We start from the raw sequence: 72,089 nt of genomic DNA, 5'->3' as shown, positions 1-72,089 counted from the left end.
GCTTCTTTGAAAACCAAGATACTAAAGAATGTCCTAAGAAATGACATGTTTCGCTCGTACTTTTTCTATCTACTTTTCTACCGACAAAATCTGCATCCAAACAGCTGATAATCTCAAAGAGGGTATACTTCGGATACCATAATCCAAGTTCAATGGTTCCAATTAGGTGTCTAAGTATTCTTTTGATAGCTAATAAATGGGACTCTTTAGGTGCAACTTGAAATCTCGCGCACAAACATACACTTAACATTATGTTAGGCCTGTTGGCAGTCAGATATAGTAAGCTGCCAATCATCCCTCGATAGAGTTTAACATCTACTGGTATGCCTTGTTCGTATTTGTCTAATTTTAAAGAAGAGTTCATTAGAGTTCCTAGAGTTCTACCATCTTCCATATTAAACCTTTTAAGCAAGTCTCTATTATACTTAGATTGATTTATAAAGATTCCATGTTTTTCTTGTTTGAATTGAAGTCCTAGGAAGAAGTTGAGTTCCCCATCATGCTCATCTCAAATTCATTTTGCATATAACTTACAAACTCATTGTACAACTCTTCGTTTGTTGCTCAAAAGATGATATCATCTACGTACACTTGTACTAGGAGCAAATTTTCATTTTTAGCTTTTATGAAGAGTGTTGTATCAATCTTTCCTCCAGTAAATTCATTTTCCAATAAAAAACTGCTTAGCCTTTCATACCAAGCTTTAGGTGCTTGCTTTAAACCATACAAGGCTCTAATAAGTATATAAACGTGACTTGGATGCTTATGGTTTTCAAAACCTGGGGGTTGTTCTACATGTACTTCTTCACTTATGTAACTATTTAAAAATGTGCTTTTGACATCCATTTGAAATGGCTTGAAATCCTTAAAAGTAGCATAAGCTAACAACATTTAAATGGCTTCCATTCCACCTACAGGTGGGAAGGTTTCCTCAAATCTATTTCTTCCTCCTGGTTATATCCCTGAGCTACTAGTCTTACCTTATTTCTAACGACTATTCCATGTTCATCTTTCTTGTTCTTATATATCCATTTTGTTCCAATAACTGTCTTATCCTCAAGTCTAGGAACTAATGTCTAGACTTTATTTCTCTTAAATTGGTTTAATTCTTCTTGCATAGATATTACCCATGACTCATCCTCAATTGCTTCACTCACATTCTTAGGTTCTTCTTGTGATAAGAAAGCAAAATGACTAATCATAGTTCTAATTCAAGATCGTGTAGTTACTCCACGTGATGTTTCTCTTGTAATTTGATCTATAGGATGATTCTTTATGTACTTCCATTCTTTAGGTGGTTCGTTAATCTCTTTTTCTACTTGAATATCTTTGGTGGATGTTTACTTAACTTCAGTGTTCTTATCTGGGTTATCTTCAATAGATCATTTTTAAAATTCCTTATTAATCTCAAGTTCATCCCTATCAGTCTTTTGAGAAAATGGACTAGATTCATTGAATACAACGTGAATGGATTCTACAATGGTTAAAGTTCGTTTATTATATACCCTGTAGGCTTTACTATCTAAGGCATATCCTAAAAAAATACCTTCATCAGATTTCACATCAAACTTTCCTAAATGTTCATTGTCTCTACGTACAAAACACTTGCAGCCAAAGACATGGAAATATGAGATGTTTAGTCTATGGTCATTCCATAATTCATATGGAGTCTTATCTAGAGATGATCTAATTGAGACTCTATTTAGAACATAACAAGCGGTATTTACCGTCTCAACCTAGAAGTATTTAGGTAGTTTATGTTCGTTAAACCTAGTTCTGGCCATTTCTTGTATAGACCTATTCTTTCTCTCAACAACACCATTCTGTTGTGGTGTTCTAGGAGCTAAAAAATTATGAGAAATTTCTAATGAATCACAGTATTCTTTCATACCTTGATTTTTAAATTTTATACCCTATCACTTCTAATTTTAGTAAGTGTATCCCTTTTCATTTTGAATTTTATTGCATAATTTAATAAATTGTTCACATGCTTCATCTTTGTGACCTAAGAATAGTACCCATGTAAATCTAGAATAATCATCAATGATAACTGTTGACTCTATGAGTCCAATCCTGTTTTGATAATGACAAATCACTTGGTATTTGATTTGTGCATTGAGATTGGGAACATGAACTATATTAAGCATGCACGGAAAGATAACAAATCATGGAAGCCATAAAGAATAAAACATACACAACTTGGCAAATCCATGGAATTCAAAGAGTACAAAAATGAAGATGCAAACGACAAGTTCAAGAACATAATAAGAATGGGTACTTAGAACTCATGTATTTACATTTTCATATGATTTAATTTAAGGTTCAACATATACCTTAGAATGACTTTAGGAATCATGCTTCTCATCAACATCATTAGGGGGCATTCACGGACTTAGAAATATTTTGAAAACCCTGAAAAATATTTTTATAAATGAGCCAAGAAAGAGAGGAAAGCAGATTTTTAAATTAGAAAGAAGAAATTCAGAAAATGGGAACTTTAGTAGCCTGAAGTTATCCTCAGTCGCCTGAAGAATTTCTTCAGGAGACCGAATATTAAGTTCAGTCACCTGAATAATTAATGGTGAAACATAGAATCTAGCCGAGGCACTTCGGTCGCCTAAACATATGACTTCTGTCGCCTGAAGTTGTCACTTCAGGAGCCTGAACCCTACTTTAATCGCCTGACCCTGTGTCCAGAATTGATTTTTTGAAGCACTAAAGAACTTCAGTCGCCTGGGCACTCGACCTCAGTTTTCTGAACTTGCGGGAAAACATAAAAATTTAGTTTTTATTAAGAAAACTCGCGATATATTTTTTAATCCAATGGTCAAGATTGATTCTAAGGGTTAAGCACATATATATGGAACATCTAAACCCTAGAGCGTAAGCCAAGATCAACAAGAAGAAAAGAGAACATCTTTTTGAAAGAGATTTGAGAACTTTGAACACATTGCTATACGATTGCCTGTACTCTTGCACATACTCATCAAGTTTGGGCAAATCAACTCAGAAAATCAAAGGAGATTCATTTACACATCTTGATTTCAACTTGGTATTGAGGTTTAGTTAATCCATTTAGTGTTTTCAAGAGTTTCCCATACCATCATCTATTATTGAATATCATTAGAGAGATTGACCTTGAGTGTTAATATCCATATAAAGATTGTTTTTAACTAGTTCATTACTTGAGAAAGTTTTTCTTGTGCCATTGATATATATTTTTCAAAGACCTTCTCATTTCAAAATCTATTGTTGAAATAGGCTAAGTGATAGATAGTGAGTATACTTTCATATAAATTATTTAGATAATCTCATTACTTGATAAAGGGTTTCATAATTGGTTAAATACATTTGAATCAAGTGTGTGTTTAGTTAAAGGATCCATATTTTAGATATATTAAAACACTTGATTAAATATCCTTGGTATTCATAAATATACATTTTATTGAGGGATATTTTCTGACAATATATTCAGTTTGTGATCTTTGAAAATCATATTATATATATATATATATATATATGTGTGTGTGTGTGTGTGTGTGTGTGTGTGTGTGTGTGTGTGTGTGTGTGTGTGTGTATGTGTGTGTGTATTGGTTTATTTACAAAGATCATCGTGTGATTGAATATTTTAAAGAAAGTTGTTGATTTTGATTGATCTAATATTCAAGACAAAGTTCTTGAATAAGTTCACATTAGATATATTTGTGAATTTTTACAAAGTGAACTAGAACCCTAATATTCTCCAAAGCGTTTAAATATATCATTTTTTGGGAGATTTGATAAAAGGGAAATTGAGTGTTGAAGCATGTCATTCATAAATGATTGTATCATTTCATACATTTTGAGCTTCAAGTTTTATCATATGATTATGTATTAGAAATTTGAATTGTACTCACTAGTTTTGTTAGAAGCAACTTTGAGGGTTTTACAGATTTCATTGTATTCATGGTTTGGTTTGTAAACTGGGTGCGAGGAGGAAGTTGTACCTCTTGTAAGCAGCGGATTAGGAGGAAGTTGTACCTCTTGTAAGCAGCGGATTGTAAGGGAAGCTACATCCCAATTTAAGGAGCAGGGATTATAGTAAAATCCTTGAGTGGGTTGCTCAAGGTGAGGACGTAGGCCCGGTTGGCTGAACCTCATAAAAACTGTGTTTGCATTCTCTCTTCCCTTATCTTTTTAATTTCCGCAACGTACATCATTACTTCCATTGCATGTATGCTTGTTGAATAATCTCACACGAACTTGATAAGTAATTGGTTAAATTTAGACATAGGAACTAAGTGGTGAATAAGTTCCAAAGAATTTTTAAAATACCCAATTCACCTCCCCTCTTGGGATTACACCTAAATCAACAATAACAAATGCATATGATTTTCCTCCTAAAATATGAATTGAGTTTGGACCAAATAAGTCTAAGTGTAGCATTTGTAGTAGCCTAGTAGTAGAGATTACTTTCTTCGTCTTAAAACTAGATCTTGCTTGTTTTCCTAGTTGACATGCATCACAAATTTTGTCTTAGGCAGTCCCTTAACTAAGTCTCCCTTAACTAGTTTAGTTATTAAGTCCATGTTTGCATGTCCTAGTCTCCTATGCCAAATCCAACTAATTTCATTCATAGCATGGAAACATGTCACATGTTGAGAAGTTAAGTTATCAAACTGGTGGTATATACATTTTCATGACGCTCAACGGTGAATAGAATTTTGTTATTATTTTTATACCCAACAATGCATTTGTTATGTTCAAAAGATACTTTATAACTTTTATCACACAATTGACTTATGCTTAATAAGTTATGTTTTAAACTATAAACTAGTAAAACATCATTTATAAAGAGTGATGAATCGTTACCAATTTTACCTACACCTATGATCCTTCCTTTTGCATTATTCCAAAAAGTGACAAATCCTTCATTCTTTAGTGTGATGGATGGTAATTTAGCTTTATCCCTAGTCATATGATGTGAACATTTGCTGTCCATATACCATCTGTTGCGACGTCCGGGATCGGAACGAGGTGAATGAAAAATGTGATTTTGATTTTCAGGAAAAATTGGAATGGAGTTGCCACTAACCTTTTAGTGTAGTTAAAACACTTGATTACTACCCAATTAAGAGTAGAATCGGTCTGCGTTACCAAATCTAGGATCAGGAATTCGGTTACACGAGGGGAAGGTACGAGCACCCCCTACGCGCCCGTTCCTAGGAACGGTTCCTAATTAATCAAAAAATTATCCCGCCAATTAAATTTAATAAATCTTTAAAAATTACTCCCTTTTAGTGAATTTTTGAAATACACATGTAAAGAAATAAATCACACAAAAGTATACATAATGTATATTCCCTCAGTACTGGGGTACGTGAAGTTCGAAAGCTCATACCCTTTTTTTTTTTTTTAATCATACCGATATACACATACTAAAATAAATAATGCATAATACAAAATATAAATGTACCAAAGAAACAAAAATACAAAACATATTTAATACTAGTAATAATAAGACCGAAATAATAGTAACAACAATAAAAACATATTAATACAATAACAACCTTGTACTAATAATATTATGTTAATAACATAATGCAATACTATAATAGTAGTATATAATATCATAATAACACCATACTAATATACATAGTACAATATCATAATAGTAAACTACTTAATAACATAACAATACTATAATAATACATAATAAAATATCATGATAATAAACTACATAATAAACCATTACAAAAATAAACTAATACAATAATGTGTAATACTAGACATACCATAATAAGAACACCATAACGTACTAAAATACTAAAAATAATATAATATGTAATACTAAATATAAACATAATAACAATATCATAATATCATATATACTACCATAATAAGGATTATACCATAATAATAATCTATCACAATACTTAATAAAATACCATAATAGTAAACTACCTTTCTACATAATAATGATACCGTAATAATAAACTATCATAATAAATAATAATAATAATACATTAATAATAACCTACCTCATTACGGGTCAAAACTGCTTAATTGGGCATCTTATCCCGGGCTTTTCGGTTTATATTTTTAATTAAATGTCCAAAATTGTCCAATATTTTAATAAAATGCCAAAATCATCATTTTTGAACTTTATTGCACTATTTATGAAGTTTTGGTAATTTTTTTTGTCGCAGGAAAATTCCCGGGAATCAAAACCGACACCTGTTCGTATTTCGTACATAACTTTTTCGTTCGAGTTCCGATCGATACAATTCAAATTTCTGGAGAAAGAGGAAAGGATTATCTACAACTTTTGTGTTTTCAGATTTATGAGATACGGGCTCCAGAAGAGCAGAATTTGCGACGAATAGAGAATAAATAAAATGAGAAAAAAAAAATATATATGAATGGGTATTTGATGTGACCCGGCCATGCATGGCCGGGTCGGGTTGGGTAATCCGGGTCATAGGGTTTTTCCCCATCCCCTTTAAATATTCTCTTCCTCCTCCTTCTTTTGAAAGGCAACCCGTGGGGGCTCTCTCACGCTCCTTGTTCTTCTTCTTCCTCTTCATCCTCTTCATCTTCTTCATCTTATTTTTCTCTTACTTAGTTTTTTTTCTTGTCTTTCTTTCCCGCTGGCCTCTCTATCCTGCTCCTCTGTTCTTCCTCACACCAGCCCCTACACCAACTCCTACCCGCAACCCCTGCTTCCCGCTGCAACTCCTACCCAGCAGAGCCATGGCCAGCCTCCCTCCATCTTCACCCTGCTACAGCCCGCACAGCAGCAGCTCCTCTGCTGTCTGCTCCAGATTTTCACCTATCCAGCAGCTCCTCTGTTACTACCACAGCAGAGGCCAGCAGCAACTCAGCAGAAGACAGCAGCAACTCAGCAGACCAGCAGCTGCCCTCTCCAGCAGATCCTCACGGTTCTTCCACAGCAGCCGTGAACACAGCCGCCCATCCTCTGTTTTCTCTATCTCTCTCTCCCTTTGCTTTTCTTTTATTTCTTCTCTTATTATTAAGTTGGTTATGATTAATGTTTTTATTGAAGTTAATTGGAAAAGAAATTGATCTTGAATGATATTGTATTTCAATTATTTATTTGAATTCTCAAGTAATTTTAGTAGTGAATTTTTATTCGTTTTAATTTAATTATTTTTATTCGTAATTTTTTGTTAAAGGTTTGATTTTTATTGTTTTACGTATGTGTTTGATTGAGTTTTTATTAGTGCGTGTTTTAATTTCGTGTTCAAAGTTATTGTCTTTAGTTAGCGTGAGTTTTGAAACTTGCTTAAGTAGACTAGGATTTCCATACTTGTTTTTTTTATTGCAAGCATGAGTGGCTAAGTTCGGTAACTCGGGTTGTGGGTCGATGTCGTTTGCGTTTCATGGTTTATTAGTTTCCCTAAAATATCATTGTTAAACTTTTATTTGGTTAAAACCGAAAATTGAAGGCATCGTTGATAAATCACTAGCTCTTGTTTCTTGTTTTGTTGTTGACGTTAGGCACATCAAAACCTTGATTTAATCTAGGATTTTCATCAACTAATTTACACGAAATTCGGTTGATGCTTAATGAGAGTTTATATTTTCTTCCGTTTGGATGTGGCAAATTTACTCGAGTTTAGTAATAAAATTTCATCTTATTAATGCCTTGATTGGATTAACAAGAAGAGGAGTACGGCCTAGGGAATTAATAAACGATGGAAGCAAGTAGACATTGACCCGTAACCCGAGTATTTGGTAAATTGTTTCAGTTAATCCGTTTAATTTGGTTGCGTTATTAGATTTACATTTTTGGAGAATTGATAAAATTTTAGTTTCATTTTGATAGTTTACTCAAGCTTCTTCCTCTTTGTTTACTGTTTTCAAAATCATAAAAGACCAAAAAGATTTTCAACTCATATTTTACAGCAACAGGATTTCACTAAACTTTCACAAATACTTTGATACTCAGTGGTCCCTGTGGAATACGATCCTGGACTCATCCTTGATACAACTTGACACTTCTGCACTTGGAAGCATAACTCAGAACGAGTCACTACCATATTAATAATGAGAAACCTACGTAATGATAAGCCAAAATCCTAAATATTACATGTACAACTTGAATATTGCCCACTTAATAATATACAACAACAAAAATTATTACATTTAAATATTAAATAATAGAAATCTTACCTCCTCAATAAAAAGAAAAGTCCTACAATAATGAGAACAAACTAAATAATATTTATAAATATGGACATTAATTATAAAAAAAATCCTAAAATAATAAATATAAGCCAATGTTAATAGCAAACAAAATTTAAACTTTAAAACAAAAAACGTGTGTGTATGTGTATACACCTGCATGTGTGTGTGCATGGAACTTACCACCAGGTGTTTCCAGAACTGTTGTGGCCGGAGATGATGACTGGCGCTGGGTTGTAGGCGGTGTGACGACCATGATGTTTGCCAACGAGAGAGCTTCCAGAAGACGGTGATGGCGAGGCGGGTTGCTGTGTTTTTGCAGAAGGTGCAAAAGAGAAACATGTCAGAGCAAGGAAGGTGGTTGGAGATGGTAAGCACGTAAGCTTCTCGTCGGGGAGTTGTCGGGGCTGGACGTGAGGTGGTGTGATGGTGTGGAGAGGTGTTCACGGCTGCTAGGGGTTGCTGGGAACGGTTTGGCTGTGGCTAGAGCAGGCAGTGATAGGAGCTGTGGTGAGTAGGGAGTGGTCGTGAGATAGGAGCGGGGAAGATGGCGTTGCTGTGAAATTCTGGCTGGAGTTGGGGCGGCTGTAGATGGTGCTGTACATGGCCGGTTGTCGGAGTTGCGAGATGGCTTCGTGGGGGTTGGTGATGGCAGGAGAGAGGATGAGAGAAGGAAGAAAAAAGTGCCTACGACTCTGTGAGGTTGAGCGTGGTGAGGGAGATGGATGGAGAGAGTTGGAAGAGGAGGAGAGAATGGAGAAGGCCAGAGGGAGGCAATGAGGGATGCGGAGGGAGGCCGAAAGCGAGAGAGACAGGCAGAAGGCTATGACTAGGTCCTTTTTTTTTTTTGTCTCCGCCCCTGAGGCTCTGCGAATGCCACCTTGAAAGCTTCCAATTTATAAAAGAAAAACAAATCCTAAATATCCAAAACCCTAAGCTCCCCCTCTTTTTCCTTTTTTATTATTTTTATTATTTTTATTTTCTTGCCAACATAAGGCCCAAAAATAAAAACAAAAATAAAAGCTCAACCTAAAAAAGAAAAAAAAAATTCCGGGACTCAATCAAAATTTCAAAAGATGAAAGACTCAAACTAAAATATACAGACTCAATTTAAAAATATAAGGACTCTAAAAATAAGAAATTCAGATTTGAAAAATGTTGGGAATCAATTTAAAATAACCGGGATTCGATTTAAGAATTTGGATTCAATTTAAAATATCGGGACTCGCTTTAAAATAATTGGGACTTGGGACTCAATAACTTGGATTTAAGAACTAAAATTCTATTTTAAAATAGTTAGGACTTGGTCAGGTCCTCTCATTCCCAGGATAAAACATCGACTTCTAAGTACACTAGGTTTTCTCAAGAAGGTCTGGTTAAAATTTGGGTGTCTACAATTGCCTCTCTTTGTAGGATTTGTTGCTTCAATGTAACAGTAGGAACTCTCCTACGTTATTTGTAGCAACAAGTCCGAAAAGATAAAAGACACTTATTTTAGGCAGGCCTTACAGCTACCTATGGCTTTCAGGTTAATCAAGTGTTGTTTGCTTTTTCCAACTAGAGATGATTTGCACTGAATGTAAGAATCCAGGTGGGAGTATGCAACATTGACTTGCACTGAATGTAAAAATCTAGGTTGAGGCAGATACAAGGATTCGAGCCAAGCGACACAATGATGACTTGCTTCAAATGTAAGAATATGAGCCGTAGCGGATACAATGATCCAATCCATACAACACAATGATGACTTGCTTCGAATGTAAGAATCCGAGCCATAGTAGATACGATGATCCGAGCCACAAGATACAATGATGGCTTGCTTCAAATCTAAGAATCCAAACCGTAGTAGATACAATGATCCGAGTCACACGACACAATGATGACTTACTATGAATGTAAGAATCCGGGCCGTAGCAGATACGATGATCCGAGCCACATGACACAATGATGGCTTGCTGCGAATGTAAGAATCCAAGCTGTAGTGGATATGATGATCCGAACCACACAACACAATGATGGCTTACCACAAATGTAACAGTCCGAGCCATTGCGGATACGATGATCCGAGCCACATGACACAATGGTGGCTTGCTTCGAATGTAAGAATCCGAGCCATAGCAGATATGAGGATCCAAACCACACGACACAATGATGGCTTGGTGCGAATGTAAGAATCTTAGTTGTAGGGGATACGATGATCTGAGCCACACAACACAATGGTGGCTTGCCGCGAATGTAAGAATCTGAGCCGTAGCGGATATGATGATCCGAGGCATATGGGACAATGATGGTTTGTTGCAAATGTAAGAATCCGAACCATAGCGAATATGACGATTCGAGCCATACAACATAATGGTGGCTTGCTTCGAATGTAAGAATCTGAGCCATAACAGATATGAGGATCTGAGCCACACGACACAATGATGGCTTACTACGAATGTAAAAATTTGAGCCGTAGCGAATACGATGATCCGAGTCATACAACACAATGGTGGCTTGCTTTGAATGTAAGAATCCGATCCATAGCGGATACGAGGATCCAAGCCACACGACACAATGATGACTTGCTGTGAATGTAAGAATTCGAGTTGTAGTGGATACGAGGATCCGAGCCACACGACATAATGGTGGCTTGCTTTGAATGTAAGAATCCAAGTCATAGAGGATACAAGGATCCAAGCAACACGACACAATGATGACTTGTTGCGAGTGTAAGAATCTGAGCCGTAATGGATACAATGATCCAAGCCACTTCAAGCATTATTAAGGTGTGAAACCAAAGTTTGGAAACTTGTTACTCTATTGGAGAAATCCACTTGGGTGTAGTGTCCTACTTTCAATGAATGAATTGACTTGTCCCTGGGGTCTGCTACCCTAGTTTCAAAATAAATTAATGTGTTTCTGGGGTTAACTACCCTAGTTTCCAGGTAAATCAATGTGTGCCTGGGGTCGATTACCCCAGTTCCAGATATTAGCACAACAAGAATTTCTCAGTCAAGGATGTCAAATAATCATTCAAAAGCTTATTCAACAAGACAAGTTTGAAGGGTGCTATATTGCTGCTTGTGATTCTAGAATGCAGTGATATGTTGCTTTATGTATGCATGATACTAAAATGTAGTGATATGTTGAAATATGTATGCGTGTTGATAACTTGTGATGCTAGAATGCAGGGACATGTCGCTACATGTATGCATTTATTTTCCTATGCAATGCATGAAATGTATGGTGATACATGAAATGCATGACAATGCATTCAATAATCCCATCTTTTATCTTGGCTATGTTTTCAAATTTCTACATGAAATCTGTCCCATTGGAATGGATTTGTAACTAATCTTGACTCAATTTTCTTGATTCATCCTGTCATGGAGGTGATTAACTTGGCTCAAATGAAACCCAATCACAAAATCTACCACAGTTGAATTAATTTATATATGATCTTGACCCTATTTTCATATTCCAATCTGATAAGAAGGTGCTTGAATGGGTCCCACTAAAATTCAACTCAGAATTTGCCCCAATTGAATTTATCTGCCACTGATCTTGACCCTATTATTAGATTCTTCTTGAATAAGCAGACTCTGAAACTTGACATCATATTTGCCCCAATTAGACTGCTTTTCTCCATAGGGATCTTCTTTATAGGAAACTATTAGTGATTCTGAAACCTTTTGACTATCCATCCTCCTTTAAAGATTTGAAGGGCAAGGAGGTTTTTTTTTTTTTAAAAAAAAAAATGATGAATGATTATGCAATTATTACATCAACTTGCTAAATCAAAAGGTCACCTGCACAAAACAAATGTTTTATCATGTTCTAATGCTACTACAAGGAAAATTCATACCAGTATTCAAAAGCCATATGACGTTGATGTTAATGTGTCAAATTGAATGACTGATTCTTTCCTTTTATCAACTGCCCCAATTTTATTAAGGGTCACTTCTCCTCTTTTTTGTTTTATTCTGCTATGAAACCACTAGAAATCTCTCATTTAACTATTGCCTTTAGTTTAGTCAAGTTCAGCCTATGTTTTGATCTTTAGATGGTCTTTAAGACTTGGGACAAAACGTAGGCCTAGGGATACAAGTTTTCAGAATAAAAGGGAAACCAAGGCTCAAAAATCCCATCCTATAATAACATTTTTCAACCAATGTTTGAGTTGAGGCACTTTGTAAGATATTGACCGAATTTGTTATTTGAACAAATTGCTTACGTACCTTTTTAGGATCAGGTCATTACGCAGTTTAGACTCAACATTGAGTTTGAAAATTCATTTAGAGACAACAATATATACCAATCTAGTCAGGACTTTCATTTGGACTGTAATGTAGGCTGGGGGGGTTAGATTAAAGAAGAAAAGGGTTAAATAAGACTCAAAATTATCGATCTTATCAAGGGTAAATTGGCCAAAGATCACATATGAAGTATATCCCTTGTTTCTTTCTTTATTCTTCCTTCTTTTTCTTTTTTTTTTTTCTGTACCTTATGCTTTGACATGCTCCTCTTGCTTTTCCTTTAATGAAGGAATCTTAACTCCATTTTAATTTGGACTCCACATGGGACTAATCTTTCTAAAATTGCCCTAGTGTGGGGTGTGATCCTTTGACAGGTAAATCAAGAATTGAATTTTTTAGGATAAAAAAGGGCTAGCAAGGGACTTTTCTTTTTCTCTTTTGGGTATCAGAAAAATGGCCTACCATCATTTTGGTAATAATCATTGTCTCAAATGACTTGTCAAACATTAGGGTACCCAAACCCAAGTTAAATTTCTGGTGAATTGACTTTTAAGAAAAAGTTGATTTTAACATTCAAGCTCAACATGGTTAAAAAATGGTAAATCATTGTTTGATTCATTTTATAGGAAAACTCATTGGCCAAATATGGCCATCTATCATTTGGTCAAAACATGAGTAATGAATTGACATGAAATTGTCGGGACTGCACACCCTTTTCATTGAATTCCTTTGAGAGTAAAATACTTCTTCATAACATCTAAATTCAATAGAGTGAGGATGATTGTTTCATCCTTCTCTACTTTCGCCTTTTGGATTAAGTTTTCAAAATTAACATCAGTTCCAGACTTGTGAGTATTGGTATTGTTGTTTTCCTTATTCTTGCATAAAACACAAGCAAACAAATTTTGGCAATTGACCTCATGATGCAAATGATATACAAAAATGCATAACTTCAATTCATTGATAGGAACGAAATCCTCTGAGATGGAAACATCACAGAATTAGAAAGAGAAAATGAAGGTGGAAATAAAGAAGACAAAAGCATCATATGAAGTGGACGAGATAGTCAAAATTATGCCTATTTGTACTCCTATTCTGGCTACAAAAGGGTAAGGTGGTTCATTTAAGCCACATTTGATATATTACTCTGCTTGACCCTAGTTCCTCGGTCTTCTCACAACATGCTAACCACTTCCTTCCCCGTGATTGGGAATAGGGTCGCTTTAGATCCTTGGCTGTTCATCATTGAAATCTAACCAACTTGCATCCTTCAGTGTTTACACTTTATGCTTAAATGCCCAGCAGCGTTCAATGGTGTGCCCGGGAGAATTGGTATGATATGTGCATCGAGCGTTTGGGTTGTATCACCATGAGAAAGGGAGAATAACAAGAGTCCTTGGAATCGCTGAAATTAGGTTTCTTTCCATCAGTTGCGGGAATAGCTCCGAATATGACATTGGGATACAATCTATTTTCATGACTTTCCTATGGACTCCTCTATCTTGTGTTTGAATATGAGCGGGCATGATCAACGGCCTTGTGCCTGCATGTGCTGTCTGCTCATTATTGCATTAAAAAACAAAGTTGTTTCTAGATCCACGGTGTTGGCTCGTTTGACAACTTTGCCCTTGTATCATTTGGGCTTCCTTACTTTTCTTTCTACCAACCCATTTAACAAGGCTTCATTCTGACTCTGTATACTTTGCTTTCCCCATATTGATTGCCTCTTCAGTTCGCTTTTGGGTGACTGCCCCATTGGGACTATTCTGGGGGATGCTTTTAGGGAAATGAAAAACATATGGATTTTCGAGAGGGTTGTCACATGGATAAGCTACTTTCCCTTTTCCAGTCATAGGGTGACTCTGGGCTGTCATCTCCCTCATTTGATAAGAGTACTCACTCATCTTATCCTCTCTACTCTTTGAGATTAGAGCTGCATCCTAGCGGTATTAAGCAATAAAAGCACGAGCTAAATCCCTCAATGTGTGAATTTTCACTCGGTTGCACCATCCTAGAGCTTTTCCTATTAAAATATTTCAGAAATAGTGAATGAGAAGATCGTCATTGTCAGCATGTGCCACCATCTTCTGGCAGTACATCCCTAGGTGAGCTAAAGGGCATTCGGACCCACTAAACTTCTCAAAGTCTGGGATGTTGATCTTCAGGGGAAGAATCGAGTCTGACACCAAACCAGGGTTACCAATGTCTAATGAATCAAAACTTATTGCTCCCTTCAAAGCTAACAACTGCTCTCTCTCCATTTCCTTTTCATGACTTATTCCTGAGGTGGGGGTTTGTCCTTTGTTTGTTTCTTAAACTTCTTTTTCTTCTTTGGTATCAACATTATTGACCAGTAGCGTATGGACATCTCTCTTCAGTTGGGAACCCGAGTCCTGGGTCGTCAAGACAAATGTGTGAAAGCTTGGGCCCAAGCCAGCTAGCAACTCCACCGATTGTGATGAAAGATGCTCACTAACAGGAGTAGATTGCGGTGGAAATAAAGGCTTGCTTTCAGCGGCATATTTTTTTGATTGCGCCGTTTTGCCCAAATAGGTGGCTATCCCTATTAATTTAACCATTTGATCCTTAATCTTTTGAATTTCTTGATGGATCTTCTCCTGACTTTGCTCAAGAGCCCTTACACGACTTTCCAACTATTCGACCATAACTTTTGCCTTTCTTCTGGTATCGTAGTAGTGGTCTCAGTGTTGCTTTTTATTACTCAAGTCGCTTCTTTCCTCGAGAGTTGTAGACCAAAATCTCCCTTTTTAGAACCCTGAATGCATGATTATGTAACGCATGAATGCATGAATGTTTAATGCATGACCATGGGATGCAATGGGTGTTTATGCATGGATGTAACTAGTGCCAACATATATACTAATGGAGATATGAACATGCATGCAGACTATCATGCATGACTATGCGTGAAATTATGCATGAAGTGTATGAATGCAATGCAACCTAAATAACCATTTTGCTAGAATTCTAAAAAAAACTTTTTCAACTAATGAAAGACTTCAAGATTAAGACAGCCATTGATAGACCACCGCTTCAATTTAATTCCTCCCTCAACCATTCCTTTCTCTAGTGATGGTCTATGTATCCTAGATCCTATGAAGGATCAGGTTATAATTTGGGTTTGGGGCTAACTTGGGCGAGTCGACTCATTAAATTTGTTCAACGCAGACTTGTGGACTTTGATGTGCACTTGGACCTCGAGTGTTTCAAAATATGGGCTTCAAGCTATTTTCTGATGAGTCGAGACCCTAGTTTAAAGAGAGTTAGGCTTGGATTGCTTAAAAAATATTGGCATGAATTTTTAAGTAATAGGGCCAAAGCCCACTTTTGAAAAGTGGGTTTGGCCCGTTTTGAAAATTAAGCCTGGTCCGGGTTTTCTTCTTAGAAAAAGGTTGGGCTTGGGTTTGTTTTAAAAAAAGAGTTGGGTTCGAGTTATTTGAAAAGGATTTGACCGACCAATCTTTTAAAATGCTTAGGCCAAGTACTTTAATTTTTTGGAAGAATGGGTCGTGGTCTCACTGTCGGGTTTTTTTTAGAATATCGGCTAAGTGGTATGCATGTCTAAAATGGATGTAAAATGCGTGACATGTACAACACCAAAACACATATATACAAAAGACTCGATTACATAATGTGAAGAAGGATGTGGCTTCTATCCCAATCCCATGTAGGTGACTTGCTAGGGTTTATCAAGGTTCTATCCTATGGAAGGAATCTTAGTGGTGATCACATGTGGCTAGGGTCTATTCTTTATTGATGACAGGTTCCCATATTAGACTTCAATCCTCCCCCATAGGGGTATGGATGAAACTTGCACTGAGCGGAGTGGTTTGTGGATCCCATCAAGCTCTGCTACAAAGGGATTGACGCATTACACTCCTATCTAATCCTAGTAGGAAAAGTCCGGGTATAGAGCATGTGAAAGTGTGTGAATTCGTAAGTTCAGCCTAATCCCACTACCCCACATGCATCCACATGTTTATTAAAAGTATTTACAATCGATCACATGCTTATTCTAAATATGGAAACAAAATATTTACAATTAATATGATTATTCAAAAGATATGGAAACAAAATATTTACAATTAATAGGCTCATTCAAAAGATATGGAAACAAAATATCTACAATTAATTTGTTTATTCAAAAAAATTGGAAACAAAATATTTAAAATTAATATGATTATTCAAAAAATTTGCAAACAAAATATTTGCAATTAATATGCTTATTAAAAAAATATGGAAACAAAATATTTACAATCAATATGCTCATTCAAAATAAAAAAATAAAAAAATATGGAAACAAAATATCTACAATTAATTTGTTTATTCAAAAAAATTTGGAAACAAAATATTTACAATTAATATTCTTATTCAAAAACTTTTGGAAACAAATTATTTGCAATTAATATGCTTATAAAAAAAATGAAAACAAAATATTTACAATCGATATTCTTATTTTAAAAAATTTGGAAACAAAATATGCTTATTCAAAAATTTTGGAAACAAAATATTTGCAATTAATATGCTTATTTTAAAAAAATTGGAAACAAAATATTTATAATTAATATGCTTGTTTTAAAACATTTGGAACCAAAATATCTACAATTAATATGCATATTCCAAAAATTTGGAAACAAAATATTCGCAATTAATATGCTTATTTCAAAAACAAAATATTTGCAACTAACTATTCACATAAAAAAGGAGTAATTAAAAGACTTGTTAAATTTTAATTCAGGATAATTCCTAATTAATTACTGGCTTGACTCTCTAAGGTCCCCAGCGGAGTTGCCAAACTGTCGTGATGTCTCGGATCGGAACGAGGTGAATGAAAATTGTGATTTTGATTTTCGAGAAAAATAGGAATGGAGTTGCCACTAACTTTTTAGTGTGGTTAGAACAGTTGATTACCACCAAATTAAGAGTAGAATCAGTCTGCGTTACCAAAATTGGGATTGGGAGTTCGGTTATGCGAGAGGAAGGTATAAGCATCCCTACGCGCCCGTTCTTACGAACGGTACCTAATTAATTAAAAAATTATCCCGAAAATTAAATTTAATAAATCTTTAAAAATTACTCCCATTTAGTGAATTTTTGAAATACACATGTAAAGAAATAAATCCCACAAAAATATACATAATATATATTCCCTCAAAACTGGGGTACGTGAAGGCCGAAAGCTCATACCCTTTTTTTTTTTTTTTGAAATCATCGGGATATACACACTAAAATAAATAATACATAATACAAAATATAAATATACCAAAGAAACAAAAATACTAAACATATTTAATATTAGTAATAATAAGACCGAAATAATAGTAACAACAATAAAAACATATTAATACAATAATAAGCTTGTACTAATAATATTATGTTAATAACACAACACAATACTATAATAGTAGTATATAATATCATAATAACACCTTACTAATATACATAGTACAATATCATAATAGTAAACTACTTAATAACATAACAATACCATAATAATACATAATAAAATATCATGATAATAAACTACATAATAATCCACCATAGAAATAAACTAATACAATAATGTGTAATACTAGACATACCATAATAAGAACACCATGACGTACTAAAATACTAAAAGTAATATAATATGTTATACTAAATATAAACATAATAACAATATTGAAATGTCATAATATCATATATACTACCATAAGAAGGATTATACCATAATAATAATCTACCACAATACTTAATAAAATACCATAATAGTAAACTACCTTTCTACATAATAATGATATCGTAATAATAAACTATCATAATAAATAATAATAATAATAATAATAATAATAATAATAATAATAATACATTAATAATAACCTACCATATTAATATTGAGAAACCTGCATAATGATAAGCCAAAATCCTAAATATTACACGTATAGTTTGAATATTGAGCACTTAATAATTAGGCCTAGCAAAATGGGTCATAACTTGTTGGGTCACCCAGACCCGTCGTTTGGAACGGGTACGGGTTTAAAGAAGTCAACCCATTTAATAATTGGGTAGGTCATGGGTCAACCCGTTTATAAACGGGTTCAGTGGGTTTGGGTGGGTCACCCGGCGGATGACCTGTTAATTTGGATCCTTAAAGCTTTGTTAGCACCTAGCCCTAGTAGCTTCAGTGCTTCACACTTAAAAAAAAGAAACCCCTAAGGCTAAGTGAAGTCCCTGACTCGCTAACCCTAACTCGCACCGCGCCTCTCCTCGTCTGAGTCGTCTCTAACCTCTCTGCTCTTAGCTCTCACTCTCTCTGTCTCTTAAATCTCAGATTGTCAATCCTCTCCTTTCCAGTCGTCTCTGCCGGTGCTTTGAGCCTGCGAACGATCCACTCCACACCAGCAGCTCGAGTTGTCGTCTCCTCGAGGCTCCACGGACCACAGCCACAAGCACCAATCACCCCCGCCCCCCTGCCAGCTCCACAAACCACTTCTCCACGCCTCCAACCTCCAGCTGCTCCATGGTAAGATTAAGCTTTCTCAAGCCTCACGGATCAAGCTCCCTCACGATCCACAGACGCAGAGGACCAGAGGTGGAGTCGTGGAGGTAATATTTTTTAGTATTTTTATCTATTTTTTTTCATATTTCTAAACTTTATGTAAACTCAAAATTCATTCTTTAGAATGTTTACTTTGATATCCCTTTTCATTATATATTTTTGCACAATAGATTTCTCAATTTTTTCCATAGTTTATTTAGTGAAGTAAGTTGATGACTCTTATGACAGTAAGGATGCATCCAAATTCAAGGACTCTACTTTTTCATGTGTTTGGGGCTTTGTCCACAATCAATCTTCAATCCTTAGTACAACATGCCTAATTTGTGTTTGATTTATGTGTGTAATGGACTGCTGTTGGCTATTGGGTTTCATGGATTTGTGATGAATAAATAGTAGATAAATAAAATAAATTAAGAAAACAAGAAGGATCCCAATAATAACAAAAGACATCTCTATAATAATGTTTATTGTGTTTCCCCTACAGAAAATAAAAAAATAATTAGTTGTCACACACACACACACGCATACTGCTACTACTAGACGTCCCAATAATATTATCCCGATTCCATTTTCGTAGCAGCTTCCTTCTATGCACATATATTTATACAATTTGTTGCAAAAAAAAAAAAAAAAAAACCTAACGATTTTTTAGTTAATAATTTTTATAAAACGCAGATTTATGTTTGTTGTATAAATATTTTCATTATTTTCTTTATTTTACTATTTTCTGGAGTCTTAACAATTTTTCTTTGTTAGGGAATTAGTTTGGTGGGAAAGCCCAAGACACCCAGCATATCCAAAAAAATTATTCTTTGTTAGGGAGAATACAAATTGCAAATAATGGACACCAAAAACTTGGATTTTGATGATGAGTGTAATATTACTCCATCTTCAGATAAATCTGAAAAGAATAGTTCTTCTATCAATGATGGCACTAGAAAAAAAGAGACAATGTAGAAAGACATCAGTTGCTTGGGATGAATTCTATTTGTTACCTATAGATATTGATGGAAAACAGAAGGCAAAAAGTAAAAAATGTGGGGTTGAATATGTTGCTAATGCTTCAACCCATGGGACGACAAATTTGAGACGCCACATTAATAGTTGTCCATTACGTGATAACTATGATGTGAAGCAGATGCATATGGATTATGGAACCAAACTTCATGCAAAAAAAATTGAGCAAGATGTTTATCGTGAGAAGATGGCAATTGCCGTAATAAAACATTGCTATCCTTTTTCATGGGTTGAGCATGAAAGAAATCGAGATGTGCATAAATATATTAGTCCTAATGTTAAATCAATTGCTAGGAACACTGCTAAAGCTAATGTTTTGAAAATGCATAAAAGGGAGAAGGAGAAACTTAAACTTACACTATAGAGTGTTTTTGGTAGAGTGTGTTTGACTTCTGATTGTTGGTCTTCTCCTATGATTGAAGGATATTTATGTATTACAGTTCATTTTGTGGATGAAAATTGGGTTTTGCATAGTAAGATCATTAACTTTTCTCACATGCCACCCCCACATTCTAGAATTGCTTTGTCAGAAAAAAAATTTAATGTATTGAAGGAATGGGGTATTGATAGGAAAATATTTTCCATCACATTGGATAATGCAACTGCTAATGATAGTATGCAAGATATTCTATCAAGTCAATTGTCTTTGCAAACACCTTTAGTAAGTGATGGTGAATATTTTCATGTAAGGTGTTGTGCTCATATTTTGAATCTTATTGTTCAAGAAGGCTTAAAAGTGATTGAATGTGTTGTATATAACATTAAGGGTTCGGAAGGTAGAAAACTTAAGTTTGAAGAATGCATTAATTAAGTTGGTATACTTGCTTCAATCAGTTTGCGCTTGGATGTTCCAACTAGGTGGAATTCAACTTTCATGATGGTAGAAAGTGCACTCATATATCAACTGGCTTTAATTCATTATGCTTTACTTGATGCAAATTATAAGCATTGTTCGTCAAATGAGGAGTGGAATGGAGCTGAGGTCATTTGCAATTTTTTGAAGCCATTTTACAACATGACAAAACTCTTCTTGGGTTCGGATTATCCAACATCTAATTTGTATTTTCCAAATATATGGAAAATTCAATTGCATTTACTTGAAACAATGGAAAATTTAGACTGCATTGTTAATGGTATGGTTACAAAAATGAAAGAGAAGTTCGATAAATATTGGAAGTGTTATAGTGTCGTTTTGTCAATTTGCAATTGTTCTTGATCCTCATTACAAGCTTCAATTTGTCGAATTTTGTTACTCAAAGATTGATTCATCTACTTCTCAGTAAAAGCTAAATCTCCTTCGTCAGAAATTGTTTTCTCTGTTCCAAGATTATGCAAACAAATCAAAATTTTCTTTGGAATCTACTGCTCCATCTACTGGGGGTACTGGTGGTAGCGACAATCTCATTAGAGATGAGCTTTTGGTAACTTCATTTATATTTTCTAATTTTTTATTTCTTATTTTATATATTATTTTTAGCTGTTATATTTATATTGTTTATTTTTCTATTCTAATATATGACAAGAATTGAATTTTATGAAAGTCAATATTGTGCTACTACAGAAAAATCTCAATTAGATTTATATTTGGAAGAGCCTAGGCTAAATTGTGTGGAACATGCTGAAATGGAGATATTACAGTATTGGAGAGATAATCGATTTCGATATCCTAATTTATCTCTTATGGCGCGTGATGTACTTACTATTCCTATCATAAGCGTTGCATTAGAATCCGCATTCAGCATTGGAGCCCAAGTTCTTAACAAATATCGAAAATCACTTTTGCTAGAAAATGCAGGAGCATTGATAACAACTCGAAATTGGTTGTTTGGTTACGCAAGTATGCATTTTTCTTTTGAGCTTTCTAATATTATTTTAATAATTTCAATAATTACATTTTATTTACTTTCATATCCTTTGTCAATTGTTATTGTTTCTTATTTGTTATTTATTTATTTTGTCATTACAGTGGATCCAAGTGAAGAAAGAGAAGAAGCTGAACAATTAGAAGTCAAATTTGAAAATCTTTTGATTAATGATTTGGGAGAAACTTCTACAAACAATCATGACTAATTAAGCTTTTTTGTTGTCTTTTGAAAATTGTAATCTTGTGAATTTTATGGAACTCATTTAAATTGAGTTTTGTTTGTAAATATTTAACTGCTATATTTTTTAAGATTATGTTTTGATTATGGGACTTGAATATTTGATTCATGTGTTATGCATAATGTATGAATTAAAAAATTATTAATGATAAATGAACTTATTAAATATTTTACATTTAGCTTTGTATGTATGTAAATATTGTGGGACTCATTTAAGTTTAGATTTATATATAAATATTTTATGCATGTATTATGCATATTTAATATTTTTAGAGGTGTTTTTTTTTTTAATTTTACATTTTTTTAAATGTATTCATTAAAGGGATGTATTATTTTTTACATTTTATATTTTTTTTTATTTAGAAATTAATAAATATAATGCAGTATTTTTTTTAAAAAAATGTCATTTTATATGAAAATTTTAAAAATTTTAAAATAAATAAATTATATATATTTTTAAAAGGGTGACCCGTTACCCGCCCATTTATTAAACGGGCGGATTAGGGTTGGCATGTGTGTGATTTGTTTAATATCAACCCGTTTATGATCCGACCCGTTTATGACCCAGCCCGTTGGTGACCTGCCCAAACCCGGCCCGTCCGACCGTTTTGTCAGGCCTAATAATAATATATGACAACAAAAATTATTACATTTAAATATTAAACAATAGAAATCTTACCTCCGAAATAAAAAGAAAAATCCTACAATAATGAGAACAAACTAATTAATATTTATAAATATGGACATTAATTATAAAAATTCCTAAAATAATAAATATAAGTCAATGTTAATAGCAAACAAAATTTAAACTTTAAAACAAAAACGTGTATGTGTATATACCTGCATGTGTGTGTGCATGGAACTTACTACAGGGTGTTCCTGGAACTGTTTTTGTCGAAGATGATGACTGGTGCTGGGTTGTAGGCGGTGTGACGACGGTTATGTTTGCCAACGAGAGAGCTTCGAGGAGATGGTGATGGCGAGGCTGGTTGCTGTGTTTCGGCAGAAGGTGCAGAAGAGAAACTTGCCGGAGCAAGGAAGGTGGTCGGAGATGGTAAGCACGTAAGTTTCTCGTCGGGGAGTTGTCGAGGCTAGATGTGAGGTGGTGTGGTGGCATGGAGAGGTGTTCACGGCTGCTAGGGGTTGCTAGGCACGGGATGACGGTGGCTAGAGTAGGCGGTGACGGGAGCTATGGTGAGCAAGGAGTGGTCGTGAGATAGGAGTGGGGAAGATGGTGTTGCCGTGAGACGCTGGCTGGAGCTAGGGTGGTTGTAGATGGTGTTGTACGTGGCTGGTTTCCGGAGTTGCGAGATGGATTCATGGGGGTTGGTGATGGCATGAGAGAGGATGAGAGAAGGAAGAAAGAGTGCACGCGACTCTGTGAGGTTGAGCGTGGTGAGGGAGATGGATGGAGAGAGTTGGAAAAGGAGGAGAGAAATGAGAGTGCCAGAAAGAGGTAGTGAGGGTTGCGGAGGGAGGCCGAAAGTGAGAGAGAGGCAGGAGGCTACGACTAGGTTTTTTCATCTTTTTTTTTGTGTCTCTGCCCCCACGGCTTTGCGAATGCCCCCTTGCAAGCTTCCTATTTATAAAAGAAAAACGAACCCTAAATATCTAAAACCCTAAGCTCCCCCTCTTTTTCTTTTTTATTATTTTATTCTTTTTATTTTCTTGCCAACATAAAGCCCAAAAAAAAAAAAAAAAGGCTTGATTAAAAAAATAATAAAAAATCTAGGACTCAGTTAAAATTTCAAAAGATGAAAGACTAAAACTAAAATATCCGGACTCAATTTAAAAATATAAGGACTCTAAAAATAAGAGATTCAAATTTGAAAAATGTTTGGAATGAATTTAAAATAAACAAGACTCGACTTAAGAACTGGGACCCATTTTAAAATATCGGGACTCGCTTTAAAAAAATCGGCACTTGGGACTCATTAACCTGGACTCGATTTTAAGAACTAGAACTCTATTTTAAAATAGTCGGGACTCGGTCGGGTCCTCTCATTCCCGGGATAAAAAGTCGACTTCTAAGTATACTGGGTTTTCTCAGAAAGCTCTGGTTAAAATTTGGGTGTCTACACCATCTATCTTTCGAGGATGATGATCTCAAGTGTACATGCAATAAACATTTAAGTAACTGTTTTTGGTACCCATTTTTTCTTGGGTCCATGGGAGTCAGTGCTTGAATCTCCTTTAACTCTCCATACCTTTTTCATCTTAACATCTTTGTTCTTAAAAGGACAATCAAATTTTATATGACCCATCCTTTTGCATTTAAAGCATGTGGTATATTTTTAAGAGTCTTTTGATGGAGCATAAGTCTCTGATTCTTTTACAAAATAACCCATGTAAAGATGTTTTTGTTTCAAATTTTCCTTTCCATTAAAACCAAGTCCTTTATCTAGGAAATTTCTTTGTGCCCCAAGAAGTCTTTCAAAGTTACTCTAGCCCACTGTGAATTCATGAATAATTTTAGAATTGTCTTTAAAAGTTCTTTCCAATTCCTTATTTTTTAAATCCTTTTCTTTTATCACAGATGCATGAGACTCATTCAGTTTTTCAAAAAGCTTTGAGAGTTCTTTTACTTTATATTTCAAATAAAAAATTTTATTAGTTTTCTTCTCAAGCATTTTAAGAGTGTACAAATATTCTTGTTGCAATTCATTATAAGAAAGCATACTATTTTCATTTTCTGAATCACTGGAATAATAAGATGAAGCAGAGCAGAAAGATTGTATCTCGTGGTCTTTGTGAGCCATCAGACACAGATTTGTAATTAGGTAATCACTAGATTCAAATTTTGAACTACTGTTACTGTGAGTATCCCAACCAACCTTTAGTGTCTTCTTCTTATTTTTGGACACTTTCTTCAGCTGGGGACAATCTGGCTTGATATGCCCAACTTCACTACAGATATAGCATGTAGGAAGATCATCTTTTTGCCTCCTCTTGCTAGACTCTCCTCTTTCTGATTTCGAGTTCCGGAATTTTCTATTAAACTTCTTATTCTTCTTCAGGAACTTTTCGAACTTCATTTTTAGTAAAGTCATGTCATCTTATGATTCTGAGTCACTTCCTTCACTAGAGTTGCTATACAATGCCTTAAGAGTTGTAACTTTCTTTGTTTTATTATGCTCATTTTTTCTTTCATTTATCTCTAACTCATAAGTGATGAGCGATCCGATTAGTTGATCAACTGACATCTCTTTCAAATTCATTCCTTCAGCTATAATAGTAACTTTAGCTTCCCAAACTGGCGGTAGTCCCTTAAGGATTTTCCTGATCAACTCATAAGTAGGGTAAGATTCACTAAGAGCATTTAATGAATTTGTGATGTGTGTGAATCTAGTGTACATGGATTGAATAGACTCATCAACAATCATTTTAAATGCTTCATATTCACTAGTCAGCATATCTATTTTACTATCTTTTACTTCCTTAGTGCCTTCATATGTTACTTAAAATTTTTTCCATATTTCCTTAGCAGTTTTATAGGCCATTACCCTATTAAACTCCTTAACATCTAGTGCATAGTATAAAAGATTTGTAGCAGTAGCATTTATGTGAACAAATTTCCAATCATCATCAGTATACTCATCTTCTGTCTTAGGTACATTTACTTTATCAACTACTTTCATAGGAACATGGTTTCCCTTTGGAACTATTCTCCACACTTTCCAATCAACATTTAAACGAGAGAAATATAGAGATTTTGATTTTTGAACTGAGAGTTCGATTGACCAGACTTAAGTGTCCTAAAGGCGATTTTCCATTTTAGTGCGATTCGGTCAACCAGGAGAATTTGAACTATGAAGTTTGGTCGACCAGGAAGTTGGGGCATCTCCCGAGGACCTTCGGTCGACTAGAGCATTGGCGTTCATTTTCTGGTCGGTCGACCGAAGAGTCAATATGTTAACCTAGGGAAGTTCGGTCAACCAGGGCTTGTATATATTCTTCTAGTCAGTCGACCGAGCGGTCCACATGTTGACCCAATGGGAGTTTGGTCGACTGAGTAACTCAGTGTAACTAAGTTTGGTCGACCAAACATGCCATTCTCGGGCATTTTTGTCCTTTTTATTTTATAAAATTTTCCTTATTCATATGATGATTAATGCTAAGACTATAAGGCATATTTTTATGAAATATAGGGAGTCCTAAGTTCAATCTAAGGCCTTTGAGAAATAACCCTAAAAATCTGGTGTTGGTCAACCGAAGGTAGACCGAAGGGAGCCCTAAGGTCATTCAGTTCTCTATGGTCAAACTATGACCATTTGAGTATATAATCCATATCATGCAGATGCATGCATTATTACAGACCAAAGATATGAAAATAAATGAAATACAAATAAAACATAAATGTTTTCTTCTTTCTTCTTTACTCTTTAACTCTATGGAATACGCCAGATATGAGCTTTGAGTCGTGTCATGGCTTCCATGTCCTATTGATCTTATGTGTGACCTAAATTATACCTGTTCACGCACTTAAAAGCACACATAAGAACCACTTGTGTTTGTTAGCATCAAAATGGAGATCGAACTCAAAAATCCAACAAAATCTCCCCCTTTTTGATGATGATAAATACATAAGAGCAAAATGGGTACAGCCATAAAATACTCCCCCTAACAATATGCATATTGTAAAAGTATAAATAATATAGTATTAGCATAAAAGAAGACACTTACAAAGATTATGCATTTAAATTTTTCATTAAAGCGCAAGCTCAGATAATATTTTTGCCCCTCAAGATATTTTGCCCCTATGGTCATAAACATTTTACTCAAAATTAAATATTCTCTCCCTTTTGTCATCAGCAAAAGACTTAAGTTAAGTAGAAAGGATTGATCATTTAAAACAAACTTAGCAAAGAGAACACCCTTTTTTTTAAAAATAAATTTTAAAGAAAACTCTCCCTCTTTTTAGTATAGATTATGGGCATAAAAATTTATAATTATTTGAAAGATATATGACAGTTAAGTACAGAACAATTTTCATAACTAATCATTAAGAAATTAAAAAGCATATGACAAACAAGATCAGATTAGGATTATCCACAAACCATGGAAATTTAAACATATCATAAGACACGTGAAAGATTTGAGTTCAACACGCACGACATATGATAGAAAATGTAGGTTTGAGCATAAGAGTGGTTTAACTAGTTCATATGCATTTCATGAACAATCAATGAACCAGTTATGTAATATAACACCCTTAAAAGATTTCATGACATAAAATTTTAATATAAAAGAGCATAAGTCATGAAGGCATTTAAGCACACAAGCAAGAAACAAGATGTATTCTATATAAGATCAATTCTTGCTTTTGAAAAAATATATATAAATATAAATATATATATATATATATATATATATATACACACACACACACACACACACACATATCCCTTTATTATTTTTAATAACAGCACAAATCACAGAGTACCAGAAAAATGCATCCATATAGATCCAAAGATATTAAATAAATTTAAAATAGGGATCATATGACAAAACCTAAGACACACGTGGCTAAGAAGCATGTTTTAAATCAAAATTTTCAATAAAATCATTTCTTTTAAGCACAAGCCACAATGATTTCAACAACAGATCTAAGCCAAAATTTAATGAGCATAACAAGATAGAGTTTTAACCTAAGATGCTCCCTTTATCAATTTGACTACGTGCTTAGATACTGTTAGCTACTTATACTGATACAAAGTATGAAAATTTATTAAGAGTTCAAACAGTATAAGTACTTTTTTCAGATTTTACTAGATATATGTTAGACTAACAAATCTCACCAGTAAAATGTCCCTAAACACACATGCCCTAAATATCGAGCACTAAGTCATGTATGGTCTTCATGTGTACCTGGAACAATCCATATCAAAGATGTTTAGTAGAGACAGGATATGATGCTCAATGTGCCTAGAAAACTTTCTGACTCAAAAAGTAGAAACAATGAGTGTATAAGTCTAGGGGCCAGGTGAGTTATGATCCTTTTCTCAAGGATGGGGCTTATTCTCCCCGGTACAGTCTCAAGCATACAAAAGTGCATTAACGTTCAAGATGGATTTCATTTAAGCACATTCAACACATGTTCATCCTTCTAAATATTACTTAGCATGCTGGAGATTATAGGCATGAAGTTCATTTTTCTTAAAAGTGGGGCTTAAACTACCCTTGTATATTTGCATGCATACATACTTGCATTAAGTTCAGGATGATAGTCATTTAAGAGCATTCCTCAAAAATTCATCCTTTCAAAATATTTTCAGCATGCAGAAAATATAGACATTTAGCACATACTAGCATGACATGTTCATTTTGTTTTAATACATGATAGCCAATCAAGGCTATACTCCAAAGGTAATGCAATAGGGGTTCAAAAGTTGACTCCCCCCTGAGTCATACAATCTTCCTAGTTACATGGACCTGAAATGTATGACATGATTATTAACCATTTGGGTCCAACATGAAGTTCACATCCTAGGGATTAGAATCAAGTGGTGTCCATGAACTAGTTCCTCCTAGGTCCCTAAAATGTGTGCATGTTTTCAGTTCAACACAAACAAATAGGATTTAACATGTACTAACCTATTTAATTAACTAGTATCCTAGGAAATAAACATATAGATTGTGCATGTTTTTTAGTTTAGCATATAACATTTAAAATTCAACATGCATTAGCGGACGGTTTAACATTACTACAAAAAAACTAGTTTTTAGTGAACAAATTATTAGTGACAGATTCAATTTTGTTACTAAAAGTGTGGTATTAGTGATGGATATGAAATCGTCACTAATAGTTTCATCATTAAAAACCAAAAATATAGCGGCAAAAAACATTTTTTCCGCAAAATTTATGTCGGAAAAATATTAACGACGATTTGTGCGGTATTAGTGAAGAATTAAATCCGTCACTAAAAGACACTTATTAGTGACAGTTAAATAACCGTCACTATTATTATTTTAAAAAAAAAAAAAAAATTAGTTTAGAGTATTAGTGGCGAATTTAAGGATTCGTCACTATTAGCCCTTTATTAGTTATGAATTTGGGTACCGTCACTAATGCTTCCTTTATTTAAAAAATATTAAAAAAAATTTAGTTAAGAGTATTAGTGACGAATTTGGAGATTCGTCACTATTAGCCCATTATTAGTGACGGATTTGGGAACTGTCACTAATGCTTCTTTTATTTAAAAAAAAAAAAAAAATTAGTTCAGAGTATTATTGACGAATTTGGAGATTCATCACTATTAGCTCTTTATTAGTAACGGATTTGGGAACCATCACTAGTACTTCCTTTATCTAAAATTTTTTTTTAAAAAAAATTAGTTGAGAGTATTAGTGACGAAACTTGAAATTCGTCACTATTAGCCCTTTATTAGTGACAAATTTTGGAACCGTTACTAATGCTTCCTTTATTTAAAAAAATTTTTTAAAAAAATTAGTTCAGAGCATTAATGACAAATTTGAAGATTTGTCACTATTAACCCTTAATTAGTGACAGATTTGGAAACCGTCACTAATGCTTCCTTTATTTAAAAAAATAAAATAAAAATTAATTCAGAGTATTAGTGACAAATTTGGAGATTCGTCACTAGTAGCCCTTTATTAGTGACGGATTTGGGAACCATCACTAATGCTTCCTTTATTTAAAAAAATAAAAAGAAAATTAGTTCAAAGTATTAGTGACGAATCTTGAAATTCGTCACTATTAGCCCTTTATTAGTGACGGATTTGGATTCGTCACTAATACTACTTTTATAACTTTTGCCCCAATCTTCCTTCTTTTCCCTCCTTTCCTGATCTTTTCCCGCTCCTTGCTCTGCTCTCGTCTCCTTGCTCTCCTGACCCTCCCTCCCCGATCCCCCTCCTTTCCCTCCTCCCTTCTTTCCTCCTTCCTTCTTTACTGCCTACACCTTCCTTCTTCTCGCTCCTGCGCTCATCTCCCTGCCCTCAGAGCCAAAGCCGTAGCTGCTACCGGAGTAGCTGCAGCCGCAGCCGCAACTGCAGCAGAAGCCAGAGCCACCGGGCACAACCCTCATTTCTCCTCGCACAGCTGTGCGCAACCCCTGTGTTTACTTTCTGTGGTAAGCTTCTTCTTCTTCTTTTGGGTACTGATGCTGGAGCAGCTATTTAATCCTGGTTTTTAGGATTGTTCGTATTCAGATAGGTGCATCGATGGGCTAAGACTACTTTCTAGTGTTAGTCACTTACATGGGTCCCTGAAATTGGATTTGGTAGCTAGCACAATCTTTGCTTTCATATGATCTATTTTCATCCATAAGATTCTCAGCAGTTTGAGTGCATCGATCTGTTATGTGTTTTCATTTTAGTTGAAAACTGTCATCCACTTTAAATTAAATTGGAAAAAAGTATATTTGCATGTTATTATACTTATTATTTGTGCTGATGGATTTTGAAAATACCGCTACATTTTGTAAATGGTCCTCTAATGCAGATACAAGGATTAAGTTTAGGAAGTAATGATTTCAAATGACCTACTGTCATTTTGCAAATGAAAATTTATGGTGAACATAGTAGAGAATGACTGGAGTAGGACTTAAATATTTTTTTGGATTATTTGTGCACGGTATTTTTTGCAATGACAATATATTCTTAAAAAAATTCTTTTAATGTGTGAAAAACTGCATTCATTCTTCATTTGATGTTTTCTTTGTTTCCCCCCTTTCATCCATATGCATTTTACATTTGTTTTCTTTTTAGAATGGCAACTACTTGTTTTGCTTTCCTTTATGTATAGACAGCTGGTTTTGAAAGAGAAGATGAAATATTTGTTTGATCTGTGGCTTTCCTTTTCTTTTCTTTTTTTCCTTTTTTTTTTCTTTATTCTAACGACTAAATATATTCATCAACTTTTTATCTGTGGTGTGTGTGTGCGAGATATGCTTATAATTATGTCTGCGGCTAATTAATGAACTGACCTTTTCAAACATGTTTAATGGGCCTAAGATGAACCAGAAATTCTATAAAGGACCTTCCTGTCTATTTCCTAAATTGTACACTTATTGAAAATAGGTCACCCTCTAATATTAATGAATTTAGGATCAATTTATCATATGTAACATTTGAAAGAAAAACACATAGAGATGTGAAAGCGGAGGCTTCAAGCTACTTAGGAGGAGGCATTTATTTACAACAGGTATAATCTTTTGCCCAAAGTAGAGACGGTTTAAGGTGCTGCTAGAGTTAACAATTCAACCACAGCAAATTAAGTATTCAAAACCAAGAGTCTATAGAAAAATATAAAAATTACAAAAGGATAGAAGAATGGGACAAGAACCCTAAAAAGCAAATGAAATAAAAAAGAAACAAAACTACAAAGAATACCACCATAAAGAAGGGTAGATGCTACATTTGTGGAAGCAAATATCATTAGTCCTCAAATAAAAATCTTTAGCCCATCATTTACTCCATTAGTGGCTAAGACTAGATAGCATTGTCCAATATTAAAGAGTGTTTAGAAAAGGAATTATGACACAATGACATGAATCATGATGCCTTGACTTTGTGCACAAGAGGAACCATTGACTTCCTATTGATCACCTCTTTCTGTTGGCCTTATAAGTCTTAACATCTTATTTTGATGCTAACAACCAAGTGGATCTTAACATGCTATGTTAAGTGATGTATTTTCAGGGCTAAATGAAGAATGCAAGGTTAGAGAGTTCATGAGAGCTTGTACCTCAGATAAGGATGATTATATCAAGCTTGAAGCATGGATTTAAAGTTTAAAGCCTGAAGATCATAAGAGCATTTATATTAAAGAAATAGCTTCAAAGAATGAAAGCCCAAGTGATCAACATGCAAAGTTCAAAGAAATATGAAGCAAGTATAAAGGCCCCAAGGAATTCAAGAATTGAAAGAGTCTAGGAAATTTCATGTAAGTACTTCAAAAAATTTCAATATGGATGCATGAAACTCTTAGGTTAATGTCTTGGACCTAGATAGCTTTGAACATACTTGGAAAATATTTTTATAAGGTCAAAAATTGTTTTAAAAAGGTTAGAATCAGTTTTTGAATGAAAAGCACCAAAAAGAGGATTTCTCCAATGCTATTAATTTTTCTACATCTGCATTGATGTGCATTTTTATCCATAAAAAAAAATCTTTATTTTAAAATTTTCTCAACATAAAAGTTTTAGTATTTTCTCTTAGCTTTCATTTGACACAAAGAACATCAAATTTGGATTTATATAGAAAACGGTATGACCAAAAGACTGAAGGGTACTTGAAGCTAACAGCTTGATAGACGACTGTCAAGAACTGGACAGTCGACTGCTAGTGCATGTTGAGGCGTCTATGCGTGTTTGGATAGACGGATGACACCCTACTGCCCCTTTGTTTTAACTGGACAGATGACTGTCCAAAATGGATAGTCATTTGCCACGCGGCTGTTTTGAATTTTCTCATAATGGTCAAATTTTTAAATGGGGTTGTTTAGGGCTCAAAACTTATGGAAACTTAGGGAATATTTCAAGTCACTTGGGGACCAAGTTACATACCTTTTAAAGTATATAAATAAGCCTCAAAGATCATTGAATCAATACACCAAGAATTCAAATTATGAAAGAATACAAAGTCTCTCTCAAATTGCTCTCAAATTCTCAAGGCTCTCTCTTACTCTCAAGCTCACATATTGTGCACGAATTCAATTGAATTTTAGCTGATCTTCTTCCACTGGAATTGTGCTACAAATTAAATCTTTCAATCATTGAAAGAATTAATCAGTGATATACTTCATTGAGCTTCAAGTTGTATTCCATATTGTGATTTACTTTGAAGTATATTAGTTGTGCTGTAATTGTCGTACTAACCAGCTCTTTGAGGAGCAAGTTCTTTGTACGCATCTATTTGATTTGTATCCTGTAGATTGAAGATTCCAAGGGTTGTTTGGATCGTTGGCTAAGTAAGGGGATATTGCTTAGAGAGGCGGACTCTAGCCTAGTTAAGGAGTGATTGGACGAGGGGATATCGTTTGGAGAAGGCGGGCTCTAGCCTTACCCAAGGAGTGTTGTAAAGGTTTGTTCCGCCCATTAAAAGAACAGGTTTAGTAATCCTTTGGTGGTTTGCCAAAGGCAAGGACATAGGCTAGGTATAAGCTGAACCTCGTAAAAATTTCCGTCTCACTCTCTCTTTCCCTACTCTTTATTTTCAATACATATTTAAATTGCGTGGATGGTTTAAATTGAGAATCAAATATACTACGTATATTTGGAAATCAAGTAAACTTAAAGTTTAATTTTGATTTGGGTTACGAATACCAAAAGGGAGTACGTTGGTTAAACCATATCTTGCGGAAACCGTACGAGAGTACGTTTCTTGGTTAAACACTCAAAGATAAGTTAACTGAAAGTTTATTTATGTTTTGAATATTTGGAAAGAGTGATTGAATGTTGTATTTGTTGCGAGGTAAAAATAGCTGGTATGCTCCTTCGACTCTCGTTGATCTGAAAGAGGAAGAAAAGGAAGGCTTTGAGGACTCGGGGTGTACTCCGGGGGATCACTCCGATACCTAAGTAAGAGGAATGCTTTTAGAGAGGCTAAATGCAACAATATAATCGTGTTGAATGACTTACCTTTGCCTTTTCTGCCAATCCCTTCTTATAGGGGCTCGAGTTGACCGCAGGTTGGCTCGAATTTATTGCGCGAGGGCGTGAATCGCTCTCCAGCAATAAGTGCGTGCACCTATTACTCGGTTATCAAGGCCGTTGGCATGGATCTCTCCTCCTCTTTATTGGGTTGGAGCTAATCACTCGTTAGAATGTTAGACCCGGAGAAGGTGCGAGATAAGCGTTGACTTGCCCTCATTAGCCAGGTTATTTTGGGCATATCAGTTGTCCCCCCCTCAGTTTCAAATTTCTGGATAGAATTTTGAATAATGGTTTTGCGTGCTTTTTCCACTTATAAGGCTCCATCGTGTCTTTTTTTTTTGGTGGGATGAGTTGTTGAGCAGCTCGTGCCGAACTATTTTGCTGAGCTCCTCGTCCTGAGTTGTTTTGCCCAGCTCCTCGTGCCAAGCTCCTAGTCCCGAGCTGTTTTTCCGAGCTCCTAGTCTTGAGACGTTTTGTCGAGCTCCTGGTCTCGAGCCATTTTACCGAGCTATTTTTCCGAGCTCCTCGTGCCGAGCTGTTTTGCCGAGCTGCTCGTGCCGAGCTATTTTGCCGAGCTCCATGTGCCAAGCTATTTTGCCGAGCTGCTCATGCCGAGCTATTTTGCCGAGCTCTTTGTGTCGAGTTATTTTGCCGAGCTGCTTGTGCCTAGTGGTTTTGTCGAGCTCCTCACACTGAGCTGTTTTGCCGAGCTGCTCATGCCGTGCTGTTTGACCTGCTCCATGAAGGAAAATTTGCCGACCTATTCGATCTTTTTCATGGAGCGAAGTTTTGATGACCTATCTGATATGCTCCGTGGAAGGAAGTTGGCCGACCTGTTCGACCTACTATATGAAGGGGATGTGGCTGACCTGTCCCATGGAGGGAAATTGGCCAACCTGCCCGACCTGCTTTATGGAGAGAAATTGGCCGACCTGTCCCATGGAGGGAAATTGGCCGACCTGTTTGGCTTGCTCCATGAAGGGAATTTTTCTGACTTGCTTCATGGAGGGAAATTGGCCGACCTGTCCCATGGAGGGAAATTGGACGAGTTGTCTGACTTGCTCCATGAAATGAATTTGTCCGACTTGCTTCATAGAGGGAAATTTACCGACCTGTTCTATGGAGGGAAATTGGCCGAGCTGTCTGACTTGCTCCATGAAATGAATTTGTCCGACCTGCTTCATGGAGGGAAATTGGCCGACCTGTCCCATGGAGAGAAATTGGCCGAGCTGTCTTACTTGCTCCAAGAAGTGAATTTGTTTGACCTGTTCGATTTGCTTCGTGAAGGGAATTTGGCCGACCTATCCCATGGAGGGAAATTGGCCGACCTGTTCCATGAAGTAAATTTTGCCACCGAGCTTATCTGCTGGGCTGTTTTGGCCTTACGAGTTGTGCTCGTCATCTGGGCCTTTGTGTCTATTGAGCCGTGCTCATCTACAGGGCTGTTCCGGCCTAACGAGTCGTGCTCATCAGTTTGGCCTCTCCGCCTGATGAGTCGTGCTCATTTGCTGGGCTGTTTTGGCCTTACAAGTCGTGCTCACCAGTTTGGCCTTTGTGTCTATTGAGCCGTGCTCATCTATAAGGCTGTTCCGGCCTTACGAGTCATGCTCGTTAGTTTGGCCTCTCCGCCTGATGAGTCATGCTCGTCACTTGGTTGTTTCATCTACTCATTTTTCCTAGGCGTCGTCCCATCCTTCTGTCCTGCGAGAGATTGATAAAAGCAGGTTTTAAGTGAGTCATACCTTGGGAAGTGGGTTGGATGAAACTTCCCATTTATGGTCACCGGTCTAACATTGTGTCTGAGGCGATGTGGTCTTTCCGAGGCACCGTTTGTCCTTGGGAAGCCGCGACTATGCATCTGTTAGAGATTTTCTATGGGTTCCTGGATTCTCTGTGTCCTTTTTCTCCCTTGAGACGCAATCCTTTTTTTGTAGATGAAAATTTTTGAGATTCCCGCCTTAGGGATTTGTGCCCTCCTCTCTTTATAACGGCCAGAGGGCTCCTTCATTCTGCGCACATCTTCAGTCTTAGAGGACTCCTTCCTTCTCTTCTCTTCTTCATTCCACGGGGTCCCCCATTTTCGCGTTAGGTACGCTCTCCCTCTCTACTGCATGTTTGTTTGGTGTTCTTCATGTTCTTCGTTGTTTTTGCATTAAATTTGTATGTTTGATCTTTTCTTGTAAGACGGCCTTGCTATTTGTGTGTGGAATTTTACTATCTTGATCTGTCCTGGCATCTTTTCCTCTTTGTTTTTGCTGGTGCTTGCCCGTTTGATCCTTAGGTATAGGTATTGTTTTGTTCACACTTTATTTTCCCTATGGAGTCTTCTTCACAGCCTTTGAGGGTTCCTACTACAGTTCAGAGCGCTCGTTTTGACCTTACCTCCTCCAACTTGTAGAATGTTTGTTATTTTTTTGCTATACCATCGAGTGTTACTATTAGGTTGCCCTCCGCTTCCGAGTCTGCCCTTGATCCAGGCTCTGAGGAGCTCTGCCTCTATGCAAATTACCTAGATTTGGGTCTCAGGCTCCCTTTTCCCCCTTTCGTCTCTAACGTATTATGTTTTTACTGCATAGCACCTTCCCAACTTGTCTCGAACTCTTATCTTTCGCTCACTTGTTTTGCCGTCCTTCTGCTTCGCCTTGGCTACCAGCCTACAGTTCCTCTATTTAGAAGTTGTTTCCAAATGCGATCCCATTCTGCCGAGAAGGAGCTATACTATTTCAACTCTCTACCAGGCTATAAAATTTTTTCACCGAGCAGTTCTTCCATCCATAACTGGAAGTCTCATTACTTATTTGCCTCGGGGGAGTTGAATTACACGGGCTCTTTGGTCTGGTCTTCTCCTCTTGATGGTAACGTTGTCTATCCCTTTTCCACCTTCTTTTGCAGGGATACTAGTAGGTTATCCGTTGACTCATCTTTTCTCCTTTCATCCCTTTTCCTTCGTAGTTCGGGTGCACCACCTTCTTCCAAGGCTTTCCCTCGAAGAGCAAGCCATCCTGAAAGAGCTTTGTGTCCTTGGTGAACAGGGTGTTATCCCTCATGAGGAGCTGCTCCAAGAGTGTGTCCTCGTGCAGTGGGGGATCAGCCCCGTTTCCTCAAGTCTTACCTCGCCCCTGATTTCTATATATATGTTTGGATATTGTCTCTATTATTTGTGTTTTTACTCCTTTTCTCTCTATCCTTGCAGATATGGACTTCACCAGGTAAGAATCTCTCATAGGGGAAGCAAGGAAGCAAATAGGAGTAGGAAGAAGAGAAGGGAGTTCGAAGAGGAATCCTCCCAAAGGGATGCACCCGCCGTAGGTGATTCTGGTGCCCTTACTGATGAGATCAATGTTGTTCCTCCTCCGATCCCACAGGCTCATACTGAAGCGATTTTTCACGAGCCGACCCGTTCTGCCTCTGCTCTTCATCGGGCTGTACACGCTGAAGATTTTGTGTAGGCCCAGTGCACCCTTCCTGACTCTCTTTCAGCGAAGATCCGCCACACCTCATACCAGGTATCTATTCTTCAACTGGCCTTATTCTTCTCGCCTTATACATAGTTTTGTTAATTGTTTCGTATTTCGTATTCTTCCTCAACTGGCGACGATGGCTCTAGGCTAGGAGGAGAAGGTTGCAGAGATATACCGGCAGACCTTGGATGCCCAGGAAAAGTATGTTGTTGCTCAGAATGAACTGCGTGAAGCCGAGGTTCGTGAGCGAGCTCTGCAAGCAGAGGTTGAGCACCTTCGTAGGGAGTAATTACCTGCCAGAGAAGCAGCCGCTGCTACTACTGCCTCTCGAACTGCGGTAAAAGAGTACAAGGACTCCAACCAGTTTGTCATTGATACCTCCAAAGCTTACCAGGTGGGATTCAGGAGGTGCTGGGATCAAGTCAAGACCAAACACCTTGAGCTTCCACTGGACGGTGTGAGCTCTCATGGTTACGGCCATGAGAGTCCTGAATCCATGGAAGATCTAGATGAGGATGAGGAAGGGGAGAAGGAGGAAACTGGAGAGGGGAGTAAAGCCAACTAGTCTGTAGGAACTGAACTTGTAATATAAATTTTTCAAACTTTATTGATATAGTACAACTATTATAATTGGTACTTTTATTACTGCAATGCAAGAAGCACTTTTTAGGAATAGTATTTCTTTAACATATCTGAGTTCCATGTGTTCTTAATCTCTTTCCCCCCTACATCTTCTAACTTGTATGTTCCTGGCTTTATCTCGGTTGTGACTCTGTATGGACCCTCCCAGTTTGGCTTTAACTTGTGCGACCCTGACTCCAACGGGTTATTTCGCGTCTTCCTCAAGACTAAGTCTTATAGCTGAAAATTCCGTATTTTGACGTGATTGTTGTAGTACTTTGCTACCCTCTGCTGGTACGCTGCAACTTTTAGACCCACCTGATCCTGTCTCTTCTCCAGTAGGTCTATTTCTGATCTAAGTTCTTCATTGTTGGTCTGCTCGTTAAAGTATTGCCTTCGCCAAGAGGGTATCCCTACCTCTACCGGGTTGATTGCCTCTACGCCAAAGACAAGCATGAAAGGGGTTTCCCCTGTTGCTGCTCTCTTGGTGGTGTGGTATGCCCATATGAGGGAAAGGAGTTCTTCTACCTATCTACCTTGCATAGATTCGAGTCGCATCCTCAATCTGTGCAGTATCATCCAGTTCATGTTCTCTACATGTCCGTTGCTCTGGGGGTGCGCCACTGACGCGAAGAAGAGCTTAATAGATAGGTCCGAATAGAACTTTTTGAAGCGCTCGTTGTCGAATTGCCTCCCATGGTCTGTAACTATCACCCAGGGGATCCCGTAACGGCAAACCACTGATGTCCACATGAAGCGCGTAATGTTCCGCTCTGTTATGGTGGCTAGAGGTTCAACCTGTACCCACTTAGTGAAATAATCTATTGCTACCAAAAAAAACTTTCTTTGACCAGTCGCTTATGGTAAGGGTCCCAGGATGTCTATTCCCCACTATGCGAAGGGGCAGGGACTTGTTAGAGGGGAGAGTAGATTAGAGGGTACGTGTGGTACTACTGCGCATCATTGACATCTGTCGTATCTCTTGATGAGCTCAACAGCGTCTTTTTTCATTGTGGGCTAGTAAAACCCCTGTCGCATGACCTTGTGGGCTAGGGCTCTACTGGCAAGGTGGTTTCCACATACTCCTTCATGGATTTCCCTTAGCATGTATTTCCCTGCTTCACTGTTTAGACAACGAAGGTAGGGCAGTGTTAGAGATCATCTGTACAGCTCCCGGCCTATCAGCGTTCCTTCTCACTTTCCGAACTTCCTTGTTGTCCTCTGGTAGGGATTCGTCCTGGAGGTATAGGAATAAAGGCGCCCTCCAATCATTCTTATTGATTTCGGACTCCACTGAGTTAATCATGTCTTCCTCGTATGAGGGTTTCCTTATTCGCTCTAGATAAATAAGGTCTTTCCATTCCATACCAGTTGTTGAGGCTAATTTCGCGAGTGCGTCGGCATTTTTGTTTTCTGCCCTTGGTACGTGTTCTATATCGAACCAAATGAATGCTTTCGAGTATTCTTGGGCCTTAACTAGATATTTCTTCATTCTTGGATCCCTAGCTTCAAATTCTCCTTTCAGCTGCTCTACCACCAGTTGAGAATCACTCAATACCCTAATCTGTGCCACCCCTAATGCTTCTGCCAAGCATAGGCCTGCTAGCAAGGTTTTCAAATTCATAATCACAGGGCTTATATAAAAAAACAAACTATCTCAAGATTTTATATTACCAAAGTGTTGAATACCTTATATCTTGGTTTGGTTGTTTGTTGTTTAACTTGTACTTGGCAAATAAATTGATTGTTTGGCTTGAAGATTGTGTTTAATTGATTGGTTGTTTAATTGTGTTATTGATTGGATAAAATAACTAAGTTCTTGATTGATTAAAGAATTAAACAAACAAGTCAAGAATTGGTTAAAAGAAATAAAATAAGTTTAACGTATCTTAAAAGGAATCAAAAAAAATTTTTAGAATCCAATTCACCCCCCCTCTTGGGAAGTTATTCCTAATTTCAATTGGTATCAGAGCGGGGTTATAACAACTCTTAACTAGAAGCTATAAAAAGATCTAAATGACTAACTTAGGTATAGCTCCCTTTGGAGAGGGACAATCTTTAATTAGGCCACCAATCTTTTGTGGTTTGAACTATACTTTTTGAAAAAAAAAGAATGCAAATATATCTCCAAACTATGAATTGGAAAGCATGAGAGGTTGTCATGGAAGGTAACGAAATTCCCACTAAGATAGTTGATGGAAAACAAGTCCATAAGGAGAAAATTGATATGACAGACTTAGACTATAAGATGCTGCAAGTAAATTCTAGTGCCATGAATGCTATATATTGTACTTTAGATACCAATGAATTTAATAGAATAATGACTTGCAAATCAGTTAAAGAGATATGGGATAAGCTAGAAGTAACATATGAAGGCACTATAGATGTTAGGGATAATAGGATCGATATGCTCACAAGTGAATATGAAGCCTTTAAGATGAACCCGGATGAATCCATAACTAATATGTTTACTAGGTTCACTCACATAATAAATTCCCTAAATGCACTAGGAAAAACCTACATTACTTATGAAATGACAAGGAAAATGTTTAGAGAGCTACCAACCGTATGGGAACCAAAAGCCACTGCCATAACCGAAGGAAGAAATTTGAAAAACACTTCCTTAGATGAACTTATAGGTTCTCTCCTTACATATGAAATGGCAATGAATGAAAAGAATGAAAAAACCAAAGCCCAAAAATCAATAGCCTTTAAAACCTTAAAAGAAAACTCAGGTAGTGAAATGGATGAAGATGAAGAAGCCTTCATATCTAAAAAACTAGCAAGGATACTAAGAAGGAGAAACAAATTCAAAAGAAGAAATCAAAAATCTGAATCAGATGAATCAAAAGAAGAAGTTAGCAAGAAATCAAAGAATAAAACTCCTACATGTTACAATTGCAACAAAGCTGGACATAGAAAACCGGAATGTCCACTACTAAAGAAAGAGTCTAACAAGAAAAAGAAAAAGGCCATGAAAGCCACTACTTGGGAAATGATGAGTACAAGTTGTTCTAAAATTGAATCAAGTGATTAAGAGGTTGCTTACACCTGTTTTATGGCTTGGGATGATGAAGAAAGCTCCTCATCTAAATCTTCAAATAATTCTTGTAGTGATGAATCCAATGATGAAAGCAGACCATCTTATGAAGAACTTCAAAATGACTTATTCAAGGTGCATAAGATGTTAATTAAAGTAACTAAACAAAATATTTCATTGAAAAACAAGAATGAAGGAATGATGAAAGAGTTAGAATCTCTTAGAACTACTGAAAGAGAAAAGGATTCAAGAATCAAGAAAATAGAAAGTAAGAATGAAGCTATAACAAAGGAGTTAGAATCCAAAAATCTTGCCGAAAAGAAAAAGACTTGAAAATCAAAGAATTAGAATGCAAAAATGAAAAAATGATAGAAGACCTTCAATCCCTATCCTCTACGGTATATGAAAAAGATATATATATTTCTGAATTAGAGGATAAAATCAGAAAATTATCTCTAGAATTAGAGAAATCATAAAAGAAGGTTGATGAAAAGAAAGATAAAGAGATAAATGATCTCACGAATCAAATTGAAGATAAAGAAAGAATTATTTACAACTTTACAAAAGGGAAGGAAAATCTTGATAGGATGATTGGCTCACAAAGAATGTCTCTAAACAAAGAAGGCATTGGTTTTAATGGAATTGAAAATAAAAAGAAAAGGAATATTTACATGGGTTGTTTCTCAAAAGCCTTCAAAGATAATGCCTGCACATCCTTTAATGCTTACACTAACACCATATGCTATCAATATAAGAAAAAGGGGCATATAAAGTTTGAATGTTCATTTAAGAGAAAATGTGTGAAAACTAAACAAATATGGAGAGTTAAAGAAACATCCTTTATAAAACCAATTGGACCCAAGAAAGTATGGGTACCAAGATGATAGACTAGTTTATAAATGAAAAACTCCATGGATTAAGTCATTCCACTTTAAAAATTGAGAAAGTAACTTAATTCATGATCAACAAATGAGTTTAAGAGCTTATTCAAAAATGGCATTGTTGGCCAAAATCATAGGATGATTTTTTTTTTACAAAGCTTTACTTAAGAAAATATGAAATTGAGCTTATTACATTAGTACTTCAAGTTGATTCATGTATGATTTTTTAAGCTCTTTAGGCAAAGAGACTTAGAGACCTTAGTATAAAACTTGGAACAAGTTTTTCATAGTTAAACAAGTTCATATTTCAAGATTAATTGAGCAAAGAAGAGAGAACTCAAAAATATGTTGAAATGAGGAAAATTTGCTGACAGACGACTGTCTATTTAGAGACAGACGACTGGCATGTTTTGAAGTGTTTTAATATAAGTAAGAAGACTGACAGACGACTGTCAGGTAATGGACAGACGACTGCCAGTGACCAGTGAGTCGTCTGTGAGTGTTCAGCTAGGCTACTGTCAACCTTCTGTGTATATTGAAAAACTAATTTGTTCATGGATAGACGATTGTCACCATATGGACAGACGACTGTCACCCTTCTGTTTATTTTTAAAAACCTGGTTGTTTAGTGATAGACGACTGCCCCCTGCTGACAAGTGACTGCATAATTTTTTTTTTTTTAAAGATATTTGAGAATAAAATGCTACGTGCTTACATGCCTATATGATAAGCTATATGCTACATGCTTACATGCCTATGCTACATGATATGCTTGACTTATATTGAAAATATTATGGCTCACTATGTTGAAAATTTGAGCATGAGATTATTGAGTATAAGCATGAATTTTGATATGAGATTAATTCTTAATCATGCATGTTATTGATGAATTACATGGATAGACTTACTGCTTTTTATATTGATATCCATGAGTTATGAGAGATATAATAGTTATATTGATATCCATGAGCTATGAGAGATATAATGGTTATATTGGTATCCATGAGCTGTGTATAACGTGATAAGGACTTTGGTATCTATAAAGTCTTTGGTATCCATGAATATTTTTGGTATCACATTTTAAAAATTTTAATTGGTATCACAATTTTACAAAGCTCACTTGATATCACAATCTAAAAGTTAAATTTGTCTTTTAAGCATGACAAGTATGATTATATCTTTGAGCATAGTATGACATTGATGATATTAGCATGATATTGATATTTGATACATAATGTGAATAAATGTTTTGAAACATGGGACGATGAAAGCAAACTTGATAACAAAACTGAATGTATTGAATTCAGGGGGAGTGTTATGTCATATTGCTTATATTATGATTGTTTCCCTATTAATCAATTCAGAGAATTTTCAACTGGTATCATGAATTAAATTATCAATTGGTATCATGAATTTTAAATAGATATCATGAATTCAATTTTAAATCGGTATCATAAAATCAACTATTAATATCTTGAGTAATGTCAAAGAAGGAGAAAGCTGTTAGTAAAGATATGACTATTAAAACACACTACACATGCTATATTGAAAAATAAATTGAGTTTGTATGTGTTGATATGTATGTTTGATGATATGCTCAACATGTGATTTTACTTGAACTTAATCATTATTTTTCTTTTTGATGGATGTCAAAAGGGAGAGAAGTGTTTAAGTAAAAATTGAGCATAGTATTGTAAATTTCAAAAACTAAGCATAAACATAATATATATCAAAAGGAGAAGTATTTGATACTGATGAGTATGATTGTAAAAGAGGTTTTGAAATTGATATTGGTCTTGCAAATATTGTTAAGATGGTGCTTATTGAAAGGGGGAGTCTTTTTAAAGCTCACTCCAATTTTTGCTTCTTGTTTTTCATCATAAAAATGGGGGAGATTGTTGGCCTTATAAGGCTTAACATCTTATTTTGATGCTAACAAACAAGTGGATCTTAACATGCTATGTTAAGTGATGTATTTTCAGGACTAAATGAAGAATGCAAGGTTAAAGAGTTAATGAGAGCTTGTACCTCAGATAAGGATGATTATATAAAGCTTGAAGCATGGATTTAAAGTTTAAAACCTGAAGATCATGAGAGCATTGATATTAAAGAAATAGCTTCAAAGAATGAAAGAACAAGTGATCAACATGGAAAACTCCAAGAAAGATGAAGGAAGTATAAAGGCTTTAAAGAATTCAAGAATTGAAAGAGTCTAGGAAATTTCATGTAAGTACTTCAAAGAATTTCAATATGGATGCATGAAGCTCTTAGGTTAATGTCTTAGACCTAGATACCTCTGACCATACTTGGAAAATATTTTTATAAGATCAAAAATTGTTTTAAAAAGGTTAGAATTAGTTTTGGAATGAAAAGCACCAAAAAGAGGATTTCTCAAATGCTGTTAATTTTTCTACATCTACATTGATGTGCATTGTTATCCATCAAAAAGTCTTTATTTTAAAATTTTTTCAACATGAAAGTTTTAGGATTTTCTCTTAGATTTCATTTGACACCAATAACGTCAAATTTGGAGTTATATAGAAAACGTTATTACTAAAAGACTGATGGGTACTCAAAGCTGACAGTTTGACAGACGACTATCAAGAACTGGACAGCCGACTGCCAGTGCACTTTAACACGTCTATGCGTGTTTAGACAGACAACTGACACCCTACTACCCCATTGTTTTAACTGGACAAATGACTGCCCAAAATGGACAGTCATTTGCCACGCAGCTGTTTAAAGGACTTCAGAAGTGTTTCACCATCAGGCAGTGCTGCCTTAATGAGGCTTAAATGCATATTGAATGCAATATGAGATAACCCATGCATTTCCCTTGCATGAAGCAACTTTATCAGAAACTCTAATTTTGAGAACTTCTTATAGTTTGGATATAGGGGCACCTGTGCATCCCTCATGGGATTAGAAAATGGTTTACCAAGTCGATTCAATGCACTAGGATTGTAAGGTATGATACCTGCTGAAGTAGATTCATCACCAATATGCGACACACCAACATCGTCCGTGTCCACTACAATCCCCTTTTGCAAGTCACCTAACATTTCACATAACCCTTCCGAACGTGTATCACCACTTGCTATATTTGCCTCCTCATCTGCATATTGTCATCATCATAGCTTTGAACTGCGTAATCTTTATCGTGGAACACCCATGTTGTGTAACATTTCTCCATTCCAAAGTCTAATAAATGTGTATGAACCAATTCAATGTGTTTTAATGTTATGTTTTGGCATTTCTTGCAAGGACACCTTATTCTACTGGCTTTGTCTACATGAGGCCGCACGAACTTTATGAAATCATGTACCCCTTTCACGTATTCTGGAAAAAACCTACCCCGAGCATTCATCCAACTCTTACCCATGTTCATTAATTACCCTATAACATGTTCAAGTAAATGGTGTTGATTACATTCTCATAATGGTTATGACGTATGCATCGTGAATCCTATAATCGACCACCTTCCGTCTAAAGGGTACAGATCCTTTCCATTCAGGAATGTTGCATTTACGTTGCGATCAATTGCTCAAATTCCTTTGTCGTAGTCAATATAAATTTCGGTAGCATCTCCCCATGGCTCTCCAAGTACATGAGATGGGGGAAGTGAACATGTTGCTAGTTTTTCATCACTAACAAATTGTCACGACACCTCACTATGCACCTAGAGAACACAAGTAGAGAAGCACTTGAAATATATAATGACAATTGACAAAGCGTGAACGATGACAACGATGTAAATACAACTTCTTGAAATGTCCACATTGGACAATCCAAGAATGGTTGAAATACAACCATTACTAATCGTAAGTGAAACAAATTGTTGAAACTATGGGTCATTTCCAGTTTTGATAATGACAAATACTCTTTGTATTTGATGACTTTCAAGTTTGTGTGCAGGTTCATAATAACAAGATCATTTGATGGCACATGAAGACTTGAAGACTGAAGACCCTGAAGACTATTTTCATGTTGTAATTCATTTCACTATTATTGGATCTGTAATATTTAAGTAGGAAAGGTATGTAATAATCATTGCATGGCATGCATATAGGAACTATAAAGCTTAAGACCTTAAAGACCTTAGGGATCACCCTTCGATCGACTGATTTCGAATTTTTTCGGGAAGAAAAATGACCTTAAGACTCCCTATAATTTATAAAAATATGCCCTATAGTCTTAAACATTAATCATTATATGAATATGGTTAATATACATTGGGAATAGGACTGAAATGCATTAAAAATGCATGTTCGGTCAACCGTACTTTCATAGTGTAAATCTGTTGGTCAACCGAACCGGTCACTAGGTCAACAGTTTAACCATGATATGGTTGACCGAACTTGCTCAGTTCAAAATTGCTAGTCAACCGAACTACCCTGAGGTCAACACTTTGACCTTTCGGTTGATTGACCAGGATAGTACTTCATTGCCCTGGTCAACCGAAGGTCCTCAGGAGACGCCACAACTTCCTGATCGACCGAACCACTTAGTTCAAAATCACCTAGTTGACTGAATCATGCTAAAATGGAAAAATTGCCCTGTAACCCTTAGTCCGGTTGACTGAACTCTTAGTTCAAATTTCTCTCGGTCAACCAAACTTGATCACTTGGTCAATCGAACCTCGCGTCCGGTCGATTGGTGCTCTTAGGTTAGACAATTATTTTTACCGCGGTTAAAATTTTTAAATAAGGTTAATTTTCGTAATGATTTTTAAAATAAATTTAATAATACCCTTGGTGTCCCCAACAATCATAATTTTGCCTATGCCTATATATATCTCTTCATTTGCAAAATTAAGGCAAGATTAACAAATAGGATTAAGCCAAAATTCTCTGAAAAATTTCATATCCTATTTTCTCCTACTAAGTCCATAACACTCAAATACCTTCATTCCTTTGAGAAATCTTACCTTGTGAGTGTTTATTGCTTGTTATATTGTGCTAGAAACCCTCACTTGTATATTACACATTTGATTTTCATATTGAGGGTTGAGTTAGATTTTTCCCCCGATTTCGTTTGATAAATCTTTGGTTGGGAAAAATCATATAGCTAAATGAGTTTACATTATCATTGCAATACTCATTTGGGCTTTATACTTTTGTGTGCAAAAATATTTTACAAAGTTAGATTTCAAATAACTCTTGTGCTAGATACATTTGAGAAAATATTTTTGAGATTGTTTGAATACTCTGATTTACATCTTTAAAACCCTAACCTTGCATTAAGATATTTTATATTGTGTTTCAAAGAAAACCTTGTTTATACACTCTTGTACATATTTGAGATTATTCATAACCTTGAGTATTGATTGCACACATAGAGCACCGAGCTTATAGTTCTTACATCATTGAGGTGCATTGATTATATTGTGGATATTGTAGTACATATCTGCTTAGTGTGAGAAGCATATTTCCATGCGCACAAAACTTTGGACACATTTATTGTATTACAGGAACAGGCTTGAAGAGGGAGACTAGCCCTGGTAAATAGTCCCAAACTGGCTTAGACTCGGTTAGGAAAGTTAGGTGCGTTATCCTAGTAAGGTGTGTTGGTTGAGGTCAGCCCTGTAAATTGACTTGGTTGTAACCGTTGCTGCTCCACCCGTTAAGTGAGCATTAGTGGAATCCTTGTGCTGGTGTAGCCAAGGTAGGGATGTAAGCAATATTGGCCAAACCCCGATAACATATCGTGTGTGCACTGTTTATTTTTCTGCAATTTACATTCCTATACATATATGTTATAGTTGGTGAATGCTGCGCATGATTTTAATTTTCGCACGTTATATTTATCTGCGCATTTGGAACTGCATAGACAGACCCTAGGTTATGAATGTACTATTGCTATTTAGGTCAAACCTAGGAAAAAAATTTATATTCCATTTCATCCCGCTCTTGGGAATGCACCAAAGCTAACACAAATAATTAACATGTTCAATTGATTATTAGTCAACATAGTATGCTTAATAATCAATTGAATTTCAATAATTATTTTGTCTCATATGTACGATGAGTCATGAATGTATAATAATCATTCTAAAAACATGTCTAAGCTTTAATGAACACAATAAATGACAGTAATTAATTTGACAGTTTACTTCATATGGCAGTTAGTTGGCTTTTCCTAAGCGCCATATTTTTATATTTTGTTTTTCCAAAGATTTTCTAACCGTGCATAATCTCAAATGAATGCACAGTAAGGATAAAAAAAAAAAGTGAACACTTATCTGCCTACCTTATCTGTGTAAGTAACCTCCACATAAATTCTAGAAATAGCTAGAAAAACGTACTAATATAGTGAAGCACAAAATACAAGTAGAAACCAAAAGCTCTATGTATTTTAATTAATTTCAAAGGCAATACAATGTAGATAGACACATCGAAGCACGCGTACAACCATTCAAAAGCATGGTAAAACAGAATACAGGAAAAAACAAATAAAAGAAAACGAAATAAAATAAAAGCAAAGGGTGCATTAGCACAGTACATAAGCAAAAGAGAAAGTGCATAAAAAGATCCCAAACATCTAGTCTATCTTAATCAGAGTCAAAATCAGAATCAGAACTGCATGAGCAAGGCAAAGCTGTTGCTACTCTAACGGCATCTTGGTCCCATGCCATTTCCTCCAGAAGACGACATCATTTAGGGGTAAGAGGGGAGGGTGGTGGTTTGCATGGCTTGAGGACCCGAGGCAGCAACTCGACAGGAATATCCGCTGGAGGCAAAGCCTAACAATCATACGACATGGTTGGCCTAATCGTACGGAAAAACATCGAATGAGCGAGCATGTCCTCTATAAGCACTGGGGTAACATTCAAGGACAACTCTCTAATGGGTGGTGCAACAGAATGTGCCAAGGGCAACTGTACATGCTCAAGAGTCACCTTTGGTGCTCTCGTCTCATCCGAAACCCTTTCGTGCTCACTCAGTACAGGTCGGCCCTCGGAAGAAGACTCTCCCCTTGGCGGGTCCTGAACCCTCTGCCGCTTGGTAGCACATCGTGGCTAGTGGTCGTGCTTTGAGGCATCTAGAGGCTTCATTCGCGGAGGCATTGGCCAGTAAAGACAAAACCCTACGATTTATGTTGAAAACAAAAAAAAATTTCAGAGGGGCATACTTAACAATAACATTACGAGAAAATATTCACACTTATTAGAAAAGTTCAACATAAATATAATTTTAAAACTCATTTACTAAACCAAATAAAATCATTAGAGATGGCTTAGGTGGGCGCTTCATTTTAATATATATATATATATATATATATAATTATAATATATTAATTCATAAATAATAAGATAAACATTTAAGTCATTTAGGGTGAGTTTGATGCCCCTTTTTGTCTTGCCCTTTTTAAAAGATAAAGGTAGGTCTAACTTTTGGTATAATTTTTTTAGTTTCTAAAAATCAACTTTTACTTTTTTAGAAGTTACAAAATTAAAAATTGAAAAGCTAGAAGCTAATTTTTTTCACGAACAAATTATTTTTTCTATTGTTGTTGCTAATTTTTTCTAACACTATAACATGATCAATGTATTAATTATATTTTCTAAAAAGACCATATTCTTTCTAGTTATTATAAGCTTTTAAACACCTTACAACTTTTTTTATCAAATACTCAAATCTATCTTTTTCTTTCTAGTAGCTCTTTTTTCACAAGGAGACCAAACATTTTTAAAAAGACTTCAATAAACTCCCATTTACCAAGAGAAATTGCTGCATTTGACATCCGCCAATGAGATTTTGCATAAGATTGTAACAATTTGAGTAAATATGAAGTGTAATTAAACAGTGTAAAAAATTCTGATTGGTATAGCCTAATAATTCTCCCAATAAACCAAAAAGAAAAGATAAATTATTTATAATATCGCTCACATAAGAACCATATAATAACTAAGACATTTTTGAAGACGAACGTTATTTGTCCTCCTAATTTTTAAAGCTCTTTTTGTATTTGCCAAAGTAACTAAATCATAAATATGTACATAACATTTTTTGTCCTCCTAATTAAATATATTCCTTATATTCAAATAATTATCCATTATTTAATGTTACATACTTGTTAGAATGATATACCGCTGATAAATGTTACTTCATTATACTTATTTTTCTAATGATAAGGTAATATATTATTCTACGTATTAGTCATTAAGAATATATGACTTTGGTCATTATATCTTATATATTAATAATGATTAATCTTAATTAATATACTTATTATGAATTATTGAACCAAGATATAATTTAATTCTCGTTAAATTAAAATTTACATATGCACACGTGATAATGAGCATAATGTATATTAAAACTTAAAAATCCAAGAGAAAAATCATGTAGACAATTGTATATCACAAAGCTAAGGGTACTTTAGGAATACTAAGAAGAAAAAATTATTAAAAAATGCTTCCTCCTGTTAGGAAATATTCAAGCCAAGTAAATCCCAGTACTGCATCTAAAGACTCCTAATTGTGGCCTTGTGGGTACATGTGAGTGTGTGTTTCGATTATTCTTTCAAATTTACTGGCAAGATGAAGATCAATCACGGGAAATACCAAAAAAAATTATTTCCTTTGTACTGCATCTAAAGACTCCTAATTGTGGGTACATGTGAGTGTGTGTTTCGATTATTCTTTCAAATTTACTGGCAAGATGAAGATCAATCACGGGAAATACCAAAAAAAATTATTTCCCAGTACTGCATCTAAAGACTCCTAATTGTGTGTACATGTTGTACAAACTTTTATTTCCTGTGTTGGAAGTTGGAATAAACAAGGTCTCTTTTGGTGTATGTGAAGAAGTTGAATGTCTTTAGACAATATTTATTACATGATGGCTGCGTTTTTCATTCTATTATCCATAAAACTAGTTGCTTGGTGGTACATGTAAGTCAGCCTGATGTTCTTTCTATGAAGAACCAAAAACACAAAAACAAAAGACAAAAAACAAAAAAGCAGAAGCAAAACGTGATTGTTCTTGAGAGTTGAGTCTTATACTTAATAATGGTAAAATATTTAGCAGCTGCTTGATTTAGGAGAGTGCCCAATTCTTTTCTTAGCTTATGTATATGTTGAGCAAACTAAACCTTGTGCAAACTTTAGAGTTGTTGTTTGAAGGGAACTGGGGAGCATGTTTCTGTTTCTTTTTTTTTTTTTTTCGTTGTTCGGTGCTGAAAAAATTAGATACTAGAAAATGTCTGAATATATACCTAGAAAGATCGATATGTAGGTAGGATAAAGGGGTAGGCGTGAACGAATAGATGCAGGAGGAACAAAGAAAGGCACTGATGTTGTGGTAGGCAGATTGAGTGCCAGACTGCAATGTAAACAAAATACAATATAATGCTAGAACTGTGGTCTTAAGTGAAGTTAGCCTGTTGGGGTGCGTATGGCGACATTTGAAAAAAGAAATTTTCTAGAAAAAAATAATAAACTGTAGACTATCAAGTTCAAACTTTGAACACCACCACACCCCCGGGGGGGAAAAAAGAATAGGCATTGTGAAACCCGTGAAGAATTTACTCACGTAAATGCAATTACTAAATTTTAAGAAGTGGATTTGAGAAGAAGCAGGACCAGATCTCACCTTTTCAACAAACTCTCGGTGAAGGTGGCGGCAATGGACCGGAGTGTTAGCGACGGCGGTGGCAGCGATGAAGAGATCAGATGAAGAGAGAGAGAGAGAGAGAGAGAGAGAGAGAGAGAGAGAGAGAGAGAGAGACCAGAGCGATTGAGATTGAAATGGATAGATTGAGAGACGGAGGGAAATGGGGAGGCTTGGAGGGAAAGAAATGAGATTGGAAAACCTGTGTGCAAGTTTTGTAGTGTCAGACTATTAGTGACGAATCCTCAAATTCTTCACTAATAGTGTTTAATACATTTAAAAAAAAATAACAGTAGTATTAGTGACGGATTTAGGAACCGTCACTAATAATTGGATAATAGTAACGAATTTCAAATTTCGTCACTTATACTATGAAATAATTTTTTTTAATATAATAAGTATTAGTGACGGTCCACCAATATGTCACTAATAATGCGATAATAGTAACAAATCCTTAAATTCGTCACTAATACTATGATATAGTTTTTTTTTTTTAATAATAGAAGTATTAGTGATGGTTCCCAAATCTGTCACTAATAATGCGATAGTAGTGACGAATCATCAAATCCGTCACTAATATTATGAAATAAAATTGTATTATTTTCTTTAAAAAAAACAAGTATTAATGACAGTTTGAAAATTCATCACTAATAATGGGATAATAGTAACAAATCCTTAAATTTGTCACTAATACCATGACATAAATTTTTTTATTTTTTATTTAAATAATAGAAGTATTAGTGACGGTTCCAAAATCCGTCACTAATAATGTGATACTAGTGACGAATCATCAAATCCGTCACTAATACTATGAAACAAATTCTTTTTATTTTCTTTAGATAAAACAAGTATTAGTGACGGTTTGAAAACCCGTCACTAATAATGGGATAATAGTAACGAATTCTTAAATTTGCCACTAATACTATGAAATAAATTTTTTTTTTTTTAAATAATAGAAGTATTAGTGATGATTCCCAAATTCGTCACTAATAATGTCATAGTAGTGACGAACAGTAGTGACGAACATCAAATTTGTCACCAATATTATGAAATAATTTTTTTAAATAAAAGAAGTATTAGTGACGATTTGTAAATTCCTCACTAATAGTGCGAAATAATTTTTTTTTTCATTTTTTTATAATAAAAGAATTATTAGTGACGGTTCCTAAAACTGTCACTAATAATTGGCTAATAGTGACAAATCTACATATTTGTCACTAATATTATGAAATACATTTTTTTAATTTTTTTTTTTAAATAAAAGAAGTATTAGTGACGACTTCTAGTCCGTCACTGATATATTGCGAAATAAATTTTTTTTTATTTTTTTAAAAATAATATTAGCAATGGTTGTCAGTCGTCACTAATAATTTCCTTTTATTGATGGATTCAATTTGTCACTAATACCTCAAGAAACGTCACTAATATTTTTCCGGGACAAATTCTATGCGAAAATTTTTTCCGCGATATTTTCCTGTTTTTAATAACGAAAGTATTAGTGACAGTTTAAAATTTGTCACTAATAGTGTTGTATTAGTGACGGTTGCTAAAATCGTCACTAATAGCCACTTTTAGTGACGAAATTGAATCCGTCACTAACAGTTTCGTCACTAAAAACAAGTTTTTTTGTGGTGAATTAAGATCTCAGGGTTCATCCCAATATGAGGTGCTTGTTTCAAAAAAATAGGGTAGAAGTAAATATAAAAAATGAAAGGGGTAGAGCTAGATAAAGGTCAAAGCAAGTCAAGGTCAAGATTTAAAAATCTTGAATGTCATTATTATAGTAAGACTGGCCATATTAAAAAAGTATTGTTATAAATGGAAAAGAGAAAATAAGGATGGCGGTGATAAGTAAGAGAAGGAGGATCAAGAATGATTGCAGATGATCTTATTCTTATCTATGATGATAGTGTGCTTAATATTGCTTGTCATAAGACTAGTTGGGTAGTTGATAGCGGTGCCTCTTTTCATATGACTTCAAGGAATGATTTCTTCACATCTTATACTCATGGTGATTTTGTGGTCCTGAAGATAGGAAATGATTCAATGGTACCGATAGTAGGCATTGAGATTGTTTACTTAGAGACCAACATTGGAACAAGGTTGGTATTTAATGATGTCAAGCATTCACATGGTATTCGTCTACATTTGATCTCAATTAGAAGTCTTGATGATGATGGCTATTAATGTAATTTCTTTGGCAATGGACAATGGAAACTAACTAGATGCAATCTAGTTGTGGCTCGAGGTAATAAATTTTCTAATTTATACTTGATGAATGCTTCTATTGTTGAGAATTCCACTTGTGAGTTTGTTCCACATTGGAAAATTTGAGTGGATGATGGGTGCTTATATACATGGTTAGGGCCCAAGACCCAATAGGCTTAAGCTTTGGGTCAAGTTGGTGCTCACTCATGTGTATTAAGACCACCGATGGACTCCTTCGACGCTAGCAAGTGGTATTAGAGCCAACAGTTCATAATTTTGGGTAAGCAACATCATAAAAGTTGAGGAGTGAAGCTAATTCTCCTGACGTGCTAACAGTTGGAGGACCAAATGTGTGATTGAGGCCAGTAAGGATATTCTAGGCTTGGGATGGATTCGAATAAGGTTAATATGTGGGTGGTAGCATTGGTTCGGACGCACGTGGAATGCAATTTGAGGCACGTAAGACACTAGGAGTAAGGCCCACTTGAGCAACTGTTGGGGAATTGGGCTTACTCCCATAAGGGAGATGGTTTCTGTTCAAGGGGGAGTAGTTGGAACTCACAAGTGAGGCGGACATTGTTGAGAATTCCACTTGTGAGTTTGTCCCACATTGAAAAATTTGAGTGGATGATGGGTGCTTATATACATGGTTGGAGTCCAAGACCCAATAAGCTTAAGCTTTTGGATCAAGTTGGTGCTCACTTATGTATATTAAGACCATCCATAGACTCCTTCGATGCTAACATCTATATTTGTAAATTCTATGAATGCAGTTGAGAGTGATAGTTAATCATAACTATTGCACAAGAAGCTTAGTCACATTAGTGAAAAAGGACTCAATTGTTTGGCCAAGAAAAATTTTCTGTCAGGGTTGAAATGTGCAAAGTTGGAAAGATGTGTTCACTGCTTGGCTAGGAAGCAGAAAAGGTGTAGTGATAAAAAAAAATTAATTAATTAATTAATAACTATAAATAAAATAATATAACAAAATAATATATTAATATAATAGAATATTATTATTATTATTATATATATAAGAAAGGAATCCTGAAGGTTCAGGATTCAATTGGAAGCAAACCCCCATGAGAATTTCAAATTCCCCCCTAATGGTCGTACAACTCTCTCTCTCTCTCTCTCTCTCTCTCTCTCTCTCTCTCTCTCTCTCTCTCTCTCTATAAAATTTCTCTCCATTTCCTGACCAAATCAAAAAACAAACACCATTTCTAGGTCCTAGCTCTGCTCTTGAATGTTTTAACCGGAGTGATTTCGTCATTTAGACGCCGTAGGCACCACTCTAGGGCTAAGTTAAAGGGAATAAATTATGTCAGTTTTTTTTCAAAATTCAACCAATTGAACTGGAGTTTATGATCATTGGGATATTATGTTAGTTGTTATTTCAAAATCCAACTGGTTAAAGTTAAGTATAGATAATGTTGTTATATATGCGTGCAATGCCCACCTCCCACGTGTTGATTGGCACACTTACCTAACATTTGGCTTAGATGAGGTCGAAGTGCTAGACCGGAATGGTACTATGAAGACAGAAGATGTTCCCCTCCAAGATACGGAGGTCCGGGGGCAGCGTCCCCGCTGCGAGGATTAAGAATGATTGCAGATGATCTTATTCTTATCTATGATGATAGTGTGCTTAATATTGCTTGTCATAAGACTAGTTGGGTGGTTGATAGCGGTGCCTCTTTTCATGTGACTTCAAGGAATGATTTCTTCACATCTTATACTTATGGTGATTTTGTGGTCCTGAAAATAAGAAATGATTCAATGGTACTGATAGTAGGCATTGAGATTGTTTACTTAGAGACCAACATTGGAACAAGGTTGGTATTTAATGATGTCAAGCATTCACATGGTGTTCGTTTGCATTTGATCTCAACTAGAAGTCTTGATGATGATGGCTATTAATGTAATTTCTTTGGCAATGGACAATGGAAACTAACTAGATGCAATCTAGTTGTGGCTCGAGGTCATAAATTTTCTAATTTATACTTGATGAATGCTTCTATTGCTGAGAATTCCACTTGTGAGTTTGTCCCACATTATAAAATTTGAGTGGATGATGGGTGCTTATATACATGGTTAGGGCCCAAGACCTAATAGGCTTAAGCTTTGGGTCAAGTTGGTGCTCACTCATGTGTATTAAGACCACCGATGGACTCCTTCGATGCTAGCAAGTGGTATCAGAGCCAACAGTTCATAATTTTGGGTGAGCAACATCATAAAAGTTGAGAAGCGAAGCTAATTCTCCTGATGTGCTAACAGTTGGAGGACCAAGTGTGTGATTGAGGCCAATAAGGATATTCTAGGCTTGGGATGGATCTGAATAAGGTCAATATGTGGGTGGTAGCATTGGTTCGGAGGCACGTGAAATGCAATCTAAGGCACGTAAGACACTAGGGGTAAGACCCACTTGAGCAACTGTTGGGGAATTGGGCTTACTCCCATAAGGGAGATGGTTTCCGTTCAAGGGGGAGTAGTTGGAACTCACAAGTGAGGGGGACATTGTTGAGAATTCCACTTGTGAGTTTGTCCCACATTGGAAAATTTGAGTGGATGATGGGTGCTTATATACATGGTTGGGGCCCAGGACCCAATAGGCTTAAGCTTTTAGATCAAGTTGGTGCTCACTTATGTATATTAAGACCATCCATGGACTCCTTCGATGCTAACATCTATATTTGTAAATTCTATGAATGCAGTTGAGAGTGATAGTTAATCATAACTATTGCACAAGAAGCTTAGTCACATTAGTGAAAAAGGACTCAATTGTTTGGCCAAGAAAAATTTTCTGTCAGGGTTGAAATGTGCAAAGTTGGAAAGATGTGTTCACTGCTTGGCTGGGAAGCAGAAAAGGTGTAGTGAGAAAAAAAATTAATTAATTAATTAATAACTATAAATAAAATAATATAACAAAATAATATATTAATATAATAGAATATTATAATATATATATATATAGGAAAGGAATCCTGAAGGTTCAAGATTCAATTGGAAAAGCAAACCCCCCTGAGAATTCCAAATTCCCCCCTAATGGTCGTACAACTCTCTCTCTCTCTCTCTCTCTCTCTCTCTCTCTCTCTCTCTCTCTCTCTCTCTCTCTCTCTCTCTCTCTCTCTCTCTCTCTCTCTAAAATTTCTCTCCATTTCCTGACCAAATCGAAAAACAAACTCCATTTCTAGGTCCCAGCTCCGCTCCTGAATGTTTTAACTGGAGTGATTTCGTCATTTAGACGTCGTAGGCACCACTCTAGGGCTAAGCTAAAAGGAATAAATTATGTTAGTTTTTTTTCAAAATTCAACCAATTGAACTGGAGTTTATGATCATAGGGATATTATGTTAGTTGTTATTTCAAAATCCAACTGGTTAAAGTTAAGTATAGGTAATGTTGTTATATATGCGTGCAATGCCCACCTCGCACGAGTTGATTGGCACACTTACCTAACATTTGGCTTAGATGAGGTCGAAGTGGTAGACCGCAATGGTACTATGAAGACAAAAGATGTTCCCCTCCAAGATACGGAGGTCCGGGGGCAGTGTCCCCACTTGGGGGGGGGGGTATGGGAGGTAATGCCCCCCAGATGGCGGGGTTTGGGGAACTGAAGAACGGTGGGCACGGTAGGTGAACGATGGCTACTAGTGTGAATGGGAGCCGCGGGTTGTGAATGATGGCCACTAATGTCAACGATGGCTATGGCAGATGAGCTGCCCATGTGCTTTTTCCACGGACCAGAGGTTATAAATAAAACCCCCCTATCGGAGCATAACACACACATCTCAACTGCAAGATTGTGTCCTCTTCTATTTTTCTATTTGTTGTCCTTTCGCCATTGAAGCTCACTTAGTGAGTGCATGGTTGGACAGTTTGTTGTAATCCGATTGTTGTAATAAAACTTTGTGTTATCTCTTTAATCGTTTCTTCAAAACAGATCTTGGTGTTGTTATTTTATAGGTAAGGGGACTAGATTATGTATGTTATTTTGAAATGTGAACCGATTAAACTGAAATATATGGATCTAGAAATACTGTATATGATTTTCTGAATGAATCAGGAGTATGAAAAATGATGATGTTGTATATTATAAGTATTTGGGAAAAACTAAAGTGAGTGGGGTGATCATCTCCTTTTCCCTGTAATACATGTATTTTGAGTTGAATTAAATCATGGAGATGATCATACATATGTTTTCAGCAAATTATATTTTCCCTTGGTAGTTTGTTATATTATGATTTAACATTCAAATCATGTGGCATAAGAATGATTTATTATTATTATTATTGCATAATTAAACTTGTTGGATTTTTGTGGTATTATACAATGAAAGTTTTGATTTTTTACTGATCTCTGGTAATATTGAGAATATTGTGAAATTGTGAAAAAGACAGTTTAATACCCAGTTATGAAAAGACGGTTTGATATTGAGTTATGAAAAGACAGTTTGATACCAATTTATGAAATGATGGTTTTATACCGATTTGTGAATATGATGGTTTTGTACCAACTTACGAAAATGAGATCATGTTACTGTTTTTGTTTATGTAAATTGCTATGTATGGTTTATGAACCCTGAGGGACTAGATGTTACGGAAGCTCGGTACCGTAACTAGTGAGATATATCAGTGCAACCACACTATTATAAGAGTGATGGTAATTGGATAGTTGATTTGGCTAGAGAAGGGTTGTGTACCCCTTGGAGTCCGAACTAGGCTAGGTAGGCAAATTAGACTTACAGACGAGTATGTTGACTTAGCTTGGTGGTAGGCCAGCCAAGGCAAAGTCCAGTCTTCAGACCGCATAACCCGATTATGGGGGGTTATACATGATGTTAGTCCAATCAGGGAGGTTCTTCTATGTATATATGTTGATTTATGTAAAAAGGGCTATTTATTGAGCCATAGTATGTTTTGAGAAGAAAAGTATCTATTTTCAAATATATAGGTGTGAGTACAGTTTTATATGCTATCTCATTTAAAGTTAATTAATAGATGTATTTTGTGTACGCTAAAACTCATGTTAGCCACACAATGATAATAATCTATTCTGTCATACTGAGAAGTGTCTCACCCTAATAATTTTATCACATTTCAAGAAATATAGGGAGTCGAGCTTAGCGAGCTTCGAGAGGGGGCTTAGTTATTATAGCTTAGAGTAAGTGCTTGTGAGACACTGATATGTATATAGATACATTTTTTGTCTATTTGTGATGTAGTATGAATGCTTGAAGGTACATGTGTAAGGACTCGAGAAAATATAATGATAAGAATAAAATTGGGAAAATAGGATTTTGGCCAGTTCAAGAGAAAATCAGTGACGGTTTTCTAGAGAGGAAGAAAATTGGCGATGGTTTCGGGTTGTCACTGTGGGTCAGTAAAAGGTAAACGGTAAATTATGGCCGGTTAAGGAGAAAACCGACGCGGTTTTTGTCAGCAAACATGAAACTATAAAAAACTGAGAGCCATTTGAAAATCAAAACAAAAATCCCCCTCCTCTTGCTCATGCAAACCCACGACCCTCCAACCTTTCGTCGTCGAATCCAACTCCATTAAGCCTCATCTCAATGATCAGGAACCACCACGGGATTCCTGAGAAGATTCTCTGCAACTTAGGTGGAGCAAATTTCTAGTTTGGGGTTCTAGGGAACCATCCAAAAATCAGGGTAAGTAGGATATTTTTTTTAAGTTTTATTCTTAATATGGAGTATATAGGGCCTAGGGAATGATAAAATAACATTTTATTTAAGTTTGGGTTGATAAACTTGGGTTTCTGAATTAGGATTCGGGTGAGTGCCGCAGGCGATGTTTCGGCATTTCCACGACCATAATCTAAGGAAATAGGTAAAGGGAATTAATTATAGTAGGTTTTTATTAAATGTTTTAAACCGGTAAATTTGGTTATACAATATATATATATATATATATATATAAGTATGATTTGTTTGAACAGTGGCATTTGGAAAATATTGACCTTTGATATAGTTTATATATATATATATACAAAAAATAAATTGTGTGACAGAAATACAACTTTCATAATTTTAATTGGCTGATGTGAGTACAAAATGATGAAATATACTGTGGAATTGTGAACATTGGTTAGTTGGAAGTACATTTTATTGGTGAGTATTGATTGTTTGTGAATACTGGTTGCCTGAGATTGCTACGTGACAAATAATGCGATGTGTATATATGGGTCTTTTTGTGTGGTTATTCGTTGTATCACAGTATAACGTTGGCAGACTTGATGAGTTCGTTAATCACGATATACATTGGCAGGCTTGAGGAGATTGTATATTGTCATTATATATTGTGGAAGAGCATTGGCAGGTCTGAGGAGGTTGTTCTACTGATATACTATAGGTAGGTCATGGGAATTGGTACTGGTGGTTAGTGGTGCCTGTGTGAACCACGATATATTTTGTGAAGATGTTTGTCCTGTGTGAACTATGTATTTTGTGAAGATGTTTGTCCTGTGTGAACTATGTATTTTGTGAAGATGTTTGTCCTGTGTGGACTAGTCCTGTATGGACTATGTATTTTATGAAGATGTTTGTCCTGTGTAGACTAGTCCTGTGTGGACCATGTATTCTGTGAAGATGTCAGTTATGTGTGGACCGTGTATGTTGCATATATGAGAGTCCCATGGGGACGGTGTTCTCTCGTGTGGAATATTTATGTGGAATGTGATCTGGCATGATAAATGATATGTAAATTTAATTATATGTATATTTATGACAAGGTAAAACTTTCTTCCAAGAGCTTCCTAAGAAAGGCGAGTGCCCTGGTATTTTCTGTTTGGTACTAGAGTATAGGGAAGCTACTTATATGGGCGGTAACCTTCTCTATTCTTGGAGACTTTGCTTATATACATAGCCCGATGGCTTACCAAGTAAGGTGAGTGCCTTGATATTGGTGTTAGAGCAAAGGAAAGCTACTTGTATGGACGGGTAATATTCTCTGTTAGAATTGGTGTATTCCCAAGAAGGGGAGTGAATAGGAATTTAAAACTTTTTCTCCTAGGTTAATCTATCCAACAACAGTATATACACAACCTAGGGTCAGTCTATTCAATTTCCAAATGCGTAGAAAAATATAATGTGGAAATTAAGTCATACGCATCATTCACCCATAACATACATGTGCTGTAAATATAAAGTGCGGAAATGTAAATGAACACACGATATGTTATCGGGGTTCGGCCAACTGTGCCTACGTCCCCGCCTTTAGCTCGTAAGCTAAAGGATTCCACTAAAAGCTCACTTAAGGGTGGAGCGACACCGTTTACAACCAGGTCAAATTAACACAGGGCTGACCTCAACCTACACCAGGTCAATTGGCGGGGCTGACCTCAACCTACACGCCTTAACAGGACGACGCACCTAACTTTCCTAACTGGGTCTAAGCCAATCCGGGACTATTTTAGGGCTAGTCTCCCTCTTCAGACCCGTGCCTGGAAATACAACCAAAGTGTATTACAATCAAATGGTACAGTGATTGTGCTTTCGTGTAAAGCAGATATGTACCCAGATGCGCGCAATAACATACACCATAATATGATTCAATATGTAAGCTCAATGTGGTCTAAATGGTTCAACTCTCAAACGTATTTTCTATCAGTGTAATGCGTACGTGAGAGTGACAAACAAACAGTCTTTGTATCACAAGATATGTTCAATAAATAAGTTCACACAAAGATGTCTAGTCTCAAGTATTTCAATCAGCAGGATATTTCAAGCATGTGAGTATCAAATGAAATATGAGCTCGGTTTGCAAAAGATGCGTAATCTTTGTCTTCAGCAAATAAAATATAAGTGAAAGAATATTGCAACAAAGACCACTATCTCATAAACAAATATCTCTTCAAATATATTTATCAATACAAAGCACACTAAATATTTTAAAATGATTTTGAAAAGATTTTGCAAACAAAATACTATAAGATCTTCTCAGGATATTGCAATGAAGGTGCAAGTTTAGAAGATCTAACAAGGTTTTCTTAGGATAGACTTATCAACAAAGTCCCTTAAGAATCCTTAGGTTTTGCTCTCTAATAAAATCGTGCCAAGCAAACAAAATAAGGAGAGCAAACCTATTTAAACACACTCAATCCACTTACAAATGATGTAGGCAATGATAGAAGGCAAGTATGAGTGATTTAAGTAAGAAAATGAGTAGTATAGGGTTTTTATTTTTCAAAGAATTCTTCCCTAATCAAGGTGGCTAATCTCTCTTAATTTTCTCAAATGAACTCATATATATAGACATGGGAGAAAATATGACCGTTGGGGACCTTTTTGGTATTATTAGGAAAGTTTAATGAAGTTTAGAGCATTTTAACCCTATTTAAAAAATATTAATTGCGGTAAAAAATCAGGACAACCCGAGAGGTCCGGTCGACCAGAAATGTCTCGGTCGACCAGGACTCAAGTGGTACGGTCAACCAGGGGTATTTTGAACTGAGTGGTCGGTCGACCGGGGCAAGGCGATTTCCCAAATTTCTGAGGTTCAATCGACCAGGTCATTTTGAACTGGCTGGTTTGGTCGACCAGACCGCTGGGAATTCTCTCGAGGACCCTCCGGTTGACTAGGTAGTTGGAGTACAAAAGTGGTCGGTCGACCGGGAGGTCAAAATGTTGACTCCCACGTGGTTTGGTCGACCGGGGTCAAATGAACTGTAAGGGCTCGGTCGACCAGGGTCTTGGTCAACAGTTGACCCGGACCGTTTTTGGTCGACCAGGCCAAAATGTACTGGCTTGGCTAGTTGACCAAAAGTGCATCATATGTGCATTTCGGTCCCGTTTTGAAACAAATAAGCCCTATTCAAGTGCCTAACAATTATATGTGTACATGTGTGTGTCTTAGGGTCACTTGGGTCCAAAATAGAGCCACCGAAAAAGTCCGATGTCAGTCGACCAAAGGGTACACCCTAAGGTCTTTCTTATTCATGGTTTGTTTGAGCTTTACGTAGTAAATCATACATGTGATGTGTGTGAACTTATTACAAACCAAGTACCTACTTACTATTACAAACCAATTAAATATATTACAATATGGAATAAAACTTTGGTCTTCAGGCTTTACTTGACTTTGTGCACATCTTTATTTTAACATTCTTGATTCCTGCACAAAAACTCAAACACTCATTAGATACAATGAGTATTTGTCATAATCAAAACCGGGCGTGACCAATAAGATCAACATTCTCTATTTTTGCGTATTATTATTATTAAAAGATATTTATGAATGCGTGTATGATATTAGATGATGGTTTTTTTTTTGTTAATGATGCATTTTTTGTTGTTAATGATGCATTTTCTCAGCTGCTGTTGACAGTGAAATACAAATGGATATATGTTTTGTATTATTTAAACTCTCTGCCACATACTGCTATGATTTGTTCTTCTTTACTGAGATGTGTCTTACCCTAGTGGATGAACATATTTTTAGGTGCATCAGGAGGTTGAGCTTAGAGCTCCGACATGGTAGCATTTTGGTAATTTTGGGGAGTTCGTAAAAACAACTTATGTATAGTTTATGTTTGGTTTTAGATACTGGTATGTAATATAAAAAAATGGTGGTATTTGTTTATAGGTTATATATTATAGATAGACTCTAGTATTTAATTAGAGGTTGTTTATCTTATTTTCATTGCATAATTGTGGTGTTTGGTATCAAAAACAAGTGATTGAAATACATAACCTTCAGGCCCCACTTGGAAGGTCTGGGGCGTTACAGTTGGTATCAGAGCCTAACGGTCTATCAGACTTTATGGATAATTAATACTAGAGCATAGGTTCAAGTTAGGATAAAGATAAGAGTGGTAAGGTTTGGAGGAATAGTGGTCTAGAAACTTGGAGGCGGTAATCCCTTTATGGTCTTCTATATTTTTCCAAGGGTGACGATTTTTGGAAAACTATGGTAAATCCATTAATGGTTTCGTTTCTGTACTGAGAGACTGGAATTTGGGCATGTAAGTTGGAACGATAAGTCGGTTAAGCATGTAGTGGTGTTAGTGTTATGATTCTGTGGTAAGATGGCATGAATAAATTGTGGATTAGAACTTATATGCTATAGTAATTTTTCATGTCAAACTTGTTTCAGATATGATAAATGAGGGATTATAAGCTTATCTTTATTTTGTCTCCAAGATGGATCCTAGGGGGAAAGACATTGATACTAGAGGAGATATACACGTGGATACCTCCAGTGAGGATGACGTTTGTGATACCCCATGGATGAAAAGACTTAAAAGATTAGATGTTACTACCCATATCAACAAGGTGCACCTTTCTTTTTGGGAGCTTTCTCATAAGAACTTCATAGTTAAGCGTGCTTGGCTTGGAGCAATCTTGGGATGGGTGACCACCTGAGAAGTTTTCTCAGGAAGTGTGTGAGTGAGGATAAAACACACTGAAAAGGACACGTGTTGGTTTGTAGGGCCAGTCATTAGTCCGATAAGGCCCACCTGAGAAGTGTGTGAGTGAGGATAAAACACACTGAAAAGGACACGTGTTGGTTTGTAGGGCCAGTCATTAGTCCGATAAGGCCCACCCCCCTATTGTCTGGTCCAGGAGGAGAAGGGGAGATACAGTGCTTCGTGGAAGACCCAGGTTGGGGCATTACAACGTTGATGTCTCGGTGGTGTTGCATAGCATGACACGTTATGCTAGGAAGGAAGCTCGGAGAAAGCAGGGTTAGCCACTAGTGGATGGTGGTTGCACATTTCAGCAATTCTCCTGAACAAATCCGTTGACTTTCGAAGGTGGTGCAAATCCGATTGTAACTGAGGGCTGAATTCAGGAGATGGAGGAACTCCTGACTGTTCTACACTGTATAGAGGAGTAAAGGATACAATGTGCCACCTTCAAGCTAGTTGGGGAGGCCAAGAGGTGGTGGAGGTTGAAAAAACTGGTGGAGGAGTAGCGGCCAGGGTATACATCTATTACGTGGAGCCGTTTTAGGGAGATACTTCCTGGTTGCCACTCGATAGGCGAAAGTAAAGGAGTTTCTATATTTGACCCAAGGGTCCATGATGATGCAACAATATGCGGCCAAGTTTGTTGAATTATCACGTTTCGCTCCACACATTGTTCTAAACGAGCCGCTGAAAGCCCGAATGTTTAAGAAATGATTGAGGTTGGGGATACATGCTCAGGTGGTGGCATTGATAACTCAGAGTTTCTCTGAGCTGGTAGATATGGCCATAGCAGTTGAGGCCAATATACAGGAGAGTGAGGAAAAAATGAAACAGAAGAAGATATCCATACCTTCCAGCTCATATACTGATGTGTGATAGGATTCCTAGAGGGAAGATTGAGATGTTCAGGGTCAGAGTTAGGATAGGGTTGACCGAGACTACTGGGAAAACTCTTTTCGCCCTCTTTGTGCTAGATCTAATTGGAGGAATTGGGGGGAATGTCGGGGCAGGAATACCGTGTGCTATAGTTGTGGCAAACCTGGCCACATAGCTCGTGATTGTCGTGCTCCATCGGGCAATGCATCCGATCCTAATTAGAATAGGAGGACCAACCTGGTGCCTCATGGCGGCGGCAATCTGGTACATGTTTACATGCTTGGTACGACTACGGGAGATAATGCCAATGGTGGAGGTAATATATATTTGTGATTATATAAATAATAGTCTTGATTGATTTTAAATGATTTGATGATTTATACATTAGAATAGATTGAATTGTATAGATGTGGTCAATTAACTTTTAAATTGTGAAAAATAATGGATTAACAAATTTTGAGGACAAAATATTATAAGGAAGGGAGAATGTAAGGATCTGGGAAAATATTATAGTAAAAATAAAATTAGGAAAATAGGATTTTGGCCAGTTTAGGAGAAAATTAGCGACGGTTTTCTGGAAAGGAAGAAAATCGGCAACAGTTTGGGGTTTTCACCGCGGGTCAGTAAAAGGTGAACGGTAAATTCTAGTCGGTTAAAGAGAAAATTGGCGACAGTTTTCTAAAAGACTAAGAAAACCGGCGACGATTTTTGTCAGCAGACTTGAAACTATAAACAATCGCGAGCCATTTGAAAATCAAAACAAAAATCTCCTTTCTCTCCCTCATGCAAACCCAAAACCCTCTAACCTTTCACTGTCGAATCTAGTTCCCTTAAGCCTCATCTCAATGATCAGGAACCCCCATGGGATTCCTGGGAAGATTCTCTACAACCTAGGCAGAGCAAATTTCTAGTTTGGGGTTTCGGGGCACCATCCAAAAATCAGGGTAAGTAGGATATTTTTTAAGTTTTATTCTTAATATGGAGTATATAGGGCTTAGGGAATGATAAAATAACATTTTATTGAAGTTTGGTTTGATAAACTCGAATTTCTGAATTAGGGTTCGGGTGAGTGTCGCAGGTGACGATTCGGGGTTTCCGACGCTATAATCTAAGAAAATAGGTAAGGGGAATTAATTATAGTAGGTTTTTATTAAATTTTTTAAACCGATTAATTTGGGTATACAATATATATATATATATATAGGTATGATTTGTTTGAATAGTGGGCATTTGGAAAATATTAACCTTTAATATAGTTTATATATATATATATGGAAAAGAAATTGTGTAGCAGGAATACAATTTTGATAATTTTAATTGTTTATATATATACGGAATGACGAAATATATTGTAGAATTGTGAACATTGGTTAGTTGTGAGTACAATTTATTGGTGAGTAATGATTGTTTGTGAATACTGGTTGCCTGAGATTGCTGCGTGACAAATATTGCGATGTATATTTATATGGGTCTTTTTGTGTAGTTATTCGTGTGTATCACAATATAACGTTGACAGGCTTGAAGAGTTCTTTATATTGCCTAGATGCAATTATGATATACGTTGGCAGACTTGAGGAGTTCGTATATTGTCATTATATATAAGGGTAGAGCATTGGCAGGCTTGAGGAGGTTGTTCTATTGATATACTTCAGGTTGGTCATCGGGATTGGTACTGGTGTTTAGTGGTGCCTGTGTGGGCCACAATATATGTTGTGAAGATGTTTGTTCTGTATGGACCATGTATTTATTGAAGATGTTTGTTCTGTGTGGACCGGTCATGTGTGGACCATGTATTTTGTGAATATATTTGTCTTGTGTGGACTAGTCCTGTGTGAACCATGTATTTTGTGAAGATGTTTGTCCTGTGTGGACCAATTCTCTGTGGACAATGTATTCTATGAAGATGTCAGTCCTGTGTGGACCGTGTATGTTGTATATATGAGAGTCCTGTGGGGATGATGTTCTCCTGTGTGGAATGTTTGTGTGGAATGTGATCTGGCAAGATAAATGATATGTAAATTTAATTATATGTATATTTATGGCAAGGTAAAACTTTATGCTAAGAGCTTGCTGAAAAAGGCGAGTGCCTTGGTATTTTCTGTTTAGTATTAGAGCAGAGGGAAGCTACTTGTATGGGCGGGTAACATTCCCTATTCCTAGAGACTTTGCCTATATACATAGCCGATGGCTTACCGAGTAAGGTGAGTTCCCTAATATTGATATTGGAGCAAAGGGAAACTACTTGTATGGGTCGGTAATCCTCCCTATTCTCGGGTATTATTATTATTATTAAAAGATATTTATGAATGCGTGTATGATATCAGATGATGGTTTTGTTGTTAATGATGCATTTTCTCAGCTGCTGTTGACAGTGAAATACAAATGGATATATGTTTTGTATTATTTAAACTCTCTGCCACACACTACTATGATTTGTTCTTCCTTACAGAGATGTGTCTCACCCTAGTGGATGATCATATTTTCAGGTCCGTCAGGAGGTCAAGCTTAGGGCTCAGCAGGGTAGCGTTTTGGTAATTTTGGCGAGTTTGTAAAAGCAGCTTATGTATAGTTTATGTTTGTTTTTAAATACTGGTATATAATATAAATAAATGGTGGTATTTTTTTATGGGTTATATATTATAGATGGACTCTAGTATTTAATTAGAGGTTGTTTATCTTATTTTTGTTGCATAATTGTGGTGTTTGGTGTCAAAAATAGGTGATTGAAACACGTAACCTTCAGGCCCCACATGGCAGGTCCAGGGTGCTACAACATGTGTAATTATGGTGGTATTAGAACTCTGGTATAGTTTTGAGGCTTAAAATATTTTCCGCTACATGATTTCAAATTTATTGAGTTATGGATAGGTGTACCCGGTACCCCACTTTGTGTTCGGATTGTTATATTATGGTATCATATTTTGTGAAATGGGTTTATTTATTAATTAGTAGCACTCCGGGCCCCACTGGGTTCAGGGCGCTACAAAAGGTTTTTTTTTTTCAAGAACCATATTCCTTCCAAAAAAATAGAGTCACTTGAATTGGTACGCTCTGAATGTTTGTGGTATAATGTAGTTAAGGACACATGGTGCTTCACTTTATTTTGTTTCTTTTATTAATGACCATTCAAGGAAACTTTGGGTTTATGGCACAAACAGCATAGTCACATTAGTGAGAAAGGACTCGATCGTTTGGCCAAGAAAAATTTTATGTTAAGGTTGAAATGTGCAAAGTTGAAAAGATGTGTTCACTGCTTAGCTGGTTCCTTCCAAAAAAATAGAGTCACTTGAATCAATAAGCTCTAAATGTTTGTTGTATAATGAAGTTAAGGACACACGGTGGTTCACTTTATTTTGTTTCTTTTATTAATGACCATTCAAGGAAACTTTGGTTTTATGCTTTCAAATCCAAGGATCAGGTGCTTGATGTGTTTAAAGTTTTTTTAGGCTTCAGTTAAGAGAGAAATAGGAAAGAAGATGAAATTTATTCGCAATGATAATGGTGGTGAATATTGTGGTCCATTTGATTTGTATTGCAGATAGTAGGACATTAGACATTAGAAGACACCTCCTAAAACTCCTCAGTTGAATGGTTTGATAGCAAGGATGAACAAAACATTGGTGGAGAGAGTCAATTGCTTGCTTTCATCAGAAGAAAAACTACCTTGATTATTCTGGGGTGAGCCATTATATACTGTTGCACATATGGTTAATCTATCTCCAACTGTTGCATTGCAAGCTAATGTTCCTGATAGAGTTTAGTATGTGAAAGATGTTTCCTATAATCACTTGCGTGTGTTTTACTGCAAAGCTTTTATACATGTGATTAACAATGAGAGGTCTAAGTTAGATGTCAAAACAAGGCAATGTATCTTCATTGGGTATGGTCAAGATGAATTCAACTACAGGTTTTATGATCGTATAGAGAAGAAACTTGTTAGAAGTCGTGACGTGGTCCAATCCATTGAAGATATTGACAAAATAGAGAATTCAAAGTCTTAAGGTAGTGATGGCCTAGTTTACTTGGATCCATATCCTACTACAGATTTGTCTAATGCAACTGAGATTGGTAATTAGGATGATGTGGAGACAAATGTTTAGAGTGATAATTTTGAGGAAGATCATGAAGTTGTCAATGGGGAAAATGCTCATGTGCATGATATTTCTGATGATCAATCAGAACCAACTATTGAACAACGTATAGCTTCACTCAGAAGCTCTATTAGAGATAGAACACCTTCTACTAGGTACTCATCTAGTGATTATGCACTTTTGACTGATGAGGGAGAACTTGATTGCTACAAAAGAAAGTGAATGAAAAGAATGATGGATTGAAGCAATGAAAGATTAAATGAAGTCTCTACATGACAATCATACTTTTAATCTTCTCAAAAGGCAGAAAAGCCTTGAATAATTGATGGGTTTATGGGGTAAAATATGAAGATAATAATTAAAAACCAAGATACAAAGTTAGATTAGTGGTCAAAGGTTTCAATTAGGAAAAGGTGAATGATTTTAAGGAGATATTCTCACCAATAGTAAAAGTGTCTTCAATATGTGTGGCTTTGGGATTGGCAACTAGTCTTGATTTAGAGGTTGAGAAAATGGATGTGAAGACTGCTTTTCTCCTTGGCGATTTGGAGGAAGATATTTATATGGAGTAGCCTGAGGGCTTTAACGTGAAAGGGAAAGAGAATTCTATTTGTAGACTAAAGCTTGTATGGTCTAGAACAAGATCTTGGACAAAGGTAAAACATGTTTGAGTCCATTATGATTCAACAAGGCTATAAGAAGACTACTTCTTATCATTGTGCATTTGTTAAAAAAATTATCTGATGATGACTTTATTATTTTATTGCTTTATGTTGATGATATGCTTAGTGTTGGTCACAATTCTTCTCAGATTGACAGGTTGAAGAAGTAGCTTTCTAAATCTTTTGCAATGAAAAATTTAGAAAAATGAAATCCTTGGAATTAGGATCACTCGTGACAAAAAGAATAAGAAGTAGTGGCTGTCTCAGGTGAAGTTGAGAAGGCACTTCAATGATTTTGCACGGGAAAAGCTAAAGTGGTAAGCACGCCTCTTGCTACACACTTTAGGTTAAGCAGTAAACAATCTCCTTATAGTAATGAAGAGAAGAGAGATGCATTTGCAATTGGAAGCTTAATGTTTGCTATAGTTTGCACAAGGCCAGATTTAGCTCATGTAGTTGGTATAGTTAGTTGATTTCTCTCTACTACGAGTAGAGAATATTGGAATGCTGTGAAGTGGATTTTAAGATATCTCCATGGCAGTACTAATTTTAAACTCTGTTTTAGGTCTAGGAAACCTGTGTTTGTTGGCTATACATAGGTTTGGGGATTTGGACTTAAGGAAATTTACTTCAAGCTATTTGATTACCTTTGTAAAGGGATTTGTGGCTTGGCAATCCAAGTTGTAGAAATGTATTGCTTTGTCTATTGCAAAGTTAAAGTTCATTGCATCTACCGAGGCATGCAAAGAGTTGCTGTAAATGAAAAAGTTTGTACATGAACTTGGGTTCACTTAAAAGAGGTATGTTTTTAGTTTGTGATCATCAAAGTGTTATTCATCTTGGTAAAAATCCAACCTTTCATAGTAGATCGAAGCATATTGATGTGAGATATCATTAGATTTGGGATGTTTTGAACTCAAAGTTGCTTGAACTTGAAAAATTACACATTGATGAAAATGCTACTGATATGATGACAAAGACGGTGCCTCGTGAGAAACTTGAGATGTGTGCTGGGACGACGACGTCAATTTTCAGTGATAAGCTTGTTGAAGTGCTTGCTTCCTCTCATGGGCTCGAGGGGGAGATTTGTTAGGTTCGACCCATTAAAAAAAAAGACGCAAGTATTTTTTTAAGGCTCATTTATGAATCCCATTAGGGATAAGCATTTATAAGGATGATGCGTTGAAGAGAGGCATTGTGGAGAGGCAGAAGAGGCAGTGCGACAGTTAGGAGAAGAGAAGAGTTACAGAGTTTTTCAGTCAGAGCATTTTTATCAAGCGATGATCGGAGAATCATTTGGGGTTTGATTTTGCTCAAATTATGACAGCACGTTTAAGATTATCAATCTTCAATCTGAACGGTGGAAATATGTTTCAGAGTTCTAGACACCTAGGTTTTGTGGTCGGAATAGTGGCTGCATTTTGGGTGATCTTTTGCAAACGTTTTGTAATTTTTTTGTGATTCTTATATATATATTTAGGAATCTGTTTTTCCTCCAAGTTTGTGAGCATTTTGTGATGTTTGAGCTCCTATAAACTTGCCCTTTAAATTATAGTGGATTTTTATTGGGTCTCATAGGCCCCGTGGTTTTTACCCTTCACGTTGGAAGGGTTTTCCATGTTAAAAATTGTGTCTATATTGGGAGTATTTTTTTTATGTGTTTTTAGCATATTCTCAATTATTTTTTGCTAAGATAATTGATTGTATTTTTTGGAAAATTTTGCTCTTTGCTGGTTTATTGTCAAGGAAGGATTTATCCATTGTGTTGGTTTCATTTGTTGCCTCATTTCTTTCCCAACATTTAATACTAGTCACATGAGCCTATGATGGTTATGGTCATTGCTGAATAGTATTGAGCCTTAAGTACAAAATGGGTTTAAATAAAGATGGAAATTGACAAAATATTTGAATTGGTGTATTCCCAAGAGGGGGGTGAATTGGATTTTTAAAAATTTTTCTCTCCTAGGTTAAATAGCCAACAGATTCCTTAAGCAGTATTACACAAACATAGGGTCTTTCTATATAATCATAAACATAATCAAATATTAAAACAATTAAACATAAACATTCAAGTGCTAAAATTTAAATGCAAAAATTAAAAACAGACACAAGAAATGTTATCAGGATTCGGCCAACAATGCCTTTGTCCCTGCCTCAAGCTAACAAGTAAGAGGATTCCACTATAACTTGCTTAACGGGTGGAGCGGCACCTAATACAACACCTTACCAGGATAGTACACCTAGTTCTCTTAATCGGGTCTAAACCAGTCCGTGACTATTCATAGGGCTAGTCTCCCTCTTCCGACCATATGTCGGGAATATAACAGATAATCAAATATTTGGTACAACAATGAATACTTCTACAACAAGAAGATGTGTACAACAATAAACACGATACCCTCACATATGATATGAATACAAGCTCAGTGTGAGTATGGTGTTTTTCTCAATATAATCTTTGAGTAAAAAAGTGTAGGATGAGTGCTCA

This window comes from Malania oleifera, chromosome 1, assembly GCF_029873635.1.
Source record: "Malania oleifera isolate guangnan ecotype guangnan chromosome 1, ASM2987363v1, whole genome shotgun sequence".
Taxonomy (NCBI): domain Eukaryota; kingdom Viridiplantae; phylum Streptophyta; class Magnoliopsida; order Santalales; family Ximeniaceae; genus Malania; species Malania oleifera.
Note: the sequence above shows the minus strand (reverse complement) of the source record.